Raw genomic sequence first — 72,089 nt, 5'->3', positions numbered from 1 at the left:
TTTCACAATTAAATTACAAATTCGGTAATGTTCAGAATGTAAAACATATAATACTAAGACTTTCCATAATCATTTCTAAGGACTTATCAAGAATTCGTCTTTTAACTTTTGGCAAAATCATGCCATCGAGAAGGAATCCTCGACGCTTCAATACTACAGGAACACCAACACCACCTCCACTACCACCCCCATCAATGGATAATGCTGTTTTCCAGGTTCTCGTAATAGCTGTTTTCCAGGATGCCTTAACCAACATCTACTTTTCTTGTTGGGGCTCCCCAACTCGTCGAGTTGAGTCCTTAAACCCGCATCCAAATGAATCTCTAAACGACGAGTTGGAGCTCCTCAACTCATCGAGTTCCAGCTCAAAACCCTAAAATATTGAGAAATAAATAGTACCTGGACCAAGCGTTATAAAATTTCACACTCTATCAACATCCTAAAATAGTGGAAGATGATCTTGATTTGTTTCCATCTGTGGCACGAATTCTTGATGCATTGCTTCGGAAGGTGGATCCAATTAATCCAATGCTTGTTGCTTATCTGTCAACAATCAATACTAATGAACATGTTGGGTTTTTATTACCTAAAGGAATCGAAGCTACTTCGGAATGTGGTAAATGCTCAAAGAAATACATGATGGCTGCACAACCTAAGTCAATTCCTGAGACAGTTAAGAAGGAGGTTACGAAGACTGTTCAAGATCCTATTTCAAAAACTAATAAAGGCCCTGAAAAGGAAGTGGTTCCTTCAAAAACAAGAGTTCTTAAATGAACTAAAAAGCAAGCACACATACCTCATCATTCACCAGAAAGGACCATTGTTGACGAAGTTCCTGAGAAGTCTCTCTCTTCACCAAAGGAAGATTCTGTATAAAAAATAAAGAAGATTCGCAAAACTTAGCTCAATCAAAAGGGTGTAATCATTAGAGAAATCCATGCTCCTATTTCTACTGCTACAATGAAACGGACAACACATGTTACGGTAAAGAAGATCAAGAAGAAGAAGAAGCAATTGGAAGATCCTCTGGATGAGGTTGTTCAGGAGAATGATTTTGAAGATGGCAGTGATCAATCTCCTATTCGCAATGAAGATATTGGCTTCGACATCACCTCAGAGGGACTCTCTAGTCAAGTCGATTTTTGAGGAGACTAGAAGTCTAGGTAGCTCTGTGAAAGTATCTAATGCAGACACAACCACTACTTTGGGTGATTCTTCAACTATTTCCATCCTTGAGCAGACTACAGTCATACCACCCGAAGTTTTGATGGCTGAATCCATTTCAGAGGAGGTTTGAACTTTAGGCATCCCTATGAACATATCTCATATGGAAACAAATGTCAACAAGGGTGATGGGATGTTAACTTTTGAAGCTCAAGGTAACCTTTCAATTGCAAATTCATCAGTTCCTGTTTCTCTTATTCTATCATCCACAATCAAAACAACACTCATCGACACTTGTACTTCCTTACCACCATGTCATACACCTAATCCCACTTCGTTACCTGCTTCAACTATCTCACCTACTTATAACAACATCATGAATCAACCTATTACTTCTCTTTTCTCTTCTCAATCAACCGAGGGTGAAAAGTCAGTTTCCGAAACAGATAATGATGAAGATGATTTTATGGTATCTTTTGCTGAGATACAGTTCGACCCAGAGGAGCACAAGATTCTTGATCACATGCTTATGTTAGGAAAGTGGTTCAAGATTTTAAATCATAAGCTGAATTTGTTATTACAGATTCAGGATGATACGGGTGGTCAAAACATTGTTTCTAGTATTGAGGTTGATCTGTTGCTCAAATCCCAAGAAAATAAATTGAAGAAAGCAATGGAACAAATTGAAACGAAGCATGAAGATTGTTTCAAACGTCATGTTGAGAATTTTCAATATGAGGTTAAAGAACTTCATGAAGTAGCTAAAGAATGACATATACTTTTTGTTGAAAAGGTATAGAAAGCTCAAGAATCTGTAAATCTAAAGGTGGAGTCCCTCAAGTCTGAAATGTCGAATGTAACATCCCCCTCTGGCACGTATCACAATATTGTCCGCTTTGGGCCACTCGGCACGAGGACTTCCCAGGGGGTCACCCATCCTGGTACTACTCCTGCCCGAGCACGCTTAACTGCAGAGTTCTTATGAGATCTGCTGCCCTCACGGCTTTAAAACGCGTTGTGACAAGGAAAGTATCCACACCCCTTTATAAGGAAATGTTTCGTTCTCCTTCCAAGCCGATGTGGGATCAGATCTAACCCTTGTAACGCCCGTAGATCCGGACTAGTCAATTTAGAGACGATAGGCGTCAAAAATGACTTTTTGATGGAAGATTATCTAGAAGGATTAATCTTAACCAAGTTCTAGTATATGTCACAAGGTTTCCGTGCATATAAAGAACGCCAAAATCCGAGTTATAACGAAGAAGTTATGACCCGTCGAAGTTTCGTGACAGAACTGGCACGACGCAATGCAACGTAAAAAGTGAATTTATGTTAGAGCGGTATTTAGCCGAAGCAATCTAAATGAGAATCGAAGATCTCATTGTTGGTATCGAAGCGATAAAAAGTTAGGCGAGAACGGACGTCAAACGAAGAAGTTATGAATTTTTAACGAAAGTTTCTGTCCCGGCCTATTAAAAATAAATAATAAAAATAAAAGTCAAAATTAGCCGACGGAGTCTAAACAAAAGTTGTAGATCGTAGTCTCACCTTCGCGTGGATATAAAGAACGTCGAAAACGGAGTTCATATGAAGAAGATATGAATTTCCGAAGATTATTAAATAATTTGTATTTATTTTTAATCTTTAATTCGGAAGCATTATCCGAAGGAGTCACCGGTCTGATCCGAGGTACGCCCCGCGTACTCCGAAGTGTCGACATTCGCAGCAAGTGGCTTCGGATGACGAACGCAGTGACGTTTTTCGGACCAGTACGCCCCGCGTACTGGCGTAAGCCCCGCGTACTCCGAGGCTCCAGCCTCCTATAAATAGGATGCGAGGGCAGGCGACCCAAATGCCAATTTCCTCTCTTCTCTCTCCCGTTTTGCATCGATTTGCATGCCAGAAATACCCCGAAGCCCCGGTATCATACTCGAGCCCCGAGGTGAGTCCCGAGATCCCGAAGATCCCGAGAAGTGCGGTTCCCGAGCCGAAGCTCTGCCCGCGAGGAGTTCGATTTTTGAAGATATCTTCCAGATCTGCTGAGGATTACTACTTCTGCAAGTCGTAGTGCTGTCCGATCATCTTCTGATCAAGTGAGTGTGTAGTTATTTTCTTCTAACGCATAATTATTAAGTATTTTCTATGAAATACGTGCTACGTGTATAATATGAGGTTGTTTATATGTGTGGGTGTATAGTCCCTTTCATAAACACGGGTATAATACAAGTATTGTTTGAATGTATTAAGTGTATGTTTAGGAGAGTGTATGGTTACTTTCTTCTAACACATAAATATGAAGTATTTGGTATAAAATACGTGCTATGTGTTTATATATTGTTGTTTATTTGAGATGAGTATGGAATGAATGTTTTATATAGTTTTTAAAAGAGATAAACTGTATGTGTATTCTATATCTACAAATATGTTGGGTAGAACATGGGTAGATGAGATAGTTGGTATGTGATAAAGTGATGAGGTATGAAAGATAATTAAGAATGATATTGGTAGACGCACCAATTAAAGAATGTCATAAAGCTAGCAGATGTGCTGGAGAATAATATCGGTAGATGCACCAAGTAGTGAATGTCGTAATCCTGGCAGATGCGCTTATAGGATAATGTCGGCAGATACGCCAAATAGAGATTGTCATAATAATAGCAGATGCGCTTATAGGGTAATCTTGGCAGATGCGCTTATAAGATAATGTCGGCAGATGCGCCTAAAAGAAAAGGTCATAAACTTGGCAGTCGCGCCTCATAATGTATGACGTAATCCTGGCAGAGGCGCTTAAAGGATGATGTTGGTAGATGCGCCTTATGTAGCAATAGATTTTTGTGCTAATTCCTTAGGTCAATCCTAGGAATGGATGAATGACGGGTAGTTGAATTCTTAGGGTAAAATCCTAAGAAATAAAGGAGATAATGGGGATGAGTAATTGGGTTGATTGTTTGATGGTTGAACATAATAATTATATTATTGTGGGTTGAAAACCCTATATGCTCACCAGGCTCCCAAGCCTGACCCACTCAGTTTTCTTTGCATTACAGGTAATGACACAAGAGTATAAGTTGGTGGACTTGACGAGAGGTTTTGGATTATAGATCAGTAGTTGAATAACTATTGTAAGGTCTATTTTATATTGTTTATGCTTTTGGTCTGTATCGGAACATGACATCCCGAGGTTTTATTATTTAATGGAAATACATTCTCTTTGAGAAATGTTTTGATAAATGGTTATCATATTTTATTTTGGGAACAAATTCCGCAACCGTTTTCTTTAAACGATCACTCTGATTTATAAAACAAAGCATAAGCAAATCGGTCTTTTCTGGCCGTGAAATTGGGGATGTCACATCGAAGGAGCTGATTAAGCTGTAATAGAGTTATTTATCTCTTCATACCAAACTTGATGTTGTTATTGAGGCTATCCTGAAACTTGTTGAAATTTCACTTAATTCTCGACCAAGGATTCGCAGGTGTATACAAGGATGGAAGAATTTCAAGAAAGATTAATGGAGTCGATTTCGAAGTTTGATACTTCTCCCAAATCCTCTGTTTCTCATGAGTCTTTATCATAGATGTTTTCTTCCTTAGAAACTAATCTAAAATCAGAACTTGCTCCTTTTTTAGAGCTTGTTAATTAGATCCCAACAGATGCCCCACCTGTCAAACCAATGGTGGAAGGAAGAGATAAGAGGGTTTTCTCGTCGAAGGATCATGATCAAGAAAATGTTGTAGGGAAGGTGATAAGGTGATAAGCAAATGTTGTAGGGTTTGCTGAGATATAGTTCGACCCAGAGGAGCACAACATTCTTGATCACATGCTTATGTTAGGAAAGTGGTTCAAGATTTTAAATCATAAGCTGATTTTGTTATTACAGATTCAGGCTGATACGGGTGGTCGAAACATTGTTTCTAGTATTGAGGTTGATCTGTTGCTCAAATCCCAAGAAAATAAATTGAAGCAAGCAATGGAACAAATTGAAACGAAGCATGAAGATCGTTTGAAATGTCATGTTGAGAATTTTCAATATGAAGTTAAAGAACTTCGTGAAATAGCTAAAGAATGACATATACTTTTTGTGGAAAAGGTATAGAAAGCTCCAGAATCTGTAAATCTAAAGGTAGAGTCCCTCAAGTCTGAAATGTCGAAGGAGCTGATTAAGCTGTAATAGAATTATTTGTCTCTTCATACCAAACTTGATGTTGTTACTGAGGCTATAATGAAACTTGTTGAAATTTCACTTAATTCTCAACCAAGGATTCGCAGGTGTATACAAAGATGGAAGAATTTCAAGAAAGATTAATGGAGTCGATTTCGAAGTTTGATACTTCTCCCAAATCCTCTGTTTCTCAAGAGTCTTTATCATAGATGTTTTCTTCCTTAGAAACTAATCTAAAATCAGAACTTGCTCCTTTTTTAGAGCTTGTTAATTTGATCCCAACAGATGCCCCACCTGTCAAACCAGTGGTGGAAGGAAGAGAAAAGAGGGCTTGCTCGTTGAAGGATCATGATCAAGCAAATGTTGTAGGGAAGGTGATAAGGTGATAAGCAAATGTTGTAGGGTTTACTGAGATATAGTTCGACCCAGAGGAGCACAACATTCTTGATCACATGCTTATGTTAGGAAAGTGGTTTAAGATTTTAAATCATAAGCTGATTTTGTTATTACAGATTTAGGCCGATACGAGTGGTCGAAACATTGTTTCTAGTATTGAGGTTGATCTGTTGCTCAAATCCCAAGAAAATAAATTAAAGCAAGCAATGGAACAAATTGAAACGAAGCATGAAGATCGTTTGAAACGTCATGTTGAGAATTTTCAATATGAAGTTAAAGACCTTCGTGAAATAGCTAAAGAATGACATACACTTTTTGTTGAAAAGGTATAGAAAGTACAAGAATCTGTAAATCTAAAGGTGGAGTCCCTCAAGTCTGAAATGTCGAAGGAGCTGATTAAGCTGTAACAGAGTTATTTGTCTCTTCATACCAAACTTGATGTTGTTACTGTGGCTATCCTGAAACTTGTTGAAATTTCACTTAATTCTCGACCAAGGATTCGCAGGTGTATACAAAGATGGAAGAATTACAAGAAAGATTAAATGAGTCGATTTCGAAGTTTGACACTTCTCCCAAATCCTTTGTTTCTCAAGAGTCTTTATCATATATGTTTTCTTCCTTAGAAACTAGTCTAAAATCAAAACTTTCTCCTTTTTTAGAGCTTGTTAATTTGATCCCAACAGATGCCCCACCTGTCAAACCAGTGGTGGAAGGAATAGATAAGAGGGTTTGCTCAAAGAAGGATCATGATCAAGCAAATGTTGTAGGGAAGGTGATAAGAATGCAAATTCCAACATCACTTCATACTTATGTGTAAACAACCTCAACCACAATGACGTCGAAGCCATTAACCAAAGGCATAGTCATTGGTTATACTGTTGGAGGTTCGAGTTCAAAGCCACCACCATCAATTGAAGAATTAGAAAATAAAAGGGTGTCATGGTAAATCCTTCGGAAGAAGATAAGAAGAAAGCTTTGGAGAAAGAGATATAAAAACAAGGACAGATTAACAACATCCTAAGACAAAGGCAAAGTGATCCACCATGTCTTGATAAAGGAGATCCAAACAAGCAATATTGTTATGAAAGAATTGAACATATTGTTTCTTCAGGAGAGATGTATGACTTTGAAAAGGTTTCGAAGAAGAGCGTTGAGATCGAAAATATAGATTTCAATCAGCTGGATTTTCCCATCAATCATATGATGTTTATCTAAGCTCAATATCAGTTGGAGGATATGTTTGATGACCAGGAAGAATAAAAGAAGCTAAAGTTGAGATTTCATGTAGTTATTGGAAAGAAGGAAGAGGAAGTACGATACTTAGTTAAAATCATTAATGTTTTGGGTGTATCCAAGGATAATTTTTTTGAAGGGTTGTTACAGAACTTCCGTTATCATGTGGTTCAGGTTACCAACATTGCATGTGACTTGTCAGTGGCAGATTTTCCTGTGATGAATCTCAATGATCTCGTCTATGTTGCGAAGATCTTGAGTAGTATTGATTTATCGAAACTTCAAGTGAATATCAAAGAAGATTTCGTTATAGGTTTTTCTCTTATCAAGTTGTTCATAGACAATTAATACGATTGTCTAGCTTTGATGAAAGGTCCAGTAAGTCTCAAGAATTTCAAAGATGGGGAGATATGTGTTAAACCTCTGGGAGTTGTATTTTTTGGGAAGAAAAAGAATCAAAAGATGGAAATGTTTTTTTTTCAAAGTTGAAGATGTGGGGAGGTATACAAATTCGTAGTACACGAGTCTTCTTGTTCATCTTAATAACTGCAAAAGGAATGCAGCTGGTGATCAGGCTGAGATTCGAAAGATGATCATATGGTACATGAAGATTCACAGAGTACTACATCAAGTAACTAAGATGCTAATGACATAATATTCGACACTTCTCACAAAGGGGGAAGAGTTTGAAATGTGTTGTGAGATGTCGAAGCATCTTTTGTCATGTTTACTATCGAAGTGTGTTTTCATGTATTCGTTGTATGTATTTCATAAGAACATTTTTAGAGTTCTAAGCGTATGTGTCTTAGCCCTTATGTACCTTTTGTTTACTTATATTGTTCCTATAAGTAGGGATAGATATAAGGGTTAGAGTAACTTTTGGCACTCAGTGTACTTTACTCTTTCATTCTATTGTATCAATTCATAAGTATTAATGGAGTCAAACATATTATATTTTTGTTTTGTGTTCTTGATTCAATTTGTACTCTGATTTAATTCTTACACTCTATTCATACAAACTACACCTAGACGTATGTTGTGCATCCTGGCACCAAGATGATGTATCATGCTAGAAGATGTCGCATCTTAAATAAGAGTGGCACATCACATCAAGCTTCATAAGTGGCACATCCTTATTTAAGATGGTGCATCTTGATTCCAAAGTGGCACACCTTGTCTATAGGTGGCACACTCGCTTCTGAAATGACACATCCAAGATTCTAAGTGTCACATCCTCATCATGAAGGCTGGAGCATCATTAGATGCTTAATTCACTTCTCAGATGTTGCATTGAGCTCCAAGTGCTCCATTGAATCCAAATTCTCTCTAAGAATGCTCCAAACACTCAAGTTACATTTAACAAAATTGGTAAAAATAAAGCTAAAACAAAGCAAGCATGTGCCTACCATCTATATCACTTATTAATAGATAAAGATTAAATCAAAGCCAGTTGTGATCTTCTAAAAGTCCAACAAATCCTTCCCGAAAATGGACATTCCTGTATATTCTAGTTTACTTCTTTAACTGTGCAAAATCCAGTGCCATTATGATTTTTTGAAACAATCCAAGTTTCAATAGCTTAGTAATAATATCTGCTAATTGTTGTCTTGTACCACAGAAAAATGTCATAAGTTACTTCATCCTTGTTAAGATTGCTTAAGAAGTGTTATCTCATGTTAATATGGTTGCTCCTTCTATGAAGAACATGATTCTTTGGAAGTTTGATTGTAGATGAGTTATCATAAATAATCTTGACACACTTGGTCTGAATACTTCCAACTTGTTTAAATATTTAATGCATCCAAAGATCTCGATACACATAAGAAGCACTTTGGATCCATAAACACATCATCATTGGATACCACTTGGAGGTAAAAAGCTTTGATCTTGATGATGTTTTGTTTAGATATTGATTAGCCATGGATTGTGTTCATTTTGGTCCCATAAGCTTGATCTATTTGCTATGGGTTACTCTTATTCATTGTATTTGTCGTTCCAGACAGATTGTAGTGTTTAGAGCCATAAAAATGTAAACTTGGTCATTAGTTTTCCCCCATTCATGGACTAAGATGTCTTAATGAGTTAAGAAGTTAGGGTTTTTGGTTTTGAGTAACTAATAGCCATGCAAGTCATAAAGTTGGAAACTTTATGATTAAGGATATCATTTGAGGACTAGATCTGGATTTTGGACGAAGTGGATTAAGGGATTAAGCTCTTAATCAAAGGTGAAGTTGGGTGACACGTACGTTGGGCGTACGTTGGAGTACATTGCTCAGATGTGGTCAACCTCCCAATTTTGGTCAAGCCTTGAGTACGTTGAGCATACAAACTGAGTATGCTTGGCGTACTGAGCTGAGTTAACTCGATTGACTTTTTGACTTTTAACTTTGACGAGATTTTGACCTAGGGGTATTTTGCATATTTTGAATTGTAGATGACTTTAGTCATATCTTACTGATTAGGTGACCTGTAGATCCGGTATTTGGAGCTATTATATGTTCAACTATCGTGTCTTTCTATGAGGTGAGTTTTCCTCACTATACTTATAGGTCGAATGCACCAATGTCGGCCCACTGGATTATGTATCCTGGTATATTAGATTGACGTTATGCTAAGTATTTGTTAGATTGGTAGATCTATATGATTATCTGTGTTGTTGGTTATTGAATGTTATTGTATATGTTGACATGTTGTGGTTTGTTGGGTTGATGCGGTCTTGCTTAGTGCTAAAGGCGAAGACACCCAGGGCGGTCCAGATAAACTGAAGGCTTGCGAGGCGGTCCAGTCAGGACGAAGGCCCAGAGAGCATTTCAGCTAGTCTGTACGCCCGGTACGACAGATCAGTCAGGTTGAAGGCTCATTTATGCATGTTGTTATATGTATGGTTGTGTGTGTTACTTTGGGGGAACTCACTAAGCTTTGTCTTACAGTTTCAGTTTTATGTTTCAGGTACTTTAGATGACCGTGGGAAAGTAAAGGCGTGATCGTGCACATCCTCTTGTTTTTGATGATAATGATTTGGGACACTATTATATATGATTTCTGGTTTTGAGAATAATGTTTTGTAAATGTTTACGTTTGACTTGGGTTTTTTTCTTTTTTTTTTTCTTTTTTTTTTTTCTTTTTTTTTTGAAAATAATGATTCCTCTTGATTTAAAAATGAAAAATTTTATCATGATTTTTTGGATGTTACAAGTTGGTATCAGATCCCTGGTTTGAGAGAATTAGATGAGCATTCGTGAAAATCTAGACTCGAACAAAGGATTTATAAAAGTTTTCAAAATTATTTTCAAAAATTGTTTTCAAAAGTAACCAAGGAACGACAAGATGTGTACGATCAGTCGAAGCAAGAAGTGTTCCCCAAGTTACAACGCTGTTATTTGTTTTTAATGATTATGATAGAACCGCATGCTAGTGATAGGCTAGTGATCTTCAGGGATTGAATGATAGAATTGCCTAATGTAGGATGCCAGATCGTCTGGGAGGATTTCTTCTATGTTTGTTGAAATTGACATCATTACTGTAGGTACGTAGTGTGTGTATCACAGTTGTACATAACTAAGATTATATAGTTGGATAATGTTTTATTTAGCCTTATCTCCCATTCTTCTCTGATTAAGGGCTTAGAGTAGAACCAAGCATTCAACTGTCTATAGGATCCAATGTTATGTATTATTAGCATGCACGAGTGTCTATAGTATTGGTGGAAGTTTCATAAGTGCGTATGCGGGAGTATCAGGCCAGTTGAGAAGGGAATTGCCACTATCAAGAGGGTGAGGACAGGTTTATCGATATTCTATTTATGGTTTTGTTTTTAACCAGTTTCTGATGATCCATTGATACAAATACGGGTAGGTGTGGAAGGTAGTATGAGCTCGTACTACTAAAAGCACAAGACCCGTACGTGTAGCAAGGAAGTCACAAACCCCGAGGGTTATCCTTGTCGTGATGGTTATAGCAATATTGATTATGGTCTTTCTGATGTATATCTTGGTTTATTTTTTAGTATGGCGATTACAAGTGGTTCTGGTTTGGGAGCTGGTGTCCAAGATAGTCCAAGACTGATTAATGATGACATTTGTGAGTTGATTGCTACCGAGGTAGTTGCTATTGTCTGGAGCTCTATTCCAGAGCTCTTTTGGTTTATAAAAACCACTATGATTAAGCTTTTTGATGATCGTTACGATGTACCCACTAATGTTGATGGGTTTTGGCCATAAGAACATCCTATGTGCTCATACAAACCCTAATGCTTGGATCTAGGTTTCTGTATTGTAGATGCAATTCATCCAAGACCATAAACCCTAGATCTAGAATTTGATAATCAATATTAACATAAGAATGGAGTTTTAGATCTTACCTTGATTGTTATGTAGCAATAACAATCTCAAATCCTCCTTGTAATGGCTTTAGAAAGCTTAGAGTCGCAAGTGTTACTCCTCTAGTAACATCCTGATTCCCTAGGTATATTATTTTATTTAATTATTTTGGAGTTTGTGGAGGAACTCGACGAGTTGGAGCCAAGACTCGCCGAGTAGGGTCGCGGATGTTCATCCGGGTTCACGTCCGGACTCGGCGAGTCCATTAGTGGACTCGGCAATTCGACGCTGTTTAAAGAAACCCTAATCCCTTGGGTTTGGAGACTATTTAAGGGCACTTATAGCCTCCCATTGTGGCTACCAGTCCCTTGAGAGAACCCTAAGTGAGCCAAATCGTTGTGAGGGAGAAGAAGTCACTTTTGATCCTTGTACCCTTGGTGTAGCAAGAAGGAGGTGACCAAGAGCAAAGAGGAGGTGTGATCCTAGCAGTTCCAGAGTTCAGAGACTTCATTTTGAGGTAATAGTTCGAACATTCTTCAGTTTTGGTGTTGATCATTAGAGTTAGGGTTTTCTAACCCCTTTGGAGAGTGATTATGTGGAGCAAATGGTCCCTTTTTGAGTTTGTGCCTTGGATCTGGACTCAAAGAGGTCTAGAGACCTTAACCCTTGGAACTTTATGGATCAGTTTGGGGTTATTGGACTTAGGTTGCCATTTTTGGGACTAAATCTCCTTTTAATGACTTGTTGTTGTTATACAAGCATCAAGTTTCGGACTTTACGTGACATTCATGCTTGGGGAGGCCAGATCTATGGTTTGGGGAAACAGATCTGACCTCAGGAGGTCAGTAGAGATTGTGCATGGCATGAACTCGTCGAGTTATTCTTGAGACTCGGCGAGTAGGGTTAGGGTTTCACGTAAATTGCTAAGTGAGTAGACTTGTCGAGTTGGGGGAGGTCTCAGTGAGTCAGGTGGGGGTTAGAGGACTGGAGTTTTAGGCGGTACTCGTCGAGTTGTTCTTGAGACTCGGCGAGTTGAGTCGGGGTGGCCCCGTGATTCATGCCTGGTATGACTCGTCGAGCATAGGGAGGGACTCGGCGTGCCAAGCGGGACAAAGAGTTAGAGGACATATGTGAACTCGCCGAGTCACCAGGGTGCACTTGGTGAGTAGGGTAAAAGTGTGACTGTTGACTTTTATTGACTTTTAGGGTTTGGACAACAATGGAGTACTTGTGTCAAGAGGGGGGTAAAATAGTCTTTTACCCTTCTGAGGGTGCCAATGTTAGGTTGAGTCTTGTCTCGAGGGTTATATTTGTAAGAGTATTTGTTTATGTGAATAGGCGGAGGCTAGGCAATATTTTCCACCGAGTCAGAGATTTACCGAGACGCCTGAGGTGAGTCTTCTTACTATAATTTACCTAGTGTGGTAACAGAGTTATGTGACAAGAGTACTATAGAGTTATATGCTAGTGTATTTGCATGTTATTTATGTGTTGTGATTTATTGTGATATGTGATATGCATGATTGAGAGTTACAGAGTTGGGACTTTCAGGTCCATAGAGTTAGGGCCAGAGGGCCCACAGAGTGTTGGGGCTGGAGGGCCCCACTGAGACACATTGACCAGAGGGTCGACAGAGTTACAACCTCGAGTGTCTATTATGTGTTAGAGTGGTATTTTGGGGAACTCACTAAGCTTATGCTTACAATGTTATGTGTTATGTGTTTCAGGTACCAGTGATGACCACGGGAAGGCGCCGGCTTGATTCATACACACACATGGGATTTTATGTATTTTGATCTTGGGAGATGTTTTGTGAAACAAAGACATGATACTTTGACATTTTATGAATGAATGAGTTTGTAAGAATGTGTTTGAAAATACGAAAAAAAAAATTGTTTTAATTTTACGGTGTTACAAGTTGATATCAGAGCCTTGGTGTGAGGGATTCGGGTGCACCTTCGGGCGTATTTGAACTCAAACTGAGGATTTGAGGAAATTTTGATAATAAAATAAGTTTTCAAAAGAAGAACTTACGAGACAAACAGAGCAGGAATAGTTTAGAGTGTTTAGGTAGTAGCGAGGAGGTTATGAGAGATCTGCTAGTGAGTATCATATGATTAGAGAGAGTAGAGTACTTGGGATTTGGGACTCTAGGAGGAGGACTTGGGGTGAATGCTGATGCGGTGTGGATGGTAGTATTGGGCCCGTATTACTGAAGACACCGGGTCAGTGCACAGTCCAAGTAAGAATCCTTGGAGTACCAAGGGGCAAGTAGGGTGGAGTATTCGAGTGTGAGCATATTCGAGCGAGTCCCTGATATTTATTGTTGTGTTGTATTTCAGAGAGAAGGAGATCATGGTTGGGACGCGCCACACACCAGGGACCAGCGGTACGAGTGATGAGGAGATACGAAGGATCATCCAGGAGGAGGTGGCTGCGTTCATCATGGCAAAGATACCAGAGATGTTCGGGTCTATCAAGACCATGCTGATAGAGACGGTTGATGAGAAGTACGCTGCTCTTTTTGAGGCTGCTGTTGCTGCGGCCACTGCAGCTATAGCTACGACTAGGCCGCAGGGTGGTGATGCGTTGCTGTTCCGAGAGTTCAGCAACACAAAACCAACGGAGTTTGACGGGACCCAGGATCCGATTGCGGTGATGAGGTGGATTTCAGACATAGAGGGGGGTTTCTTTATTTGCTCATCTCCAGAGCATTTGAGAGTTCGGTTCGCGCTGAACCAGCTTCGCTTGGGAGCGAAGGATTGGTGGAAGTTTGTGACGGCACACTATATGCCTGCTGAGCTTGATGCAGTGACCTGGGAGAGGTTCACTGCTATGTTCCGAGATGAGTACGTTCCCTAGGTGGAGAGGGAGCGTTTGGCCCAGGAGTTTTTGACCCTCAAGGAGGGTACTGAGTCTGTTATGGTGATTACGAGGATGTTTCATGAGCGGGCGATGTTCTGCCCTGAGCACGTGTCCTCCGAGCAGGCACGTGTGAGCCGATATCTGAGCATTTTGAGGAGGGATATACGATAGTTCGTGGCGAAATTGACGTACCGGACATTTGCCGAGCTTCAGGCAAATGCCCAGAAGAGGGAGATAGAACTGGAGACCCAGGCTAGGGAGGAGGCTGAGTCTCAAGGGAGGGACCGGCGACCGGTACAGTCTCAGCCGGTAGCCAAGCGGGCCAAGCCCGCTGATTCGAGATCAGGGAACCAGAGGGGCTGCACTTGTGGCAAGTGTGGCAAGAGCCACGATGGGGTGTGCAGAGCAGGGTGTTGCTACAAATGTGGCAAGGAAGGGCATATGGCCAAGGATTTCCCCAAGGGGTTTGTAGTATGTTTTCACTCCAACCAGACTGGACACTTGAAGGCAGAGTGTCCGCAGCTGCGAGGATCAGCACAGGGAGCCTCTCAGGGATCTGCCCCTGCTGCTATCAGAGCTACTGAGAGCCGGCCAATGAAGGCCGAGGCACCGAAGGCACGAGGGATAGCCTTTCAGTTGACCGCGGAGGAGGTCTGCGCAGCTCCCGATGTCGTGGCTGGTATGTATTCTTTCGTGTATTTATTTTGATGTTGAGATATTGTGCTTATATTATGTTATGCGTAGGTACTTTTATTGTGAGTTATGTACCTGCTTTGGTGTTATTTGACTCGAGTGCGAGTTGGTCTTTTGTGTCTTTGGCTTTTAGTCAACACATCGGTGTTAGTTGTGAGGCGTTGAGTCGTCCTCTGAGAGTTTCCATAGCTGAAGAGAGGGCAGTATATGCCATAGAGGTTATCCGAGGGTGTGTACTGGAGATTTTAAGTGTTGGGTTCCTGATTGATTTAGTTCCTATTGCGATGGGAGATGTCTGTGTCATCGTGGGCATGGACTGGTTGACCAGATTTGGAGTGGTTATCAACTGCGAGCGACAGCTGGTGACCGTACGAGACCCTAATGGGGGAGTTCTTATGGTGTACGGCGAGGGTACACGTTCTGGGTCAGCATTTTGTTCGGCCGCTAGAGCGAGACAGTGTCTACAGCAGGGCTGTAAGGGCTTTGTAGCGTATGTGATGGATACGCAGGTTGATTCAGAGAGATCGAGGTCAGTTGATGAGGTTCTGATAGTGTGTGAGTTCCTAGACGTATTTCCAGAGGAGTTGCCGGGCGTGCCTCCCGTGAGGCAAGTGGAGTTCAGTATCGATTTGGTTCCGGGGGCCGCGCCTATCGCCAAGGTGCCCTATCGCCTTGCACCTCCAGAGATGCAGGAGTTATCCTCGCAGCTTCAGGAGTTGCTGGGGAAGGGGTTTATTCGGCCGAGCAGCTCGCCGTGGGGAGCGCCTATCCTTTTTATCAAGAAAAAGGACGGTTCACACCGGATGTGCATTGATTACCGGGAGTTGAACAAGCTGACGGTCAAGAACCGCTACCCATTGCCGAGGATCGACGATTTGTTCGATCAGTTGCAGGGAGCATCTTGGTTCTCCAAGATCGATTTGAGCTCTGGGTATCATCAGGTAAGGGTGCTAGATGAGGACATCCAGAAGACAGCGTTCAGGACTCGTTATGGGCATTACGAGTTTGTGGTGATGCCTTTCGGACTCACCAATGCCCCGGCAGTGTTCATGGGTCTCATGAACAGAGTTTGCAGGCCGATGTTGGATCGCTCGGTGATCGTATTCATCGACGACATTTTGGTGTATTCGAGATCTAGAGAGCAACATGAGGAGCATTTGAGGGAGATCCTCGGAGTTTTGAGATCGGAGAGGCTTTATGCCAAATTCTCCAAGTGTGATTTTTGGTTGCGAGAGGTCCAGTTCCTAGGGCCCCTCGTTAACCAGAATGGGATATTGGTCGAACCGGCCAAAATTGAGGCAGTGATGAGTTGGGAGGTGCCGAGGTCACCCACCGAGATCAGGAGTTTCTTAGGGCTGGCAGGCTATTATCGGAGATTTATCAGGGATTTCTCCAAGATCGCCGTGCCACTCACCAGGTTGACCCAGAAGGGTGTCGCTTTTTCATGGGGCCCCGAGCAGTAGGCCTCCTTCAAGACACTTCGCCAGAGACTATGCGAAGCCTCGGTGTTAGCCCTTCCGGAGGGAATGGAGGACTTTGTGGTGTGTTGTGACGCATCGATATCGTGGTTGGGAGCGGTGCTGATGCAAAGAGGGAATGTGATAGCATACGCATCGAGGCAGCTGAAGCCTCATGAGACGAGGTATCCCACCCACGATCTAGAGTTGGGGGCAGTGGTGTTCGCCCTCAAGATCTGGCGTCACTATCTATATGGGGTTCGGTGTACTATATACACGGACCACAAGAGCTTGAAATACTTGATGGATTAGCCTAACGTGAATATGCGCCAAAGGAGATGGTTGGATGTGGTAAAGGATTACGACTGCGAGATCCTGTACCACCCGGGTAAGGCTAATGTTGTAGCCGATGCTCTGAGCCGAAGGGCGGAGAGCGCCCCGATGCGAGATGTTTGTTTGAGATTGACAGTGATGACTCTGGTGTTGGACACCATTCGTGGGGCCCAGGCTGAGGCCGTGAGATCAGAAAACCAGAAGAGAGAGCGAGTTGTCGGGTTGGTATTGGAGTTTGTTACCGATAGCTGGGGGCTTATGACATTTTAGGGTCGTATCTGGGTACCGTTTGTGGGCGGTACGCGTACCATTTTGATGGAAGAGGCTCATCGGTCGAAGTTCTCGATCCATCATGGGTCCACTAAGATGTATTTAGACCTGAAGAGGGAGTAGTGGTGGCCCTGTATGAAGAGGGATGTCGCGTCGTTTGTTGAGAGGTACTTAACCTGTCTAAGGGTTAAGACCGAGCACCAGAGACCGCATGGTAAGTTGCAGCCGTTGGAGGTTCCCGAGTGGAAGTGGGAACATATTACCATGGATTTTATCACCAAATTGCCAAGGACTGCTAGGGGAGTCAATGCAATTTGGGTGATTGTGGACAGGTTGACAAAGAGTGCCCACTTCCTTGCTATCAGTGAGAGCTCTTCTGTTGAGAAATTGGCAGAGATATACGTGAGGGAAGTGGTATCATGGCATGGAGTTCCGATCTCAATTGTCTCAGACCGAGATGTGTGTTTCATTTCCAGATTCTGGAAGAAATTTCACGAGGAATTGGGTACTAGGCTGCATTTTAGTACCGTATACCACCCCAGACTGACCGACAGAGCGAGCGGACGATTCAGACGCTCGAGGATATGCTCCGGGCATGTGTGTTGAATTTCGGCGGGAGTTTGGACACGTATCTTCCCTTGGCAGAGTTTTCCTACAACAACAACCATCATTCGAGCATTGGTATGCCACCCTTTGAGCTGTTGTATGGGAGAAGGTATCGGACCCCCATTTGTTGGGGAAAGGTCGGGCAGCGTGTTATGGGTAGTACCGAGATCGTGCTTCAGACGACTGAGCAGATACAGTAGGTCAGGCAGATGTTATTGACCGCTCAGAGTCGTCAGAAGAGTTATGCGGACAGGCGCCAGTCCGAGCTCGAGTTCTAGGTCGGCGACTTTGTACTCCTGAAGGTCTCTCCTTGGAAAGGAGTGATCCGATTCAGGGTGAGGGGCAAGTTGGGCCCTGATATATCAGTCCTTTTCGGGTGATCGCGAGGGTAGGTAGGGTATCCTACTGGTTGGAACTACCTGCAGAGCCAGGTCAGATTCATGACACTTTCCATGTGTCACAGTTGCAAAAGTGTATAGCCGATGAGTCGGCAGTAGTGCCATTAGAGGATATTCAGGTGGATGTGGGCCTGAACTACGTTGAGAGACTGGTGGCTATTCGAGATCGAAAGATTAAGGTTCTAAGGAACAAAGAGGTTCCTCTGGTGCATGTCCAGTGGCAACACTGGAAAGGGTCAGAGCTTACTTTGGAGCCGGAGCGTGAGATGCGTGAGTAGCATCCGAAGTTGTTTCCAGAGTGAGACTTCGAGGGCGAAGTCTGATTCTAGCGGGGGAGAATTGTAACATCCTGATTCAGCAGGTATATTATTTTATTTAATTATTTTGGAGTTTGTGGAGGAACTCGGCGAGTTAGAGCCAAGACTCGTCGAGTAGGGTCGTGGATGTTCATCCGGGTTCACGTCCGGACTCGGCGAGTCCATGCTGTTTAATGAAACCCTAATCCCTCGGGTTTGGAGCCTATTTAAGGGCACTTATAGCCTCCCATTGCGACTACCAGTCCCTTGAGAGAACCCTAAGTGAGCCAAATCGTTGTGAGGGAGAAGAAGTCACTTTTGATCCTTGTACCTTTGGTGTAGCAAGAAGGTGGTGACCAAGAGCAAAGAGGAGGTGTGATCCTAGCAGTTCTAGAGTTCAGAGACTTCATTTTGAGGTAATAGTTCAAACCTCCTTCAGTTTTAGTGTTGATCATTAGAGTTAGGGTTTTCTAACCCCTTTGGAGAGTGATTATGTGGAGCAAATGGTCCCTCTTCGAGTTTGTGCCTTGGATCTGGACTCAAAGAGGTCTAGAGACCTTAACCCTTGGAGCTTTATGGATCAGTTTGGGGTTATTGGACTTAGGTTGCCATTTTTGGGACTAAATCTCCTTTTGATGCCTTGTTGTTGTTATACAAGCATTAAGTTTCAGACTTTACGTGACATTCATGCTTGGGGAGGCCAGATCTATGGTTTGGGGAAACAGATCTGACCTCAGGAGGTTAGTAGAGATCGTGCATGGCATGAACTCGTCGAGTTATTCTTGATACTCGGCGAATATGGTTAGGGTTTCACGTAAATTGCTCAGTGAGTAGACTTGCCGAGTTAGGGGAGGAGTCAGTGAGTCAGGAGGGGGTTAGAGGACTGGAGTTCTAGGCGGTACTCGCCGAGTTGTTCTTGAGACTCGGCGAGTTGAGTCGGGGTGGCCCCGCGATTCATGCCCGGTATGACTCGTCGAGCATAGGGAGGGACTCGGCGTGCCAAGCGGGACAAAGAGTTAGAGGACATGTGTGAACTCGCCGAGTCACCAGGGTGCACTCGGCGAGTAGGGTCAAAGTGTGACCATTGACTTTTATTGACTTTTAGGGTTTGGTCAACAATGGAGTACTTGTGTCAAGAGGGGGGTAAAATAGTCTTTTACCCTTCTGAGGGTGCCAATGGCAGGTTGAGTCTAGTCTCAAGGGTTATATTTATAAGAGTATTTATTTATGTGAATAGGTGGAGGCTAGGAAATATTTTACACCGAGTCAGAGATTTACCGAGACGCCTGAGGTGAGTCTTCTCACAATACTTTACCTAGTGTGGTAACAAAGTTATGTGACAAGAGTACTATAGAGTTATATGCCAGTGTATTTGCATGTTATTTATGTGTTGTGATTTATTGTGATATGTGATATGCATGATTCAGAGTTACAGAGTTGGGACTTTCGGGTCCATAGAGTTAGGGCCAGAGGGCCCACAGAGAGTTGGGGCTGGAGGGCCCCACTGAGACACATTGACTAGAGGCTCGATAGAGTTACAGCCTCGAGTGGCTATGATGTGTTAGAATGGTATTTTGGGGAACTCACTAAGCTTATGCTTACAGTGTTATGTGTTATGTGTTTCAGGTACTAGTGATGACCGCGGGAAGGCGCCAGCTTGATTCGTACACACACATGGGATTTTATGTATTTTACTCTTGGGAGATGTTTTGTGAAACAAAGACATGATACTATTACATTTTATAAATGAATGAGTTTGTAAGAATGTGTTTGAAAATACGAAAAAAAATTGTTTTAATTTTTACGGTGTTACAAGTTGGTATCCAAGCCTTGGTTTGAGGGATTCGGGTGTACCTTCGGGCGTATCTGAACTCAAACTGAGGATTTGAGGAAATTTTGATAATAAAATAAGTTTTCAAAAGAAGAACTTATGAGACAAACAGAGCAGAGTCGTGTGTACGAACAACCAGCGCCCGAACGGTGATTTCCCAAAATACCATTACGATAAGTGTTATAAGATATGATGTGATATGTTATCTCATGAGCTATGCTATGCATGCTAGAGTAGACTAGGCATTCTTATCAGGACTAGAGTGGCCTGATATGTGATGCCTGAGTCTAGGAGTCTTGCTGCTAGGAATAGTTTAGAGTGTTTAGGTAGTAGCGAAGAGGTTATGAGAGATGTGCTAGTGAGTATCATATGATTAGAGAGAGTAGAGTACTTGGGATTTGGGACTCTGGGAGGAGGACTTGGGGTGAATGCTGATGCGGTGTGGACGGTAGTATTAGGCCCATACTACTAAAGACACCGGGTCAGTGCACAGTCCATGTATGAATCCTTGGAGTACCAAGGGACAAGTAAGGTGGAGTATTCGAGTGTGAGCATACTCGATCAAGTCCCTGATATTTATTCTTGTGTTGTATTTCAGAGAGAGGGAGATCACGGTTGGGACGCACCACAGACCAAGGACCAGCAGTACGAGTGATGAGGAGATCCGTAGGATCATCCAGGAGGAGGAGGCTGCGGCCATCAGGGCAGAGATACCAGAGATGTTCGGGTCTGTCAAGACCATGCTGATTGAGACATTTGATGAGAAGTATGCTGCTCTTTCTAAGGCTTCTATTGCTATAGCACTGCAACTATAGCTGCGACTAGGCCGCAGGATGGTGATGCGTTGCTGTTCCGAGAGTTCAGCAACAAAAAACCACCGGAGTTTGACGGGACCCAGGATCCGATTGCGGCGATGAGGTGGATTTCAGACATAGAGGGGTGTTTCTTTACTTGATCATCTCCAGAGCATTTGAGAGTTCGGTTCGCGCTGAACCAGCTTCGCTTGGGAGCGAAGGATTGGTGGAAGTTTGTGACGGCACACTATACGCCTGCTGAGCTTGCTGCAGTGACCTGGGAGAGGTTCACTGCTATGTGCCGAGATGAGTACATTTCATAGGTGGAGAGGGAGCGTTTGGCCCAGGAGTTTTTGACCCTCAAGAAGGGTACTGAGTCTGTTACGGTGATTACGAGGGTGTTTCATGAGCGGGCGATGTTCTGCCCAGAGCACGTGTCCTCCGAGCAGGCACGTATGATCCGATATATGAGCATTTTGAGGAGGGATATACGAGAGTTCGTGGCGAACTCGACGTACCGGACATTTGCCGAGCTTCAGGTAAATGCCCGGAAGAGGGAGATAGAACTGGAGACCCAGGCTAAGGAGGAGGCTGAGTCTCAGGGGAGGGATCGGCGACCGGTACAGTCTCAGCCGGTAGCCAAGCGGGCCAAGCTCGTTGATTCGAGATCAGGGAACCAGAGGGGCTGCACTTGTGGCAAGTGCGGCAAGACCCACGATGGGGTGTGTAGAGCAAGGTCTTGCTATAAATGTGGCAAGGAGGGGCATATGGCCAAGGATTGCCCCAAGGGGTTTGCAGTATGTTTTCACTGCAACCAGACCAGACACCGGAAGCCATAGTGTCTGCAGCTGCGAGGATCAACACAGGGAGCCTCTCAGGGATCTGCCCCTGCTGCTATCAGAGCTACTTAGAATCGGCCAGTGAAGGCCGAGGCACCGAAGGCACGAGGGAGAGCCTTTCAGTTGACCGCGGAGGAGGTCCGCATAGAGTTCAAAGACTTCATTTTGAGGTAATAGTTCGAACCTCCTTCAGTTTTCGTGTTGATCATTAGAGTTAGGGTTTTCTAACCCCTTTGGAGAGTGATTATGTGGAGCAAATGGTCCCTCTTTGAGTTTGTGCCTTTGATCTGGACTCAAAGAGGTCCAGAGACCTTAACCCTTGGAGCTTTATGGATCAGTTTGGGGGTTATTGGACTTAGGTTGCCATTTTTGGGACTAAATCTCCTTTTGATGCCTTGTTGTTGTTATACAAGCATCAAGTTTCGGACTTTACGTGACATTCATGCTTGGGGAGGCCAGATCTATGGTTTGGGGAAACAGATCTGACCTCAGGAGGTTAGTAGAGATCGTGCATGGCATGAACTCGTCGAGTTATTCTTGAGACTCGGCGAATAGGGTTAGGGTTTCACGTAAATTGCTAAGTGAGTAGACTTGCTGAGTTGGGGGAGGACTCAGTGACTCAGGAGGGGGTTAGAGGACTGGAGTTCTAGGTGGTACTCGCTGAGTTGTTCTTGAGACTCGGCGAATTGAGTCGGGGTGGCCCCGCGATTCATGCCTGGTATCACTCGTCGAGCATAGGGAGGGACTCGGCATGCCAAGCGGAACAAAGAGTTAGAGGACATGTGTGAACTCGCCGAGTCACCAGAGTGCACTCGGCGAGTAGGGTCAAAGTGTGACTGTTGACTTTTATTGACTTTTAGGGTTTGGTCAACAATGGAGTTGTAACATCGTAAATTTTCAAACAAATTTTTCATTTCAAAATAAATTATTTTCATTCAAAACAAGACATAAACATTTCAAGTGTCATGTCAAAATACAAATGATCTGAATCCCAAGATCACAAAACATCTATCAGTGTGTACAGATCACGCCGGCGCCTTCCCACGGTCCTCGGTAGTACCTAAAACACATACATAACAACTGTAAGCATAAATGCTTAGTGAGTTCCCCAAAATACAACTTACGCAGATACGCCTTTGCAGGCCCTGACCTTCCGGTCCATGTGTCTCAGGGGACTTCCGTCCCTGCTGGGTAAACCTTCCGGTCCTACCCACGCCAACCATACGGTCCACAACACAACGCCTTCCGGCCCATAACATATTCGCCTTCCGGCCCATAACATAATGCCTTCCGGCCCACATAACATACATAGCACATATAACAATTAACTATCACATATAGCACATATTTCACATATCATATCCGACCTTCCGGTCACACAGTCAAACCCTTCCGGGTACAGTATAGTGAGAAGACTCACCTCGTGAATATCGAAAGCTAGCAAATCCCGAAATCACTCGTGCTCGATCCGCCGAGCTACAATCTCCCTATAACATCATATATCTCTTATTAACACTTTTATCTTCTAAGTTTGACTATTCCTAAGAAGTCAGACATAGATCAACTCTGGTCAACGGTCAACGGTCGACGGTCAATGGTCAACTTGACCGGACTCGGCGAGTGCTAGGGCGACTCGGCGAGTCTAGACGTCCTCACCAATTCTCTAAGATTCACTTTCTACACGTCGAGTATCCCCCTTGACTCGACGAGCTCCTCCTGGAAGAATCGCGGGGCCACCCGACTCAACTCGCCGAGTCTGAAGAACAACTCGGCGAGTCCCAGTTAATCTTCAAGCTACTCGCCGAGTCCATGCCATGCAACCGCTCAAACTGCTTTCTAAGGTCAGATATGCTCCGACCATTCATAGGTCTGGCCTTCCTAGACTGATTCATCACGTAAGGTCCTCATTTCGGTGCTCATAATACACTCCATGACTCATAATTTACATTTTAACCTAATGCATAAGGATTCCAATCCAAAACCTCCATTGATTCCCGAAATGCTCAGGTATGGGACATTCTGGACTTCCAAAGGTCCCAATACAGGGTTCCAATCACTTGGGGGACTAAGGTAACACTCAATCTAGCCACAAAAAGGGTTCAAAAAAACCCTAAATCCATATACACATCAACATAGAAGAATACAACTCGAAATATTACCTGAATAACGTGCTCTCTGTGTCCCCAATCCTCAGAACGTGGCTTCTCATGTTGTTCCCTTAACCAAGCCTCATCTTCCTTGCAAAACAACACTTCCAAAATCAACAATGGTCTTCTACCTTGCTCCAGATGCTCACAATCGAATTAGGGTTTCTCTCAGAGGACTAGGGTGAACAATGATGGCCATAAGGTCCCTCATATACGTCCCAAACCTGAACGGTTAGGGTTTTCGCTAAACAGCGCAGACTCGCCGAGTCCATATCCGGACTCGTCGAGTCCAGTCGCGAACCCGCGACCAGATCCGCGATCCTACTCGGCGAGTCTAGGCTCCAACTCGCCGAGTCCCCTCTTAAAACACCCAAAATCATAAATATAACAATACCTGGAATTCCGGGCTGTTACAACTCTCCCCCACTATGACTAGACTTCGCCCTCGAAGTCTCACTGTGAAAATAGCTTCGGATGCTGCTCCCGCATCTCACGCTCTGGCTCCCAAGTCATTTCCGATCCCTTCCGGTGTTGCCACTGGACCAACACTAGAGGTACCTCCTTGTTCCTCAGAACCTTGATCTTCCGATCCCTGATGGCCACTGGTCTCTCGACATAATTCAGGCTCGCATCCACCTGAATATCCTCTAATGGAACCACTGCCGACTCATCGGCTATACACTTCCTCAATTGCGACACATGAAAAGTGTCGTGGATCTGCCCCAACTCTGCTGGCAACTCCAAACGATAGGTTACCCGGCCTATCCTTGCAATCACACGAAATGGCCCAATATACCGGGGTCCCAACTTGCCCCTCTTCCTGAATCGAATCACTCCTTTCCAAGGAGAGACCTTCAGGAGAACGAAGTCGCCGACTTGAAACTCAAGCTCGGACCGACGTCTGTCTGCATAACTCTTCTGTCGAATCTGGGCGATCAATAACCTCTGTCTAACCTACTGAATCTGCTCTGTCATCTGAAGCATGATCTCTCTACTGCCCATCACTCTCTGTCCCACCTCTCCCCAGCAAATGGGGGTCCGACACATCCTACCATACAACAGCTCAAAGGGTGGCATACCAATGCTCGAATGATGGCTGTTGTTGTAGGAAAACTCTGCCAAGGGTAAATACGCATCCCAGCTACCCCCGAAATCTAACACACACGCTCGAAGCATGTCCTCCAGCGTCTGAATCGTTCGCTCGCTCTGACCGTCTGTCTGGGGATGGTATGCGGTACTAAAATGCAATTTAGTACCTAGCTCCTCATGGAATTTCTTCCAGAATCTGGAAGTGAAGCGCACATCACGGTCTGAAACAATCGAGATCGGCACCCCATGCCGAGATACCACTTCTCTCACATATATCTCCGCCAACTTCTCCGCTGAAGAACTCTCACTGATGGCAAGGAAGTGTGCACTCTTCGTCAACCTATCTACAATCACCCAAATTGCATCGACTCCTCTGGCAGTCCTCGGCAATTTGGTGATGAAATCCATAGTGATCTGTTCCCACTTCCACTCGGGAACCTCCAATGGCTGCAACTTGCCATGCGGTCTCTGGTGCTCGGCCTTAACCCTACGGCAGGTCAAGCACCTCTCAACGAACCATGCGATGTCCCTCTTCATACAGGGCCACCAATACTCTTTCCTCAAATCCAAATACATCTTCGTAGCCCCGGGATGGATCGAGAATTTCGAGCGATGAGCCTCTTCCATCAAAGTAATACGCGTACCACCCACGAACGGTACCCAAATCCGACCCTGAAACGTCATAAGCCCTCGTCCATCCGTAACGAACTCTGAAACCAAACCAACGACCCACTCTCTCTTCTGCATATCTGGTCGCACAGCCTCGGCCTGTGCCCCACGAATAGCATCCAATACTGGAGCTATCACAGTCAATCTCAAACATACACCTCGCAGTGGAGTGCTCTCCGCCCTGCGGCTCAATGCATCGGCTACCACATTAGCCTTGCTTGGGTGGTACAGGATCTCACAATCATAATCCTTGACCACATCCAACCACCTCCTCTGACGCATATTTAGGTTGGGCTGATCCATCAAATACTTCAAGCTCTTATGGTCCGTGTATATCGTACATCGAACCCCATACAAGTAGTGACGCCAAATCTTGAGAGCGAACACTACTGCCCCCAACTCTAAATCATGCGTGGGATATCTCGCCTCATGAGGCTTCAGCTGCCTCGATGCATAAGCTATCACATGACCCCTCTACATCAACACTGCACCCAGCCCCGAAATCGATGCATCGCAATATACTACAAAATCCTCCATCCCTTCCGGGAGAGCTAATACCGGGGCTTCGCACAACCTTTGGCGAAGTGTCTCAAAGGAGGTCTGCTGCTCGGGTCCCCATGAGAATGCAACACCCTTCCGGGTTAATCTGGTGAGCGGCACTGCGATCTTGGAGAAATCCTTAATAAATCTCCGATAATACCCTGCCAACCCAAGGAAGCTCCTGATCTCAGAGGGTGACTTCGGCACCTCCCAACTCATCACCGCCTCAACCTTGGTCGGATCGACCAATATCCCTTCCTGATTAACAACATGTCCTAGGAATTGGACCTCCCGCAACCAGAAGTCACATTTGGAGAACTTTGCATAAAGCTTCTCCGATCTCAATACCTCGAGGACCTCCCTCAAATGCTCCTCATGCTGCTCTCTAGATCTCGAATACACTAGAATATCGTCGATAAATACAATCACTGACCGATCCAACATCGGCCTGCATACCCTGTTCATGAGATCCATGAACACAGCCGGGTCATTGGTGAGCCCGAAAGGCATCACCACAAACTCATAATGCCCATATCGCGTCCTAAACGCTGTCTTCTGGACGTCCTCATCCCGCACTCTCACCTGATGGTACCCTGACCTCAGATCGATCTTGGAAAACCAAGATGCTCCCTGCAACTGATCGAATAAATCATCGATCCTCAGTAACGGGTAACGGTTCTTGACCGTCAACTTGTTCAACTCCCGGTAATCAATGCACATCCGGTGTGAACCATCCTTCTTCTTGACGAACAGAATAGGCGCTCCCCACGGCGAGCTGCTCGGCCGAATGAATCCCTTCCCCAGCAACTCCTGAAGCTGTGAGGACAACTCTTGCATCTCTGGAGGTGCAAGACGATAAGGCACCTTAGCAATAGGCGCGGCCCCCGGAACCAGATCGATACCAAACTCTACTTGCCTCACAGGAGGTACTCCCGGCAGCTCCTCGGGGAAAACATCTGGAAACTCACGCACCACTGGGACCTCCTCAACTGATCTCGGTCTCTCGGAAACCTCCCGCGTATCCATCACATACGCCACAAAACCCTTACAGCCCTGCTGTAGACACTGCCTCGCCCTAGCGGCCAAACAAAAAGCTGATCCCGAACGGGTACCCTCGCCGTACACCGAAAGAACTCCCCCACTAGGGTCTCGTATAGTCACCAGCTAACGCTCACAGTCGATGACGGCGCCGAATCGGCTCAACCAGTCCATGCCCACAATGACACAGACATCACCCATCACAATAGGAATCTGGTCAATCGGAAACTCAACCCCGAAAATCTCTAACACACATCCCCGGAGAACCACCGTGGCACAAATCACTCTCTCGTCAGCTATAGAAACTCTCAGATGCTGACTCAACGACTCACGACTAACGCTGATATGCTAACTAAAAGCTAAAGATACAAAGGACCTACTCGCACCCGAGTCAAATAACACTAAAGCAGGCACAGAGTTCACAAGGAAAGTACCTACGCATATCATAACATAAGCATAACATCTCGACATCAAAATAAATACATGAAATACAGCATACCTGCCACAACATCGGGCGCAGCGCGGACCTCCTCCGCAGTCAGCTGAAAGGCTCTCCCACGAGCCCTCGGGGCCTCGGCCTTCACCGGTCGAGTCGCAGTAGCCCTGGCAGTAGGTGCAGATCCCTGAAGAAGCTGAGGGCACTCGGCCTTCCGATGGCCTGTCTGGTTGCAATGAAAGCAAACCGTAAACCCCTTGGGGAAATCCCTAGCAATGTGCCCCTCCTTGCCACACTTGTAGCAAGCACCAGATCGACATGCCCCATCATGACCCTTGCCGCACTTTTCGCAAGTGCGGCCCTTCGGACCTCCCATCCTCGAATCGGCGGACTTAGTCCGCTTGGCTGCCGGCTGAGACTGAGCCGGCCGTCGGTCCACCCGCTGAGACTCGGCCTCCTCCCTGGCCTAGGTCTCCAACTCAATCTCGCGCTTCCTGGCATTCGCCTGAAGCTCAACAAAGGTATGATAGGTGGAGTTTGACACAAACTCCCGGATATCCCTCCTCAAAACACCCAAGTACCGGCTCATCCGAGCCTGCTCTGTGGACACCAGCTCGGGGCAGAACATCGCCCTCTCATGAAACTTCCGCGTGATCACCGCAATCGAATCAGTACCCTGCTTGAGGGTCAAGAACTCCTGAACCAATCGTTCCCTCTCCACCGGGGGAACATACTCGTCTCTAAACATAGAGGTAAACCCCTCCCATGTCACTGCTGAAATCTCTGCCAAAGTGAAGTTCGCCGTCACGAACTTCCACCAATCCTTCGCTCCCAGACGGAGCTGGTTCAAAGCGAACCGTACCCTCAGATGCTCCGGACATGAACAAGTGTAGAAACACCCCTCAATATCAGCGATCCACCTCATCGTAGCAATCGGATCCTGCGTCCCATCAAACTCAGGTGGCTTCGTGTTGCTGAACTCCCAAAACAGCAACGAGTCACCCCCCTGTGGCCTGGCAGCGGCTACAACTGCGGTAGCTGCAGCGGCTGCAGCCTTAGTCAATGCGGCGTACCGCTCCTCAAAAGTCTCCATCAAGGTGGTCTTAATAGACCCAAACATCTCTGGAATCTCAGCCCGGATCGCTGCAGCCACCTCCTCATGAATCATCTGACGAATCTCCTCGTCACTCACACCGCTCGTACTCGCTCCGTGGCGTGGTCTAACCATGATGTCTCTGAAATACAACATAAAGCTATCAGAGACTCCATCGAGTATAATTGCACTCGATAACGCAACCCTACTCAGTCTCCGATATCCAGGGATTCTTACTTAGGTCTCCCACTGACCCGGTGTCTTCGGTAGTACGGGCCCAATACTACCAACCACACCACATCAGCATTCATCCTAAATCTTCCTCCCCAAACCCCGGATAGTGAGTACTCAACTTCTGATATGCACTATTTATCTGCACGCTATCAAAGCATCTCATATCGGCAAACCTCCCTAGACTAAGGCATTACAAATCAGGCCACTCTAGTCCTATCATGAATACCTAGTCTTCTATCATGCATAACAATTCATATCATATCTTATCTCTTCACATAATATTGTAAGGTATTTTGGGGATCTTTACCGTTCGGGTGCTGACTGATCGTACACACTGCTTCTTTCTTGTTTACCACAAAATCATTTACAAAATTTTATGCCTTTATTTTAAAAGTTTTCCTCAAATCCTCGGTTTGAGTTCAGTTACGCCCGAAGGTGCACCCGAATCCCTCAAACCAAGGCTCTGATACCAATTTGTAACAACGTAAATTTTCAAACAAATTTTTCATTTCAAAATAAATTATTTTCATTCCAAACAAGGCATAAACATTTCAAGTGTCATGTCAAAATACAAATGATCTGAATCCCAAGATCACAAAACATCTATCAGTGTGTACAGATCACGCCGGCGCCTTCCCACGGTCCTCGCTAGTACCTGAAACACATACATAACAACTGTAAGCATAAATGCTTAGTGAGTTCCCCAAAATACAACTTACGCACATACGCCTTTCCAGGCCCTGACCTTCCGGTCCATGTGTCTCAGGGGACTTCCGTCCCTGCTGGGTAAACCTTCCGGTCCTACCCACGCCAACCATACGGTCCACAACACAACGCCTTCCGGCCCATAACATATTCGCCTTCCGGCCCATAACATAATGCCTTCCGGCCCACATAACATACATAGCACATATAACAATTAACTATCACATATAGCACATATTTCACATATCATATCCGACCTTCCGGTCACACAGTCAAACCCTTCCGGGTACAGTATAGTGAGAAGACTCACCTCGTGAATATCGAAAGCTAGCAAATCCCGAAATCACTCGTGCTCGATCCGCCGAGCTACAATCTCCCTATAACATCATATATCTCTTATTAACACTTTTATCTTCTAAGTTTGACTATTCCTAAGAAGTCAGACATAGATCAACTCTGGTCAACGGTCAACGGTCGACGGTCAATGGTCAACTTGACCGGACTCGGCGAGTGCTAGGGCGACTCGGCGAGTCTAGACGTCCTCACCAATTCTCTAAGATTCACTTTCTACACGTCGAGTATCCCCCTTGACTCGACGAGCTCCTCCTGGAAGAATCGCGGGGCCACCCGACTCAACTCGCCGAGTCTGAAGAACAACTCGGCGAGTCCCAGTTAATCTTCAAGCTACTCGCCGAGTCTGTTCATCGGACTCGGCGAGTCCATGCCATGCAACCGCTCAAACTGCTTTCTAAGGTCAGATATGCTTCGACCATTCATAGGTCTGGCCTTCCTAGACTGATTCATCACGTAAGGTCCTTATTTCGGTGCTCATAATACACTCCATGACTCATAATTTACATTTTGACCTAAGGCATAAGGATTCCAATCCAAAACCTCCATTGATTCCCGAAATGCTCAGGTATGGGACATTCTAGACTTCCAAAGGTCCCAATACAGGGTTCCAATCGCTTGGGGGACTAAGGTAACACTCAATCTAGCCACAAAAAGGGTTCAAAAAAACCCTAAAGCCATATACACATCAACATAGAAGAATACAACTCAAAATATTACCTGAATAACGTGCTCTCTGTGTCCCCAATCCTCAGAACGTGGCTTCTCTTGTTGTTCCCTTAACCAAGCCTCCTTTTCCTTGCAAAACAACACTTCCAAAATCAACAATGGTCTTCCACCTTGCTCCAGATGCTCACAATCGAATTAGGGTTTCTCTCAGAGGACTAGGGTGAACAATGACGACCATAAGGTCCCTCATATACGTCCCAAACCTGAACGGTTAGGGATTTCGCTAAACAACGCAGACTCGCCGAGTCCATATCCGGACTCGTCGAGTCCAGTCACGAACCCGCGACCAGATCCGCGATCCTACTCGGCGAGTCTAGGCTCCAACTCGCCGAGTCCCCTCTTAAAACACCCAAAATCATAAATATAACAATACCTGGAATTCCGGGCTGTTACAGGAGTACTTGTGTCAAGATGGGGGTAAAATAGTCTTTTACCCTTCTAAGGGTGTCAATAGCAGGTTGAGTCTAGTCTCGAGGGTTATATTTGTAAGAGTATTTGTTTATGTGAATAGGCGGAGGCTAGGCAATATTTTCCACCGAGTCAGAGATTTACCGAGACGCCTGAGGTGAGTCTTCTCACTATACTTTACCTAGTGTGGTAACGGAGTTATGTGACAAGAGTACTATAGAGTTATATGCCATTGTATTTGCATGTTATTTATGTGTTGTGATTTATTGTGATATGTGATATGCATGATTCAGAGTTACAGAGTTGGGACTTTCGGGTCCATAGAGTTAGGGCCAGAGGGCCCACAGAGAGTTGGGGCTGGAGGGCCCCACTGAGACACATTGACCAGAGGGTCGACAGAGTTACAGCCTCGAGTGGCTATGATGTGTTAGAATGGTATTTTGGGGAACTCACTAAGCTTATGGTTACAGTGTTATGTGTTATGTGTCTCAGGTACTAGTGATGACCACGGGAAGGCGCCGGCTAGATTCGTACACACACATGGGATTTTATGTATTTTGATCTTGGGAGATGTTTTGTGAAACAAAGACATGATACTATGACATTTTATGAATGAATGAGTTTGTAAGAATGTGTTTGAAAATACGAAAAAAAATTGTTTTAATTTTTACGGTGTTACACCTCTATTGGCTCACAAACACCAAGAGCAAGAGGACGAAGAATGAGAAGAGAGGAGGCACCCAAAAACGTGTTGAAACCATAAGGAATCAGTTCACCACCTTTTTTGAGTCTCAAGGGTCCTTTAAATAGTGAGGCTATTAGGGTTATCTAACAAGGAAACCCTAATTTGACTGCTTAGGCCGTAAGCAGCCCATGGACTCCCTCCTTAGAGACCTTCGACGATTTCTAATGGGTTTCCCCGTAGAATTCTTCTACTCCATCCTCTATGGACTCCATTAGCCTAATATTCAACTATCACACAATTGACAGTTCCAGTCCCCTTTATTTAATTAATGTCTTTTAGCCATAAAATTAATTGTTAATTAATTATTGACTAATATTAATTAAACAATATGATTTCTCCTTTGATATATTATTCTCATAATATATTAATAAATCATAATTAATCCTCTCTCTCCATAATCCATCCTATCATGTTGCTTTGGTGAAGGCAACCCAGAAGGACCATGCACCATCAGGTCAAGTACATACCAAAATAGTTATGGACTTAGACACTAATCCAAAAAATCTCCTACTTGGATAAGTCTAATAACTATATTGCGTATGACTTTAGATCCTGATCCGCAATTGTAGCTTTCAAAAGCCGCTGTCAACTCTGATCTTATCAGAAGCGCGTCCTTTAGATAAGGGATCATATATTCCTCCATTATAGATATAATATAGACTGAGACATGGATTTAAATCATTCTCTCTATCTATGTGTTGTTTCCCGATTTCCGATTTATGACGACTGACAACAGACTACAAGTGAACACGTCAACTTAGTCTCGGCTTGGCCAAGCGCTTAGGTGTCATCACTAAATCATCTAGGGGCCCACATATATCGCTTTCATCCCACTTTAGATAGAAGGAACGAATAAACTTTGATCCAATGCTTGCTTGCACTCACTCACCGAATCACACACAACAATTTTTTTATAACACCAAGTTACTGGTGCATTTACATATTATCAATGTGTAACCGACTCGCAAGATACAACTCACACATATCGGTTTTAAGAATATAAGATGTTATCGTCTCACCAATCACTCGTGATAAAATCCATGAAGTGATCCAAGTGAGCGTGGGTTTAATTCAATGCTCAAATCATATTCATAAGAACTCATGAACGTTGCAGCAAACATTTTCTTATGTCTAATACACTTTAGACAATCCACACACCAATTCACGACGGTTTTCATTCATACCTACTTCCAACATATGAACAACTGTGGACCGTTCAAATAATTTGATTATTCTAAAATAATTTAATTATTCAGGAAGTCAAAACTTGCAAAGTGAAACACAAGAATAATACTACTCCCATATGGCCCCAAACTCTGGGTATAAATAAAACATTTTATTTAATCACCATAGTGATTACTCATTATTTGTTGTTTCGGGTAATCAACTTCTTACTTGAATTATAACAACAATTGTCCCATGCTCTTAACTTGCACACTATCTTTACCTATAGTCCTTACTTTGTGAAATAGTATAATTGAATAACATTTTCAATCACACTTATTTCACAATATCTAATCCATTAGTGTAAGAATACAAAATTCTTGCCACTACTAGAATATACTAGATTCTAACATTTTATGCAACAGTCCTTTTCGTAATATCATGGCACAAAAGTCACCAAGACTCGGCCAATGAAATTACAAAAATACTCTAATGGAGATTGTTACAAGGCAATTCCATAGTCATGAAGTCTCATATTCAAAGTGCATTCCTTTGAACATCTTTCTTGCATAAAAGTTACTAATCTAGACATTAATTCTCAATATGCAACTCCCAATATGGAAATGTTTCCATATTTTCCATATGAAAAATCATTCTAAATAGAATCTTATCTATTCATAATAATGTCAATGTGGTCCATTCATGACTATACTTTCAACTGTCCATAAGCGACCAATCCTTGGCGAACCTTAGATTGTCCTTGGCAGTTGTTTAATTATTTTAGTCAAAACCGATTCTATTTCCTTTTTCCCTCTAAATGCCCCAGACATTTGGAAAATTTTAGAACGGTCGAATACTATGGCATATGCAATCAATACTATACCCGAAGCGTATGCGATGCAATTCATAATAAAAACATGATACTTTACTAGTTTCTTACTATAATATCGTCATAATATTTCTATTTGTCGTGTTCTCAAAAATTCGAACTATGAAGAGGGATGTCGTAATCATAATCGTATATTGAGAATGAAAATAATAAATATACACTTGACTACATATGTTAACATTCCACAATCTAAGCCTTTAGATTTGAAATGAAGAATAATATTCTCTCCCTTAATTATAGCAAAACAACTTTTCAACCCTTATGACTTTGCAAAGTATAACTCTTGTTTTCTATAATTAATATTGCTAACTTGCAACCTACCATAATTATCATGTTCCCACTATCATGATGATTATTATCATATAAGCATAATACTTATGCTCCCACTAGCTTTGACATGTATTCAGAAAATAGTTGAACTTCCAGAAAACATTGCCTATTGAATTTCTGAAGTTCATATTTCTAATACCAGATGCTCTGATAAGCCTTTATCTAAGCTTCTTAAACTTATACACCTGTGCCTTAGATAGCTCATATATGTGTCTAAACAATTCAGAACTTATATCAATAAGTTCGAAATGTTAGACTAATTTCCAAATCTCACAATTTGAACTATGGAAAGGGATGCCGTAACCATAATCGAATTTGAGAATTCAATTTTCACAATTGCTATATTCTTAAAATCTCTCTTAGTGAAAGGATTTCCTCACAGTCATTTTCATGAAGGATGGAATCTTATGACACTTAGATTTTATGGTGTATGTGTTCCTATCCATGTGAATTTTCCAAAACCAAGTTCGCAACAAATTCAAACTCATATGGACTAAACTTTCTTAATCTTGATTTCTTGCCTTATGGTAACACGAGTGCCCACCATGTCTCCCAAGTAGTTTAACAACTTATCCTTACATATCAATGTACTTTCCATCGATCAAGGTGCTTTGTCTTTATGCATTCAAATGAGAACTCATAGAACTCACATACATAATTAACTCAATTGGAATGGCATAGAAACAAAATAATGTCAACACGATAGGCTACAAACCTCAATTCGTGTGCTAGTGATGATCGATAAGGTTTATTCTTGATTAGTTCTTGAAACCTTTTTCAAGATCATTAAAACTCCCACTAACCTCTTGACATACATGATTCTCTTTTCAGGAAACTTTCCTAGACAAAAGAAATATTCAAGAGTTAGTGTAGCTCTTATCAAGACAAAAAACTTCACATAATTGGTCCTAGTTGGTCTTTGTCATATCCAAGACAACACAACTTACCAATTTCGAATGTGCAAAAATAAGAAAACCTTTCCATATTCCACATTTGTTGAGTGTTATAAACCTTCTTAAGACTTGTCACTCAATTCACAATCTTGGAGTATAACTCTAAGACTTGATATTGGGACGAAGTATGATTGACTTCTTGATTTTAACCATTTCCACAATTCTCGATTCCTCTTCTTAGACATACAAATGCACTAAGACTCACTTAGAGGATCAATTGAGATATGGTTCTTAATCATTAAGACTTATCATAAAACACAATAAAAGATACTCTCCCTTCTTCTTAGAATGGAGAAACTTTTATCTTTCTGCCTTCTTGATTCTTGTTATTCGTTCTGCTATTCATTGAAACTCTTTCAATCAACTCAGAATTACACTTAATCTTATAAGTATAATCATATTTACTAAACTTTAGTAAATCATGACAAATATCTTTGTCACTCTTGTGGTGGACTTGATCAACACACAACCTAGTGTGCTCGATCTCCTAGTCGTTCACTTGACACTTTGTCAAAGAATTAGTCTAATTTCCAAAATATGGAGTCTCTCATTCATCACGCAACCAAGTTGTATGATTCCAAGTTTCTGTCTAATTGAAACTTAGGCGATGAGAAAATCTCCCTATTTGGTAAATTCTCGACATTTCCACAAATAACCTAATTAAGAATCAAATTCATCATTGCTAATAATAGAAACCTTCAAACATCAATTTCTCATACACGCCATTGCAAGGATAAATAAATAATCTAAAATCAAAATTTATTTTATTGCGGAAAAATTTGTCCTTACAATGCAATTCAATTGAAAACTATGTTAATACATATTTCTTAGCAATCTATTCTAACTCCAAGTAGTAGCTCAAGAATCTAATCTTCAAGGAATGCGATCGAAATCCATTTCTTCACGATTAGATTCAGCTCACTTCTTCCCTTAAGCTTCCTCTCTTTTCTTCGATCCTATAAAACATCAAAATGTAATCTTATCACATCATGTATTAAGAATCATATATTAGGAACTTAAAATAGTTAGTTAATGGATTTTACCTGAAGTAGAGTCATACGTCTTGACTCTCCCATCTCTTAGATCTCTCAGGTAAATAGGTCAACTTCGTCTCCAATGCCCCTTCTCTTGGCAATAAAAGCAATTGGACTCCTTTGGCACAACACATCGGACAATCATAGACTTAGTTCTTTCTGGACTTCTGATTTGCTTGACCAACTAGCACGCCAAATCATTGCTGATTCAGCAGCTATAAGCAAATAGGTGAGATTCATGAGGGTCACATCGTGATCCATCATATAGTACTCTCTAACGAACTCACTACATGATTCAGTAAGCGACTGAAGAACCCAATCAATAGCCAACTCACCTGAAATCTCAACACCCAACATCCTTATCCTATCAATGTGTGACTTCATCTCTAAGACGTGTGCACACACAAGTTTCCCATCTTCATGTTTACTTGCCAAAAGGGCTTGAGTGATCTTGAACTTTTCAAGCCTTCGTACTTGTGGGTTGGGGAGAATAATTGGAGGAGGTGGAGGTAGTGAAGCATGATCTCTTGTTCCTTGCTCATATCATGGAATATCATCTTCATGTGGAAAGCTTGTTTCACGGGACATGGGAAGACCATGATTGTCAGAACCAGACATCTACAAAACGGGAGAAAATTCAAGTTAAGTTGATTAGAATTCTTGATGTAACACTCAAATGAAACATCAAGCTAGGATCCAATATTCTAAAACCTTAAAGAAGGATGCCGTAATCTAGTTGTAGAATATTTGAAGGTAGGTAAATGACGATTTACCAATTTCCACCATAAAAAACGAAAAAGAGATTAGGTTTTAAATGAATTGAAAAACTCCTAGATCCTTTGAGATTCATTGAACTTTTCAATGGCATGTTTAAATCTCGATATGCCCCTCGATTTGTGACTGGGATGTTGAGGATCCCAAAACAGGGTGTGAATAACCATGCAAACTTACATGGTGCCCCCAATGTTACAGTCACCTATTCGATGTGCCGGTTAACCACACATGCTGCACCGACCTATGACAAACATTGAGTCACCCTTTGCTACCTTTTCTTAATACCATTTAGTGTGCCGGTTAACCACACACGCTCCATTAACATCTTTGCAAGGGTACAAAGTGTAATTTCATGGAATTGCATCAAATTCACTTTTGCCTAAAGTAACTAAGATTAGGAATGTTGTATAAAACAGTTAGTTACTTTATACTTCATTATACTTTTAATGGAAAGGATTTTCCCTATCCTACCCGTTCGGCTAACGACCCTCCACCAATCAAGGAAGCGGTGGGTGAGAGTGGACACACATTAAACGGCCATTTTATAGGTCATAACCTTATACCCCCCTTATAGACCAGCTTCGTGAATGAGGCCTACTAACGGTAAGACCAGCAGTTTAAGTTATATATACATGATATTAGACTTTTAATGTTATATAGTATCAGGTGTATTTTACACTTTTAAAATACTAGGTGGTTTAATTTAATAAATTACACTTTTAATTTGATAAAATATAAACCATATCACTATGGATTTATTAACTTTCTTTTAATTATACACTTAATTAATTTAATAAAACCATAAGGGTGTAATTTGAAATTTTTCAAAACTTAGGGTTTTAGAATTTAACATTTTAAAAAGTTAAACCTTTTAATTAAAATATAAATTCCAAAACTTGAGGGCAAGTTTTGAAACATTTCAAATCATTAGGGTTTAGAATTTAAATATTTCAAAATCAAACCTTTTAATCAAAAATTTAAATTCCAAAACTTGAGAGCAAGTTTTGAAACCTTTCAAAACTATCTAGATCAAAAAAACAAATAAGGCAATTAAACAATTAATTGGTGATTATCTAGTTTTGACCTAATCCAATTTCATTCAAGATAACTGACCAAATAATTCAAATAATTTAACATTTATCAAATAAGGTAACAATTATCTAATTAGATGACAAAAGTCTTTTATTTTGAGAAGGATAATCATAAGGAATCAATAAAAATCGTATTTTATTAATTTGAAACAATTATGGCAATTATCTTAAGCCAAAATAGGCAGAAATCCTGAAAATCCTCCTGTCTGATAGCTAAACTTGTCGAGTCCACTTTGGAACTCGTCGAGTTCATCCAACTCGTCGAGTTCAACAGGCAGAAAGCATAAAAATCGGTTTAAAGCTTGAACAAATAAACAAGGCATCAATACAATAGAAACCAATCAAGGCTCTGACACCACTGATGGGTTTTGGCCATAAGAACATCCTATGTGCTCATGAAAACCCTAATGCTTGGATCTAGGTTTCTCTATTGTACATGCAATTCATCCAAGACTTTAAACCCTAGATCTAGCATGTGATAATCAATATTAACATAAGAATGGAGCTTTAGATCTTACCTTGATTGTTATGTAGCAATAACAATCTCAAATCCTCCTTGTAATGCTTTTAGAAAGCTTAGAGTCACAAGTGTCACTCCTCTAATGGCTCACAAACACCAAGAGCAAGAGGATGAAGAATAAGAAGAGAGGAGGCACCCAAAAACATGTTGAAACCCTAAGGAATCAGTTCACCACCTTTTTTGAGTCTCAAGGGTCCTTTATATAGTGAGGCTATTAGGGTTATCTAACAAGGAAACCCCAATTTGACTGCTTAGGCCCTAAGCAGCCCATGGACTCCCTCCTTAGAGACGTTGGACGATTTCTAATGGGTTTCCCCATAGAATTCGTCTACTCCATCCTATATGGAGTCCAATAGCCTAATATTCAACTATCACACAATTGACAGTTCTGGTCCCCTTTATTTAATAAATGTCATTTAGCCAAATAATTAATTCTTAATTAATTATTGACTAATATTAATTAAACAATATGATTTTCCTTTAATATATTATTCTCATTATATATTAATAAATCATAATTAATCCTCTCTCTCCATAATTCATCCTATCAAGTTGCTTTGGTGAAGGCAACCCAAAAGGACCATAAACCATCGGGTCAAGTACATACCAAAATAGTTATGGAATTAGACACTAATCCAACAAATGTTGCTGCTTCAGCTACCGTGGCTGTTGCCGCTATGGGGATTCGAGGGGAGAGATCATTTCAATATCGGGACTTTGACAATACAAAGCCCCACAGTTTTATGGGGTTAACGACCCGATTGTGGCGATGACATGGTTGTCTGATGTGGAGATTTGTTTTTTCACTTGTTCTTGTTGGATGACCAGAAGGTTATGTGCACCCTCAACCTTCTCCGGTTAGGGGTGAAAGATTGCTGGAGATTGGTGACTGGTTCTTACACTCCTGAGTATAGGGCTGCTGGTACTTGGGAGCATTTCCTAAAGATGTTCCATTTGAGATATGTTTCGTTGGTAGATAGGGAGAGATTGGCTCAGGAGTACCTATATGTGAGATAGTTGGTTGAGACAGTGACAAAGATCACAAATATGTTTATAGAGAGGGTTTTATTCTATCCCGAGTTCGCTTCTTTAGAGTAGGCGCAGATGATGCTGTACTTGAGTATGCTCAAGACCGACATCCGACAGTTCATGTCCACCCGTTATTATGGTACCCTCATCGAGCTTCGAGATGCCACGAGGAAGCCATAGACCGAGATGGAGCTTCAGACGAGGGAGCAATGATAGGCTCTCATTCAGGTATAGCCGGCAGCGAAGCGATTCAAGTCCGGTGATTCACGTTATGGGGGATAGACATGCCGTACTTATCGCAAGTAAGCAAGGTCCATGAGGGTTTTTGTCAGTCTTCTTCTACTGGATGCCACAACTGTGGCATAGAGGGGCTCTTCACGAGGGATTATCACCAGGGGGCACCGGTCTCGAGCACCAGGATTTGTTATCACTGTGATCACGTTGGCCATGTGAAGGTCAACTATCCCTTGCTTGCTGGAACACCGGTGCAAGCTCCTGCACTGATTACTTTTAGGATCACAGATTGATGCCAAGGTAGGGCGGAGCCCCCGAGGGCTCGGGGTCGTGCTTTCTAGCTCACTATAAGGGAGGCTAGGGCTTTGTCAGACGTCATTACTAGTATATTCTCATTTACAACTTTGTCAATTATTTTATGGTATGTGTATGTTTACGATTCTGCTAGGTACCCTCTTAGTGAAATTCTTTTCTGCTCTTGTGCTTTTTGACTCGGGTGCAAGTCGATCTCTTGTATCTTAGTCTTCTAGCAGGAGTTTTGATTTGATTCTTGGAGAGTTGGAGTGTCCGTTGTGGGTTTCCATCGCCAACGAACATAAAGTTTCTGCATCGAACATTTATCGGTGTTGTATCTTGGAGATTTTTGGGGTGTCTTACCCAATTGATCCAATCCTTATTCCCGTGGGGGATGTATACATGATTGTAGAGATGGATTGGCTGAGTAGGTTTGGTGCAATGATTGACTGTGAGAGGCAGCGGGTAGTAGTTTGAACCTCAAATAGAGGAGAACTTGTTATTTGTGGAGAGGGTACCAAGATAGGATTAGCCTTTTTCTCTACTACTAGGGCTCGTCGATATTGATAGCATGGGTGTATGGGTTATCTTGTGTATATGGTTGACACTTGGGTCAGGAAAGAGGTTTTTGTTTTGGATGTTCCTATAGTTAGAGAGTTCCCTGATGTGTTTCAGGAGGAATTACCCGGAGTGCCTCCTAAGAGGCATGTGGAGTTTAGGATTGATTTGGTCCCGATGCAGCCCCGATTGCTACGGAGTCGTACCATTTGGCACCACCAAAGATGCAGGAGTTGTTCTCTCAGCTTTAGGAATTGTTGGGGAAGCAGTTTATTAGACCGAGAAGTCTGTCGTGTTGAGCACTGATCTTGTTCGTGAAGAAGAAGGATTGGTCTCAACCTATGTTTATTAATTAGCAAGAGTTAAACAACTTGTCGGTTAAGAACCATTATCCACTTCCACGGATTGATGACCTCTTCGATCAGCAACATGGTGCATCTTGGTTTTCCAAGATCGATTTGAGGTCAGGGTATCATCGATTTATGGTCATTACGAGTTTGTGGAGATGGTGTTTGGGCTCACTAATGCGCTGACAACATTCATGGATTTGATGAATAGAATGTGCGGGCTAATGATTGATCCTTCACTCATTGTTTTCATTGATGATATCCTGGTCTATTCCAAGACCAGGTAGCAACATGAGGAACACCTTTGAGATCTTCTGGGAGTTTTGAGGCGGGAACGACTATATGCCAAGTTCTCTAAGTGTGAGTTTTGGTTATGGGAAGTCTAGTTCTTGGGACACCTCATTAAATAGAACAGTTTTTTTCTCAACCCGGCCAAGAACGAGGTGGTTATCTAGTGGGAGATTCAGAAGTCTCCCATGGAGATTAGGAATTTTTTGGGATTAGCCAGGTATTATTGTAGATTTATTTAGGATATATCTAAGATTGATGTACCCTTCACTCGTTTGATGAGGAATTGTGTGGATTTTTGTTGGGGCCCTTAGCAGCAGGCTGCATTCGAGACTCTGAGGCGTAAGATATGTGAGGCCCCAATGTTGACCCTCCGTGAGGGTTTTGAGGGTTTTATGTTATTTTGTGATGCGTGCATCACCGACCTAGGGGCAGTTCTTACACAACATGGGAGGGTTGTTTCTTATTCTTCTCGGCAGATGAAGCCGCATGATGGCCAATATCAGACTCATTATTTAGAGTTGGGAGTAGTGGTGTTTTCTCTCAAGATACGACAACATTATTTTTTTGGGGTCCAATGTACTATCTACACGGATCACAATAGTTTGAGATATTTCATGGATCAGCTAAATCTAAACATGAGATTGCATAGGTGGATTGACATGGTCAAGGATTATGACTGCGAGATTCTATACCACTAAGGAAAGGAAAATGTGGTCGCTGATGCTTTGAGCAATAAGTCGGCTAGTTCCTTAGTAGGGAGTTTATGTATGATGATTTTGATTGTTTCGCCACTTCTGGATTTTATTATGGAGAAGCAGGCCGAGGGGTTCAAGAAGGAGCATTGGAAACAGGAGAGGATCAAGGCCGAGATTGACAGGTTTTCCACTGACAATAGTGGATTTTTGACTCGGTGTGGTTGGGTTTGGGTATCGGATTTTAGTGGGATTAGACAAACTGTGTTGGGGGAGGCACACAAGTCCAAATTTTCAATACACCCTAGAGCCACCAAGATGTACCAAGATTTAGGACTTAGCTACCGGTGTTCGCGTATGAAGAAGGAGATAACTTGGCATGCTGAGAGGAGCTTGACCTGTGAGATGATCAAGGCCAAGCACCAGAGGGCGCATGGCAAGCTTCAACCTTTGCAGGTTCCCATATGGAAATGGGAGCAGATCATAATGGACTTTATCACAAAGTTACCTTGAACAACTTTGGGGTTTGATGAGATTTGGGTGATAGTGGACTATCTAAACAAGAGTGCCCACGTCTTAGCTATATGTGAGAGCTCATTGAACAAGAAATTAACCGTTGTTTATGTGCACGAGATTTTCAAATTGAGATGGTGTTCCGGTTTCCATTGCATCAGATCGGGATGTTTGATTTGTTGGATTTGGTGTCTAAGCCCATAACTATAATTGGTATATACTTGAATTGATAGAAGCACAATCCTTTTGGGTTGCCTTCACTCTTGCAACTTGACAGGATGACTTTTGGAGAGAAGTTGAATTTATTATTTGGATTAATAAATTGATATACATGATTTATTAATATATTATAAGAATCATATATTAATTAGAAATCATGTTATTTAATTAATATTTAATCAGAAATTGATTTTGGGATTAATGGAATTAATTAAAAGTATAGGGGTTGTTTTGCAATTAATTGATAGTTGTGAAATAGGGATCTTGGACTCCTTAGATAGGAGTGGACGAAAATTCTAGGGAGGCCCTATAAGTTTTCGTCCAAGGCTTCTTGATGAAGATTCCATGGGATGCTTAGGTCTTAAGTAGGAAATTAGGGTTTCCACCTGCAAACCCTAGCTTTAGGACTAAGCAACTTCAAGTATAAAAGGAGCCTAGACCTTGGGATTTTTTGGCCACTTGCTTTTAACCCTAGCGTAGCTGAAACTTTGGTGTTATCTCCTCCTCTCACATCTCATCCTCTTGCAAAAATTGTTTGTAAGCCATTAGGGTGTAACATTTGAGGCACTTGCTTTTAAGAGTTCAAGATCTACAAGGATTAATTGTTATTACTACATAACAATTGAGGTATGTATCCAAACCCTATTATTAAGTTAATTTCGATTATCATAGATGCATATTAGGGTTTCTCTTTTGTATTCAAGTTTTCATGTTCAACTAGTGAAAACCTAGATCCAAAATTTATAGGGTTGCATGAACACATAACCTTTTTAGTTATGCTAAAAAAACGCATTAGTGGTATTAGAGCCTAGGATGTTTTTTCAGTTGAATATGATGCAATTGTGAATTGTTCAAAGGGAAAGGGAACATAATCGCCCATCTGTTCATAGAACTCGACGATTTCATATTGGAACTCGACGAGTTGAGATGTCAGATCCCATATTTTCGGATTTTACAAATCTTTCATCGATTGATTAGGATGATTACCTTAAATTTGTTTTAATGGTTTAAAAATGGAAAATTTAATCAGTAATCTTGTATCCTCGTCATGAATCCATGATTGGGTTAAATTTTTGATAAAGATAAAATTAATTTGAAATTTAATTATTAAAAATTTAACCTAATATTTTTGAAATTTTTTAAAAATAAACCCTTTGATTTTATAAATTAAAATTTAATTAAATAGTTTAATTTTGAAATCTTAAAATTTAGAACCCTAATATTTTAAAAGTTTAAAATACACCCTTACATATATAGTAAAATTAAAAGTTAATATATATATCTATATCTATATATATATATATATATATATATATATATATATATATATATATATATATATATATATATATATTGGGTTTTGAACATTCTAACACTGCTATGGTGTACATGAAACCCTAAATACCTTTGATCTATGTTTTCTCTATTATACATGCAAATATCAGTTTTCCAAGGTATTGTTCTAACTAGCATAATATAAAGTACATATAATATAAAAACTAGTAGAATTACATACCTCTTTGTTGGTGCTTGATTCCATGGAGCTCAAGAGCCTAGTGCCCCAAATGTGACACCTCAAATGGTTCACACAACACCATGAACATTTGGAATAACTATAAAAGAAGATATGAGTTCATAGAAATTGGCGAGGATGTTTACATCAGTCACCCAGAGGGTTTTGTGGATGCTAAATACCCAATAGAGTGTGTAAACTTGAGAAATCAATCTATGGATTGAAACAAGCTTCTTGCAGATGGAATCTTTGCTTTGATGAGAAGGTCAAAGAGTTTGGTTTCTCTAGGAGTGAAGATGAATCTTGTGTATATGTCAAAGCTAGTGGGAGTATAATCACCTTCCTGGTACTATATGTTGATGACATACTACTTATAGGAAATGGCATTCCAACTTTGCAGGAAGTTAAGTCCTAGCTTGGAAAGTGTTTCGCTATGAAGGATCTGGGATAGGCTGCCTTTATTCTGGGAATAAGGATTTTTTCGGAATAGGAGTAGAAGAATAATTGGACTTAGTCAAAACACATATTTGGATGAGGTGCTAAAGCGTTTTAGCATGGAGAACTCAAAGAAAGGAGAGTTACCTATCTACAGTAATACTTAGAGTCCGAGTACCGATGTAGAGATAGAAGAGATGTGTCGGGTTCCATATGCTTCTTCCGTTGGCTCGATCATGTATCCTATGGCATGTACTTGCCTTGACGTGGTGTTTTCTTTGAGCTTGGTTAGTCGATATCATGGAAATACGGGTAAAGCTCATTGGATAGCGGTGAAGAACATTCTTAAATATCTATGAAGGATGAAGGATTGGGTCCTTGTGCTTGGCGGTAGTGATGGCTTAAAAGTTACAGGGTATAGTGATGCAAGCTTTCAGACCGACAAAGACAACTTCCATTCTCAGTCAGGCTGGGTGTTTACCCTCAATGGAGGAGCAATAACTTGGAAAAGTTCCAAGCAAGAGACCATAGTTGATTCAACATGTGATTCAGAGTATATAGTTGCGAGCAATGAATGGACTTGGGAACCCAAGGCAGAGATGCAGGAGCATTACCCTGAGTTGTTCCAACAACGGACTTCGAGGACGAAGTTTGATTCAAGTGGGGAAGAATTACACCCCAAACCGAAACGACGGAAACGTTCAAGGGGTGAAGGACGTCATGTACAGTATCACAACAATTGTATAATAGTAATCAAAGAAGACACAACCATTACATTGATAAAGTATAATTTTTACATCTTGTTCATAACATAGTTTGTATGACATCAAAAGTGTATAACAAAAGTATAAAAGACGCGACTCTATAAAGCTCCGTCTTCTGAAAATCCTGTGCGTGTACCTGTCTACTTGTTCCCTGAGAACACTAGTGATTTTGAAAGTGTATCAACATTTATGTTGGTGAGTTCATAAGTATGTTTTTGTGATGGAAAGCTTGTTCTTGTTCTTTAAAAATGCCATATTGTACTTCCAGAAAATCCAATATCTTCGTTAGTAATGAAATGTAATCTTATGTCTTAAGACCAAAGTGTATATTTGTAAGTATACTATGAAATAGGATGTTGTAGTCTTATTAATAAAGAAAACTATATCATGAATGTTCTTGAAATTGTATGTTGTACTTGGGTACTCTGTGCTGAAATAGTAGCATATCGTAGTAGTTTTTGTATGAAAACTTTCTTATATGAGTGCCTGGAATCCCCCATGTGTGGTCTAAAATAGTGTATTGTAGTTTCATTATTTAAAATAAAACCTTTGAAATAGTGTTAATCCCGTAAACAAATGGTTTAGTTGATACTATTGTGAGTTTCATATAACCATGCTATAATGACTAGTAGCATCTACGATGTTCTTCATACGTCAGAATGTTATGACATTTGTCACCCCAGGCCTATCGGCCTAACTGTAGCTAGCAACTCAGGTGCGGGATTTTCAGTCCCATATAGATCTATACACAGATTCATGCTCTCCCTCTAGGAGATTATGGTTATAATTTATAGGACTTGAACCTGTACCCATATGGATACAATGAAGTAGTGCCTCACAATCCTATATTAACTAGTTTACGTGTAATGTTGCGATGTTTCTTGTACTTGAAATTGTATGTATTACCATGTAGTAGTGTAGTTTGTAATATAAAATAATTATACTTAAATTATTATTTTAGTAGTGTATCCTTGAATTAGTGAAATAGAGTGGTGTCCCATAAACTATACCTATTATAGTTTATATACTCTTTTCTGTATAGTGTTCTTGAGCTTGTAAAAATAGTGTAGTGGTTTTCTAACTATACCAATTATAGTTTATATGTATGTTGTTATATAATTTGTTGAACTTACCAAAATAGCATAGCGATTCACAAACTATGCCTATTATAGTTTAAACATATGCCCTGTAATGAACTGAAGCATTTGCAATTTAAAAATGTGCATAAGGTAGTAATAGAAGATTTGTATAACATACCTTTTTGCTTGGGATGTTACAAAAAGGTAAACAATTGTAAATGGTTTGAAACGGTTTGTAAATGTTAGAATATTAACACAAGACTCCTTGTGTTTTACTTGTGTTCTCCCCTAAAAACTTTGAAAATATTGAAAACATAGGGGTATGAACTCACCTCTAGTGTGTGTTCGAGTCTGGATAGTGAAACTGCAGAGATGATCCTCGAGCTAGCATACGTGAAAATAATGGTATCCTAATAATATTTAAAAACGCAATCGCATTTAAATTAGCTAAATAACTGATTAAAGTGTTAGAAAACACTTAGTTTATGTAAGGAATACTTATAAAAATTACAGAGAAATATTTGGAGTGTTGATAGGTGTTTTCAATCTAGCCTTCACCGAACTCCCTTGATTTCGGTCTTAAAACCTCAACCGAGAACCAAGTTCACAGTCCTAAAGGGTTCTCGGTCTGAGTGAGTTCTTGGTCTAAGTGGTTTTCAGTTAGCTTGAAGATTTAAAGATTGTTCTTAGTGTTCTTGGCGAAAATTATGAACATTTGAAGGATTTTGCTTGAATATTTGAAGGTCCTTGGATGATACTTGAGAGCAAAATGAGTGTGTCTGTGGCTGGAAAAGTTATCCAAGTGTGAGACCTGGTTGCTCGAGGTGCAGTTTTTTGGGGCACCTTGTCAACCAGAAGGGTATTCTGGTTGATCCGACCAAGCTAGAGGTCGTGATGCAGTGGAAAGTTTTGAGGTCTCCAACTGAGATTCAGAGTTTTCTTGGACTAGCAGGTTATTACCGGAGATTCATCCAAGATTTCTCCAAGAATGATGTTCCTTTGAACCGATTGACCAAGAATTTGGTGACATTCCGATGGGGGCCTGCGCAGCAGGCAGTTTTCGAGATTCTCAAACAGCGGTTATGCGAGGCACTGATTTTGACTTTTCCGTAGGGTGTCGATGAATTCGAGGTTTATTTTGACGCTTCGATCACAGGAATGGGTGCGATATTGATGTAGCGGGGTCACGTGATAGCTTACGCTTTGAGGGAGTTGAAGCCTCACGAGGATAACTATCTCGCGCATGATTTAGAGCTGGGGGCTATGGTTTTCGCCCTCAATATTTGGTGGAATTACCTCCATGGGGTCCGTTGTACCATTTACATGGACCACAAGAGTTTGAGGTACCTCATGGATAATCCGAATCTGAACATGAGGCAGCGTCTGTGGATAAATGTGGTGAAAGACTACGATTGTGAGATCCTTTACCACCCTGGCAAGGCCAATATGGTGGCCGATGCCCTGAGCCGCAAGGAAGTGGCGGCCCTGATTCGAGACATATGTCTGAGGATGACAATGGTTACGCCGTTGCTAGACTAGATCTGGGAGGCGTAGGTCGAGTGTATGAAGGAGGAGCGCCAAAGGTGTAAGCGGATCATAGGATAGGTGGCCTCATTTGATTATGAAAATTGTGGGTTGTTTACCTTGCATGGGAGGGTTTGGGTTCCGTACTAGGGTGGAGTATGACAGGTTCTGATGGATGAGGCCCACAAGCGAAGATGTATCAAGATCTTCTCCCTGATTACTGGTGGCCCTGCATGAAACGGGATGTGGCATGGTATGTGGAGCGGTACTTGACCTACAGGAAGGTCAAGGTCGAGCACTAGCGACCTCACGGTAAGATGCAACCGTTAGATATTCCCGTGTAGAAATCGGATGATATCACTATGGACTTCATCAATAAGCTTCCTAGGACCGCACGTGGAGTAGATTCGATATGGGTCATCGTGGATCAGTTGACCAAAAGTGCTCATTTTATCCCGATCCAATAGAGTATATCAACTAAGAAGCTGGCCGAGATCTACTGCGCGAGATAGTGGTACATCATGGAGTGCCTGACTTGGTGGTGTCATACCGAGATGTTCGTTTCATTTCTCAATTTTGGAATCAGTTTCACGATGAGATGGGTACTCGTCTCCACTTCAGCACCGCTTTCCACCCTTATATAGATGGACAAACTGAGAGGACGATACAGACTCTCGAGGACATGTTTCGTGCATGTGATTTAGATTTCAGTGGGAGTAGGGATACGTATCTACCGTTAGCGAAATTTTTGTATAACAGTTAGCAGGCCAGCATAGACCAACCTCCCTTCAAGATGCTCTACGGGAGGAAGTGTAGGACCCCAATTTATTGGGGCGAGAGACTCACGGGGAGTATTGAAGTAGTACTGAAGATTACTGAGAGGATCTAGCAGTTCCGACGCTGTCTCCAGACTGCTCAGAGTCGGCAAAAGAGTTATGCCGACAAGCGACATTCAGACTTGGAGTTTTAGGTGGGCAGCATGGTCCTCCTGAAGGTGTCACCTTGGAAAGGTGTCATCTGGTTCAATAAGTGGGCAAAGTTGGGCTCTAGATACATCAGTCTGTTCAGGGTGTTGGCTTTGGTGGGCCGGGTTACTTACCGTTTGGATCTTCCAGCAGAGCTCAGCCTGATCCACAACACTTTCCATGTTTCTCAGTTACTGTTGTATCCCTAAACCGGAACAGCGGAAACATTCAGGGGCAGAGGACGTCATGTATAGTATCACAACAATTGTATAATAGTAATCAAAGCAAAAACAACCATTGTATAGATAATATAGGGTTTACATTGTATTCATATCATAGTATATTTGATTGCAAAAGTATGCAGCAAAAACTAAGACGTGACACTACTATGCTCCGTCTTCTTGAAACCTGTGAGGGTACCTGTCCACTAATTTCCTGAGAATACAAGTGGTTTGAAAAAGTGTCAACATTTAAGTTGGTGATTTCATAAGCATTTGATATATACAATTATGTTCTTTGTTCCTTGAAAACGTAGGTGTGTTCATCCAGAAAATCCTATCTTTTATGTTGTAAATGTATCGTAGTCTTCATACCTTAAGACCAAAATGTATAAGTTTCTTATGTTTATAATATATAATTCAAAGTTCTAATTCATGTAAATGTTATGACGCATACTGTTTCCCCATCCCCACAGTGATCACTTAGAGTAAACAAGTTATATGTAATCAAGATCGAACGGACAGTCAAATGAGTGACTCTGCTCTAAATCCACAACCAAACAAGAAACATGAAATAAGGCGGAAACACGCATTCTAATGCGTAAATGATTTTAATTAGATGTAACCCTAACGTATACACTAACTCATCATAGAATAAACATTAATAGTCCTTTCTGAAATGTAAGTTGCACTGTACTAGGAAAATAGTTTATTGTAGTTGTACTAGTTTGTAATCCCTTTAAACGTATGTTTCTAGAAATGCATCCCATGTTGTACTATGAAATCGTGTAATGTAGTTTTATAATTATATAAAACTATTTGAAAGTATGTTTGCTCTGCAACCCCAATATAAAGTTAATATTCAAATGAAACTGTCTGAAAATATATTACTCTGTAATGTGTCGTTATTTTCTCCATGTGAGTTCTTATAACCATACTGTAACCTAAGATGGCCTGATCGCGACGTTCTTTAGGTGTCAGAATGTTAACGACATTTGTCACCCCAGGCCTGCCGACCTAACTGTAGCTAACCGTTTAGGTGCGGGATTGTCAGTCCCGTATAGATCTATACATAAATATCTGGCTTTCCCTACAAGAGACTCTGGTTATAAGTCAAGACATTCGCAGGAACTTAAATAAGTACTTGAAGGAGTCTCACAAATTGTTTCAATGAGTTTACGAGTAATAAAATAAATACCCATTTAGTAACTGAAATGTAATACCCTTTTTGTAAATGAAAATGTAACCTTGTATTAGATAAATTGTATGTGTGTTTCATAAACTAACCTATTATAGTTGATATGTTTGTTCTTGTATTGTTTTCTGCCTTAGTAAAATATTATGTAAGTTTACCAAACTATACCTATTATACTTTATATGTTTGTTCTGTATGTAATGAAAACCTTTGTAATATAACATTTTATATAACCAGTATTGAAATAATTTAGAAATATAGTCTTTTGCTCAACATGTTACAAAAGGGTTAAAGTTTTATTTAAATAAGTTTTATACTCATATATATATATATATATATATATATATATATATATATATATATATATATATATATATATATATAAAATTTAGATTGAAAAGGCAGTCGGACAAGTGGTTCTTCCTTAAGCCAAAAACCAAACAAGAAACAGGAGTTAAGGTGGAAACACCATTCCTAAGCTTGTTAAATCATCATCATCATCATTATTATATATATATATATATATATATATATATATATATATATATATATATATATATATATATATATATATATATATATATAGTGAAAAACAAAAGTTGAAATAATTGAAGTAGTATGAAATAGTTTAAAATAGTTTGAATCAATTGAAATAGTTTAAATGTTAACACAATATTTCTTGTGTTTTACATGTATTCCCCTAAAAACATTGAAAAATAGTGAAAACGTAGGGTCTGATCTCACCTCGAGTTTGTGCTTGTTTGGATACGAAGTGATTGAAAATGATCCTCGAGTTAGAGTACGTGAAAATAGCCGTATCCTAATAATATTTATACACGATATTGTATTTAAATTAATGAAATAATTTCAACTGTTAGACAACACTAAATTATGTAAGAAATGCTTACAAAAATAATTCTTAGAACTGTTTGGAGTGTTCTTGGTAAAAGCTTGAAGATTTGAAGGTGGTTATGAATGTTCTTGATGAAAATATGAAGATTTGAAGGAATTTGGATAAAGTCACTTTAGGATATGATGATTTCGTATGATAGTTGAGAGGACTTTGGATGAGTTTTGAGAGCAAAATGAGGGTGTATTCGGTTTGGAAAGTATGAAATGAATTGAGTTTGCGGCAAAACACTTATATATAGGAGGGGTTTTCGGCCTTAATGGGCCTTGGCATTGTGTTTTCAGTCCTACAAGGCCGAAATCTCTTTGATTTCGGTATTAAGTTATTTCCCCATGGAGATTTCTGTGATGGCTTCCATAAAGCATGAGCTTTCGGTTCTTAATCAAATGGAAAAAGTGTTTTCGGTCATGCTTTCCCAAAAGCACGTGATTTCGGTTTTGGTTAGGGATTAGATTCCCTAAACTGAAAACTCCAATGTATATAAGATATTTTAAAGTTTAGACTTTAAACTTTTGATTTATGTTGATATATACTAACCTAAATTAGCTTAGGTTCCAATGCATACTTAGTTATTAGCTTATAAACATGCCCCTAAGGCTACAGATAATACAATGCTAGAAGTTTGCAATGTGGTTTCACTTAGACCTTTCTGGTTCCAAAATTTTCCAGTTGTGACAGTTACAGAAGTGCTTAGTGGATGACTCAACGGTTATGCCCCTCAAGGATATTCAAGTTGATGATAGCCTGAATTACATCAAGAAACCGGTTGCTATTCTCGACAAGAAAATGAAGGAGCTGAGGAACAAGAGGGTTGAGCTAGTAAAGGTGCAGTGGCAGCACCGCAAGGGCTCGGAGTGGACTTCAGAGCCCGAGGAGGAAATGAGGGAGCACTACCCAAAGTTGTTTCCCGACACAGCAGACTTCAAGGACGAAGTCTAAGACAAATGGGGGAGAATTGTAACTTCTGATTGTTGGTACGCATGAAATAACAATTTACTCATTTTTATAAAGCAACTCAACGAGTTGGTAGCCCCAAACTCGTCGAGTAAAGACTAGTAGGGGAGAATTGTAACGCCTGATTCTTGGTATGCATTAAATAACAATTTACTCATTTTTACAAGTAGAGGAGAATTGTAACGCCTGATTCCTAGTACGCAATAAATAACAATTTACTCATTTTTATAAAGCAACTCGATGAGTTGGTAGCCCCAACCTTGTCGAGTAGAGACTAGTAGGGGACGTGGGTTTTAAGCAATCTACTTGACAGTTCAGAGCCTCAACTCAGTGAGTAGGTCTGCTAGAATGAAACCCTAATTTCAGTGTTTTGCACCCTATTTAAGCATCTCAATCTCCACTTGCTGGCCTCTTTTCTAGCCTCCAAGTCCTAAACCCTAATCTACGAAACCCTAGTACCTTGTATGAGCTTGTGAGTTGTTTTGAGTGAAGATTGTGTGTTTTGAAGTTTGTTGAAGAAGGAGGATCTTGGAGATTCGGAAGAAAGCTAGTAGATCCAAAAACAACATCTCATCCTCTTCATTTTCTGGTCAGCAAGTCTCAACCTTGCTTAGTAGCTTGTTATATCTCCTTCTTAACATTTTATCGGATTTTTGGTCCAAGAAGTACAATCTTTGGGACATAGACATACGAATTGGGTATACGTTCAGATCTATGACCTTCAAGGGCTCACATGGCATAAAGGTGCAAACTTTATGGCTATGGAAGCCCCATGCTAGCTATAAGTTGCCATTTTAGCCTTTTAAACTTCAAAAGACCATGCATGGGAAGAATGTTAGGAACTTTACGTGTTCATGGAGTGCTTAGAGTCTGGATCTCAATGAATAGGCCTTAGCTGGAGTATGGATGGCTTGTAACCAAGATCAAGGTCCTAAAGGGTTAGGGTTTGGGCGAAACCCATGAAGAAGGGCTATTAATGGGTAAAGTTGGAAACTTTACCCTTAAAAGGACGTTTTTAGTGTGCTTGAGGAATAAGAAGCTGAGATTTGAAAAGTAGGGGCTTAATCCTTTAAGAACTCCCAAGCCGAATTAAGAACTCTTCGAGTCCATAAAGGAACTCGACGAGTTGAGTTGTTTTGTCCCAATTCTATAACAGATAGAGCTCGACGAGTCAGGGGGATGACTCGGCGAGTTGGATCGCGATTTAGGATTTCTGAGTTATAGAACTCAGCGAGTTGAGTCAACCCAGAATGTTGACTTGACTAGAATGTTGACTTTGACCAAGGTTAATGTAGTCATTTTACCCTAAGAAAGACTTTGGATATTGATCAACTGTAATTGTGATGATGTAGCTGGGGAGTCGTGGAAGCAACCGATATAGATCCCTTATCGAGAGATTCAGCAATCAGCTTTGTGAGGGGAGTTTTCTTCCAGTAGGAATGGGTCTAAGGCACCATATGTCAGACTTAGGTCCAATGCTGGTGCTAGCCCGATGTATGTTATATGTTTATGGACTTCGGTCCGATTCCGGGGCAAACCTGAGGAGTGTTTGTATGCTTGAAGTCTTCGTGATTCTTGCATGTTTCTGGTTATATGTTCCGGGCTTCGGTCCGATGTCGGGGCAAGCTCTACGAATGTCTATATGTTTATTTTATGTGTTTAAGTTATATGCTTGTTGATATGTTATGTATATCGGGCTTCAGTCTGATGTTGGGTGGTGCCCGATGCCCGGCGAGGCCTGATGCTGGATTCGTCCGATGTCAAGCGGGGCCTGATGTAGCGGGCAAGGCCCAATGTATGTTATTATGTGATTATGTGTATGGTATGTGGTAGTTTGGGGAGTGTCACTAAGCTTCGCACTTACAGTTTTCAGTTTTGGTTTCAGGTATTTCCGCTAGTAAGGGGAAAGCTCGGGATGACTACATGACACACACCACATCTTTAGCCTGGTAGGATTCACTCTGATGTTTTGACATTTGATTTTGTTATATTGACAGATGTTATGATATTTTTGAGATACACGATTTATGAATTTTTGATACTTATGGGTTTTATTAATGAATTAAAACGAAATTTTTGGACTGTATTGTAACATCCAGATTTTTAGGGATATGATTGTTCATGTTAAACTTGAGATTGAAGGAGAGACTCGACGAGTTAAGGGTCCAACTCATCGATTTGAGTCGTGTTTCTACAGTGGTTTAAAGAGTGGACTCGACGAGTCAGGAGAGGGACTCGTCGAGTAGGTGCTGGGGAGAGAAACCGTAACTTCTGGGGTTTGGGTCCTATTTAAAGGCACTTAAGGCCTCCTATTGCGGCTACCTTTCAGAAGAGAGAACCCTAAACGAGTCTTGAGTTCTTTGGGCAAGAGAGAGAGAGGCATTTTAATCTTCTTGGTGGATGGTTTGGAAGGAAGAAGGAGGTTTCAAGCTAAAGCGGCCAGAGGAGGTTGTAGATCCGTGATTTACGACCTAGGAGCATCAGTTGGAGGTATCAATTTAGACCCCTTTTCTTCCCTAATTGAGTAGATCTTTATTTTGAGGATTAGGGCTTGTATTATCTCCTTGGTGGGGTTTTGAATGCATCAGACCCTTCTTGTGAGCTGGTAGCATAGATCTGGACCTTGTAAGGTCCAAAAAGTCAGAAAGTAGAAAGCCAATGTTGTGCAACCAGAGGGTTTTGAGGTTAGGAAGCTTTAATGGAGTCTAAATGGCATATTGAGCGAAATATGCCATGCCTGGACATCAAGATCGGACCTTTACATGACTTTTGGGTAGTAGGAGGTTAAATCTATGAGTTTGAGTTACAGATCTGACCTCAGGTGGCTGAATGAGAAATTTGTTGGAGCCAACTTGCTGAGTCCATGGGATGACTTGACGAGTCGTATCAGGTATGACCGAGTTGCCTTAACCCAGTGGTGGCTCACCGAGTTGTTAGTCAACTCGGAGAGCTGACTGAGTCCTAGGAAGAATTCAGATGATACGAGGGGACTCGACGAGTCGCAAGGGTGCACTCGACGAGTTGGGTCAAATGTGGACTGTTGACTTGAGTTTGACTTCTATTGACATTAGGGTTTTGGTTAACATAAGTAATAGAGACCTTGGAGGGGTAAAATGGTCTTTTACTGACTTTAAGAGTTAGAAAGAGAATGAATTGCCTTCGATTTTATAAGTCGTGAAAATAGTATTAATATGAGATATTCATCCTTTGTGTTAGGAGGAGGACAGTTCGAGATCCGAGCACGAGGTTATTTGCTCACCTGCTAGCCGAGGTGAGTCTTCTCACTATACATTACCTAGACTGGTATCTATGTGCAGACAGGAGGATCTTACGTGTTGTGTGCTTGATTGAGATTATGTGCTTTGTGAGTTATGTATGTTATGTGATATTAGACCAGACCAGAGAGTCCAACGACTTACGAGGCCAGAGGGTCCGCAACCAGACCAGACCGGAGGGTCCAACGAGCTATACCAGACTGGAGGGTCCAACGAGCTACGGGACTGGAGGGTCCCGCTAAGACACATTGACCAGAGGGTCTTACCGAGTTATAGCCTCAAGTGGTTTATGTTTTATATGTGGTATTTTGGGGAACTAACTAAGCTTCGTTCTTATATTGTTATGTGTTACGTGTTTCAGGTTTTCTCAGGGTCATGGGAGGGCACCGACTTGATTGTACACACATCGGAGACAGAGTTAAATTGAGAGGATCCTTGAGTTTTGAAAGATACAGTTTTGGATATGAGATGTAATGATTTGAAATTATGACATTTTAGGATTTTATAATTGTGGTAAATCCGTTTTTAAATTGAAAAAATTAGTTTGCAAATTTACGGTGTTACAAGTTGGTATTAGAGCCTTGGTTTGAGGGATTCGGTTACACCTTCGGGCATGACTCAAACTAAGGATTTGAGAAAAGTTTTCAAAAGAAACAATTTTTCCAAAGCGAGTAAAAGATTTCAAGAGAAAGCGGAAAAGAGCAGTGTGTACAATCAGCCAACGCCCAAACGGTGATTTCCTAAAATATCCTTACGTTATGTGTATGAGATATTATGCATGCTAGAGTAGGCTAGGTATTCATATTTAGGACTAGAATGGCCTGATTTGTGATGCCTTAGCCTAGGAGTTGCTGCTTTCTGTGATGCGCTTTCAAGTATGTGCTGAGTGAGAGCATCCAACAGGAATCCTTTAGAAAGGGATTTGAGTAGAGGAGTAATCTAGGAGAGATACCTAGATGAGCATTGTGGAGTCTATTGAGAGAGTAGTTAGATACCCGCGATGGGTAGAGTTGTAGAGTTCGGTGATATCTTTTGAGCATCAGTTGAGCAAGTGGACTTATCACCTAGAGTGGGTTTTACGTGTCTATTCGATGTCCGAATGCTGCTTGCTTCATGCTTTGTGGAATTCCAGATGATGGGAGTCAGCTACCAAGTGAATGTGACGACATTTAGGAGGTAGACGACTGGAATCATAAGGGGTTTCTCAGCAGCTGATGGCATAAAAGTGTGAGAACCTAGGAAGATCCTAGGACGTGGCCTTAGTCAGACGAGTATGATGACAGAGTAGGGAATTTTTGCTGGTAAGCGAGCACGCGTGTTAGGATTGGCGATTCAAAAGGTTGAGCAGCTACTTAGGGAATCTGGGATGGTCCGTGTAGAGCGTATGGGTAGATGTGGCAGGTAGTATGGGCCCGTACTACCGAAAGTCGGGGACCCATACCTTATTCAGGGAGTATTCCGGAGGATCTAAGTAGCAGATCGAGAGGTGGTGTCATGGTTCGAGTACCGTGATAAGTAGCAGATCAGGAAGTGGTGTCATGGTTCGAGTACCATGATAAGTAGCAGATCAAGAGGTGGTGTCATGGTTCAAGTATCATGATAAGTAGCGGATCGAGAGGTGGCGTCATGGTTCGAGTACCATGATTTGTAGCAGGTTGAAAGGTGATGTCACGGTTCAAGTACCATGATTTAAGGCAGATTGAGAAGAGAGAACATGGTTTGAGTACCATGAGATTAAGAGGAGATAACATGGTATGGGTACCATGATTTATAGTAGATCGAGAGGTGGCCACATGGTTTGAGTACCGTGACACATGGCGATTAGTGCTTCTAGTTTTACCGGCTATTCTATGGTGATTGTCTAAACCGAGAACAGATGTGAAAGAGTATGGGGCCAGAAGGCCATGATGAACAAGTTTATTGAAGAATCCCTTGAGAGGGAAATCGAATTAGCTCCGAGGGATTGTTGGTGAGATGCCAGTTGGAGTCGCAAGACTCAGGGATTAATAGGGATGGTGCATTATGGAAGAATACGGTCTGGGCTGTGCGACTGGCCGATAGGAGAGATGTCACATCTGTGACCTGAGTGGTGCAAGTTCCGTTTCCTGTGGGAGACGTAAGAGCTAGTGAGATTTCGGTTTCTGAGATTGGGAGTAAGCCTATGGGATTGCATTGATAGTGATCTTCAATTAGAGTATATGGCAGTAGGTCTGCCGCGAGGTAAAGAAATAGCTTGAAAAGGTCGGCAGTGGGGACTTAGATGGTCAAGGACCAGGTTGCACCCTACTTGAGTATAGTAGGTCATGTGTTAGCTACAACGTCAGTCGATCAAGAGGAGAATATCAGGACAGTGGCTCTTATTATCTTTGATGAGTATCGAGAGTGGTAATGTGGGTTCTACTCTTATCATAAGTGCCATGATGGAGCGTTGGTTGAGGAGTCGAGGATAAGAAGGATGATAGTTCTTTATTTCCAGACTAAGAGGTAGGGTTGATACTGGATAGTTGGAAGGTCCAGTGATGGAATGGTGTGAGATTCTGAATGACTAGAGGCACTCATGATCGGAAGTTATGAGGATTTCATTTGCGATTCAGGGTATTAGGAGTTACTCGATCTCGTTCGGAGAGATCATCGAGCGTTGCATAGCACCTTCCAAGAATACGTGCGATGTTACTAGTGGAAACAGTCTATGGGATAGACTGTTGGTGCGCCAATTAGTGATGGTTCAAACCCTAAGTGGGGGAGAACCGGGTATTTTGTTGAAGAGATCAGAGATTTGTTCGTGAATGGCTAAAGATCTTGACATAGAGACCTACGGTGCGGATTCATGTGTCGAGGGTTATTGGTGATCGAGGCTAGGTGCAAAGCGAGATAACGCATGTGGTATGTGTCTAATAAAGGATGAGTGAGGTTGAAGATTCATTGTGGCTTGTGCTCTCCGGGGTTAACATATGTCGAGTTCGAGTGTGATCGGGTCGTTGGATTGCGGATGCAATAGCTGAGATTTGCCAGTGAATGTGTAGATTGTAATCTATACCCCAGGGAGGGCAGCAGTTGATTCATCAACCAATCTGAGGGACTATATGAGTAGTTCCATATGAGTAGTGACCAGTAGAGGGGGAGTTTCGGGTTCTTGACAACATGCTCTGATCCATTGGCGATGCCTTGATGTTTCAAATTGGGAGATGGAATACTCGGAGGTTTCAAGTGGTGCGAGAGAAAGATCGGTTGAGAGATTCTGAAAGAGTAATGTGGTATCCAAGCATGGGGCCTCAAGTATGCGATCAGTGAATTGGGCATAACATCGGGAGATTCTGTGTTGGTGTACAAAGGAATCCGGTTATGATGTCCTTATTTCTAGATTATTTTGAATTCTGAGTTGAGAGTTGGCAAGTGGTGTAGCAAGTATTTATGGTTCCGGTGGGAGCACTTCGGATAATTAGTGATTAAACGAGATTATTTAAGAAAGAGGGTTGCAATGAGAAAAGGAGTTTGCCATGTCAGTTGTCGTCCGGAGTAGTGACGCTTACTTTTGGATGGGTATGTGAGCACCTACATATGTTGGGTCGTGGAGCATAGGTTAACAGATGCTGTGTAGCGTCAACTTGAGATTGAGATCGTGGGTGGTAAGAGAAAGTGATGCAAGGTTGCAGGGAGTTGCAGCATCCATGAGTTAGCAAAGGGTTTCGTGATACTACTCGGAGTTGTAGTATTCACCATCCAGTCATTAGGAGGTTGTGGTGATGCTGCTGGGAGCAGTAGTACTCACTAGTCAGTGACAGGTTGTTGTGATGCTGCGGGGAGCCGAAGTACTCACTAGTCAGTGAGAGGTTGTTGTGATGCTGCGAGGAGCCGTAATACGCAATAGCCAGCGAGAGGGTGTTGTGATGAGTACTCTCTGGTCAGAGTAAGACGCAGATGAGTTTTAGGCTTGGGTAGCACTAATAATTGAGTTTTTGGGGGCCTGGTGGTCGAACCAGGGGTGAGACTGGGGTCTCCATGTTTTTCGGGAATTGTTATACTTTGATTGGCGTTGTGGTTGTCGCAACCCAAGGGAATTGGAGAAGTGGTATATGTATGGGTTATGGATCATGGGTGATGAGTGGAGTGCTTCATTGGGACGAGTGGTTCCAACTATGGGTCGGACCAAACTCTCGAGGTTGAGTTTGGCTCTGGTGGTGCGTTGGGTAAGCGAGATGAGATTCTGGATTCCGAGGTGGATTCCATGATGGGGGAAATTGTTTATCATCTGATGTCTTAGACCGGTGTAGGTCAGTACTCGGGTACGGGAGGTACCGCGAGATGCATGGAACTAATAGCAGTAGACGATAGTGGTCGAGGTTGAGTTGATCTTCAGTTGGGAGTGTAGCATTCGCGTGGGGTAAGGCAAACTTCGTGACTTGTGTGTCACAATGGGCCGATGTAGTGAAAGTGAGAAGGAAACCATTGAAACGGTGGGGATAATGCAATGGATGACCTTGGAGGTCCAACTGTTGGGTCGAAGTCAGACCTGGCACTCAGTGTTAAAAAAGGGGTATGAGGAATGGAGCTGAGGCTTATGATTTTAGATGTCTGAGGACATTTCTGAGCGAGCACGATTATTCTCTTGTGTCTGAGAGCAGAGTGTTGAGAATTCATTGTTCCGATGGGTTCCGATCATAGTTTAGTGGATGAGCCCTGGTGGGACGTGAACCATCCCGTTTCTTGGGGGCGTGATTCAGATCGTTACTATGTTTGGTATGAGTGATCGGTAGCAGATTGTTGGATTATGTCTGGAGAGAATCAGAAGGGTTGGTTTTCTTCCCGGATTTGGAACCCCTGTTTGGATTCAGGTGTCCAGAGAGGGTAATAGTTGTGTGGTATGAGGTCCTATTGATGGCGCAAGATCTGTATGAAGAGGAGCGATTTCGAGGGTAAAATCTAAGTTAAGTGGGGGAGAATTGTAACATCTGGATTTTTAGGGATATGATTGTGTATTTTAAACTTGAGATTGAAGGGGATGCTCGAGGAGTTGAGGGTCCAACTCGCCGAGACGAGTCGTGTTTCTACAGCGGTTTAATGAGTGGACTCGATGAGTCAGGGGAAGGACTCGCCGAGTAGGTGCTGGGGAGAGAAACCGTAACTTCTGGGGTTTGGGACCTATTTAAAGGCACTTAAGGCCTCCTATTGTGGCTACCTTTCAGAAGAGAGAACCCTAAACGAGTCTTGAGTTCTTTGGGCAAGAGAGAGAGCCATTTTAATCTTCTTGGTGGATGGTTTGCAAGGAAGAAGGAGGTTTCAAGCTAAAGCGGCCAGAGGAGGTTGTAGATCCGCGATTTACAACCTAGGAGCATCAGTTGGAGGTATCAATTTAGACCCCTTTTCTTCCCTAATTGAGTAGATCTTTATTTTGAGGATTAGGGCTTGTATTATCTCCTTGGTGGGGTTTTGAATGCATCAAACCCTTCTTGTGAGCTGGTAGCATAGATCTGGACCTTGTAAGGTCCAGAAAGTCAGAAAGTAGAAAGCCAATGTTGTGCAACCAGGGGGTTTTGAGGTTAGGAAACTTTAATGGAGTCTAAATGGCATATTGAGCGAAATATGCCATGCCTAGACATCAAGATCGGACCTTTACATGACTTTTGGGTAGTAGGAGGTTAAATCTATGAGTTTGAGTTACAGATCTGACCTTAGGTGGCTGAATGAGAAATTTGTTGGAGCCAACTTGCCGAGTCCATGGGATGACTCGACGAGTCGTAGCGGGTTTGACCGAGTTGCCTTAACCCAGTGGTGGCTCACCGAGTTGTTAGTCAACTCGGAGAGCTGACTGAGTCCTAGGAAGAATTCAGATGATACGAGGGGACTCGGTGAGTCGCAAGGGTGCACTCGACGAGTTGGGTCAAATGTGGACTGTTGACTTGAGTTTGACTTCTGTTGACTTTGGGGATTTGGTCAACATAAGTAATATAGACCTTGGAGGGGTAAAATTGTCTTTTACCGACTTTAAGAGTTAGAAAGAGAAAGAACCGCCTTCGATTATCTGAGTGGTGAAAAGAGTATTAATAAGAGATATCTGTACTTCGTGTGAGGAGGAGGCTAGTTCAAGATCCGAGCGCGAGGTTATTTGCTCACCTGCTAGCCGAGGTGAGTGTTCTCACTATACATTACCTAGAGTGGTATCTATTACGTGTTATGTGCTTGCTTGAGGTTATGTGGTTTGTTAGTTATGTATGCTATGTGATATTAGACCAGACCAGAGGGTCCAACAACTTACGAGGCCAGAGGGTCCTCAACCAGACCGGACCGGAGGGTCTAACAAGCTAGACCGGACCAGAGGGTCCAACGAGCTACGAGACTGGAGGGTCCCGCTGAGACACATTGACCAGAGGGTCTTACCGAGTTATAGCCGCGAGTGGCTTATGTATTGTATGTGGTATTTTGGGGAACTCACTAAGCTTCGTGCTTACAATGTTATGTGTTATGTGTCTCAGGTTTTCTCAGGATCGCGGGAGGCCACTGGCTTGATTGTACACACATCGGAGATAGAGTTAAATTGAGAAGATCCTGGAGTTTTGATATATACTGTTTTGGATATGAGATGTAATGATTTGAAATTGTGACATTTTGTGATTTTATAATAGTGATAAATGCGTTTTTAAATTGAAAATTTTGGTTTGAAAATTTACGGTGTTACATGTATTTTTCGGATGTTCCATTATCTATGTGATTCTCATTGGCGGATTCTATGTCCTACCGGTTAGCGAAAGTTTTTCGGTACTACGAATTCATATCCGTCGCTTTCCCGAATCTGTTAACCAGTCCCTTATATGAAACGACTTTTTGTGCACGTAATTTGAGCATATTCGTTAAATTTACTCATATATGTAAAGGCATATTTAAATATATTTTCAATATAGTGCAATAATACATTGTTGTCCTATTACATTTATTCGTCTTTCCTAATTCCGAACGGCAGTCGGTGACGTATTTTCTTCAGTTGTCACACGTTTTATTTCTCTTTTTTCAAACTTTAATGTTGACGAGATTCTTTCAAGTGGGTCTCTAGTGAAGGATGACAAACTGTCTTCTTCACTTTTCAATAGGGTAGTGACGAATGCCATTGGTTCTGATTCAAAGAAAAGAAAGCTTCCCTAGAGTTCAATCGAAGATGTTTTTCTTGGATTATCCCCAGTGGAAGTCAAGAACAAATTGATAACTCTTATGCAACAAGTAAGGAAATTGTTAGTTACAAAAATACATATGCATTGACATTTGTTAAATAATTTATTGCTTCTTTGTCTTCATACATCTGATCTTATTATAAAGGGTATCGAGGACATCAAAAGGGAACTTGATGCTTCGACGACGCAAATGGAATAGATCCTGGATGTGAAGGGATGAGAAATAGAGAAAGAGGAACAAGATTTGTTGTTAAAGGAGAAGGAACTCACGGAGAAGGATAACGAGGTTAAGTAGTTGAGAGAGAAGAACAAGGAGCTTGAAGGGAGGATCGAAATGATCACCAGGGAGGCTAACACTTTTACCATCAAGGTGGGTTAAAAGAAAGAGTGAAGATGTATAATGATGTCAAAGAGAGAAATATAGCATCATGGGATATTGAGGCTTGGATAAAAGCTTTGAATAAGATAACGAATGATGAAGAAGACATGAGTTCAAACGTGGAGAGAATTAGTGAGAGTAAAGGGGTTGGGAGAGTTGGCGAGAGCAAAAATAATGATGAAAACAAAGAATAGATATTTTTTCGCATGAGGGGATTTATTTGTAATGGTTTTTTTAAATTTTGATTAATGGATTTTCATATTTTCTGTCTTATTTTCGTTATACCGTAAGATTTTATGTACGGGAAATAATTTTTTAGCTAAGACTAATGAATGGGTTTTCATGTTTTCATAATTGTATACGAAAATATGTTGAAGTTTACAAATGTATCTCTTACGAGTTATTCAAAAATATGAATATACAAATAACTAATATGTCAAAGATAATTTCTTGGTAAAAATAAAATAATGGATCCATATAAGTTTAATAATTGAATTTTGAACCCCAACATTGAGAAACCAGAGAAAATATTTCTTGGAGTGAAATACAAAACATTAATAATCAAGATTGGCTCTTTTTTATTAAAGATCCTAAGTTAAAAGTATGTGGTAAGAGGTTTTGTGTTTGAATACGTAGAGTAGTTTAAAATAGATTTGTTTGAGAAGATATATATTGATAAAAAATATTTCTGGTAAATAATTTTGATGCAACATGAAAAATTTGAGTGTAAGGTTAAAAATGTAGCATGATATACAAAGGAGGGTTTAGGAGTAAAATGTAATCTTAGAACTGAAGAGTGTTATGAGGATTGTGTACCTTATGTCTGATATCTTACAATGAAATCTTGGGATAATATCTTGGATAAAGAACACTTTGTTTGATATCTTGGGATGCCCCCATTGTTTTAAATCTTTGATTTATATCTTAGATATGAATGTCTCTTTCTTAGTGAACATGACCATGTTGTCACCAACTGATAACATAGAAATGCTACAACTATTGGGAGAATCTTGTCGGAGGATTGTTCCCTTGGCATTTTCCACATCCTTGGGATATTCCCTTGTCTTAAGTTTAACATGTTAATGTTAAATGTGTAGGTATAATTTCGTGACTTTATGACACACACATGTAATTCCATTTAATTTTTATTATGTTCTAGCAAATAGTTAGTAATATCAAGGTTGTTGGTTACTAAAGCATAAGTCGATCCCCTTATCCTTTGACTATCTCTAGAAATCGTGCATCCAAGCGAGGTGATTAAACCTAATCTCGTAGAATGATGTCAGTCTTTAAACCTTAGAATGTATCTTGGATACCTTGGATCTTAGGATGGGTGATCAACTCTAAAAATCTTCGTCAAGAGCTTCGGTGTATGCAAAACAAATATATTGGGTAAAGAGTGGATGTTATCTTGGCTAACACCCCTCTGATGCTTAAGTTAGTATCAAGAAAAAGAAGCTATAATTGATAATTGAAATTAGAAAGTAATACGTACGTGAATATCTTAGAGCAAAATTTTGAGTTTGGGTAAAATAGGTCTTAATATGTATAACATTGCAAGATCTTCGTAACACTTAACCATCTAGGGTAGATAACCTAAATGCACCTTTTCCAGCTTCTAAATCTATCAGGTATCGACCTTCCCATTTTGTTGCAAGTTTCCTTGCATTATGTTCAAATATATTTTTGAAACATTTCCTAAGGACAAGATCTCTTACTTGGAATCTACTGATTCTGATATTTTTTATTGTAAGATTTGGCAAGTATTTGTGGATACAGTTCTATCCAGATTTTGGCAAGATCCCTAAGCTCATCCGTTGTGTCGTGATCTTCAGCTAGGATCTTTTCATTTTTTTCTTGGTCGCGAAATCTTGTCCCAGTTGTGAGGATTATAACTTCTTGGAGAATCACAAGCTCAATTCCAAATAGCAAAGAATATGGTGTTTGTCCGATGGAATATTAGGTCATGGTCCTATTTACCCAAAGAGCTAAGGGTAATTCTTCAGCCCATCTTCCTTTTCTTTTTCGGTGAATCTTTTCTCTAGGTTATTGATTATGATCTTGTTTCTCGACTAGTCTTGACCATTTTCTTGAGGATGAGTAGGTGTAGAAGTGATCATCTTGATTCCCCAACTTATATAAAAGTTTTGTGTTCTATTATACATAAATTGAGATTCGTTATCACATAATTTCAGATGGAATTCCAAACATGGTAAAGATGTTAGACTTGATGAAGGATATCACTTCTTTTTTTCTAACATGGATATAGGCTTCAACTTCTATCCACTTGGATAAGTAATCAATCATTACCAACAAGAAAACTGTACTACCTAGTGCTATAGGAAGTCTTCCAACTATATCCATGCCCTACCTTTTGAATGGCCATGCATGGAGATATAACTAGATATAGAGCGTTAGTTGATTGGTGCATGATATTGATATGTCTTTGGCATGCGTCAATTTTTTTTATCATACTCCATCACATCTTTCTTCATTATTGACGAATAGTATCCTGTCCTCAATATCTTTGAGAATAGTGCCCTGCCCCTAGTATGTTTGTTGCATTCTCCTTCATGAATTTGTTTGAGGATGTAATGGGTTTCATTATCACTAAGACATGTAAGATAGGGACCTGTTGCAGATTTTATAAAGAAGACATTTGAAACTATATTTAACCTAGAAGCATTGATTCTGAACGTCCTTGAGCATTTCTCATTTTCAGGAATGTATCCATCTTGGAAAAACTGAAATATAGGTTGGATCTAAGATTCTTTGGGACTGAGATCCTGGGTCCAAGATCTGAGATAGGTGCCACCTCTTCTTGGATGTCTTCTATCGCCAGTGTAATGACATGAGATATAGGCATTTTGTGTCTGGATGGGTCATGAATGTTGAACCAAGATTGGCTAGTGCATCTGCTTGAGTGTTCCCTAGGTACTTGTCTGATGTCAAAATAAAGAAACTTGGATGCCAAGTTTTTTACTATCTTCAAGTATAGAGCTAATTTTTCTTTTTTCACTGCATACTTTCCATGAAATTGGTTAGTAAATAACAACGAAGCTACATTTAGCTGAAGATTTTTTATCCCAAGATCTTGAGCGCTTTATAAACCTAATATTAGTGCATCATATTCTTCCTCATTATTGGTTACATGGAAATCACAAATTTCCCTTATGGAGATTTAAGTACGACTCCAAAAACTTATCCATTACAATTAGAAGCTCCATCTGTAAAGAGAATCCATTTCTTTGCTTCCTCTAATTCTTGAAATTACTGAATTTATTTTTTCACATTAGGTTCAAGATTCGGACTTATATCAGCCACAAAGTCTGCTTACGCCTATGATTTTATCGTAGATCTTGGCTCATATAATAATTTGTATGTACTTAATTGTACATACCACTTATCCATTCACCCAAACATCTTAGGTTTTCTCATCACATTCTTGATTGGATATTTAGTTTTTACACAAATAGGGTGACTTCTGAAATAATGGGGTAGTTTACTTGAAGAACAAACAAGAAATAAGATTAGTTTTTCAAGATGTTAAAACCTAGTTTCCACATCTAAGAAACTCTTAGTTACATAATACACAGGATGTTGAGTACCATCATGCTCCTTGACCAAGACTACGTTTGTTGCATTGTTGGAAACAACTAGGTATAGGAATAAGGGTTCTCCATCTTCAGGCTTAGCCAATAAAGGAGTTAAAAATAGATATCTCTTCATCACTAAAAATTCTTTTTCATGGTCTGATATCCATTAAAAAAATTTGTTCTTCCTCAATACATCATAAAAGTATTTTATTCCTTTAGACGCCTCAACTATAAACCTTTTTAGGTTTGCAACTCTATATGTTAATCTGTGGACATGTTTCGTAAGGATGGGGATTGTAAATTCAAGATAGACTTAGTTTATTATGGGTTGGCTTCACTTCTTGTATTTTTACCATGTAGCCCAAGAATTTACTTGCTTTGACACCAAAATGGCATTTAGAAGGGTTGAGTTTCATGTTGAATTGATCCTAGATGTTGAATTCTTCTTGAAGATCTTGGAGATGATTCTCAGTTTTCTTGGATTTTACCACCATGTCATCTATATAGACTTCCATAGGTTTTCCAAATTGATGTGTGGACATCTTGTTCACTAGCCTTTGTTATGTCACACCCGAAACCAAAAGGCATCATTATGTAACAGTATATAGCTATTGGAATTATAAAGGTTGTGTCTTCTTGGTCTAAATTCTCCATTTCGATTTGTTGAAATTCGACTGAAGCATCCATGAAGGTAAGGATCTTGTGACTTGTAGTTGCATCTACCAAAGAATCTATGTGTGGGATCGGAAAATAATCTTTAAGGCATGCTTTATTAAGATCTGTAAAGTCTACACACACTCTTTATTTTCAATTCTTCTTTTCAACTACCACCATATTTTCCATTAATCTGGGGAATTTTAATTCTTTCATCATCTTTTCGTTGAGAAATATTTTCAAACTCCTCTTGGATGATCAAGTTCCTCTCAAGTGCAAACTTTCTTCTTTTTGATGAACTGGCCTAAAACTTGGATCAATGTTAAATATATGGGTTATTACAACATTAGATATACCTGCCATATTTTCATGTTTCCATGAAAAGGTTGATCTTTTAATTTTGAGGAACTTGGTAAAATCATGGTCAATATCTGTGCCCAATAGTATCTTGATGTTCGGATCCTCAAGATCTAGCAATACTTATTTTACATTGTGTTCCTTGGTTTCTAGAACATCGTGTTCCTTTTTCTTTCATTGTTATGCTTGCCTAGGAATAGTTAAGTTTTTCAATAAAGTGGTATGACAATCTTTAGCTTCTTGTTGGTTGTTATTGATTCTGACTATTTCCTATCGCATTGGCATCTTCACACATTAATGATAATTTGAAGGGACGGTTTTCATGTCATGGATCCAGGGCCTACCTAAGATAATATTATAGCAAGACAAATAATCAACAACACAAAAACAATGGATACAGTTAACTCCCTCTATGTATATTGGGAATTTAATCTTCCTAATGGTATTCTTGGTTTTGCCACTAAATCCAACTAGGAATGAGGATCTTCAGACTATCTTAGATTCTAGGATGTTCATCTTGTTGAGATTTTTCAACACTCTATTTTAACACATAAAGTGTTATGACTAGTCCATAATAGTGTAGATCAAGGAAATTATCTCTGTCATTTTCATCGAAAGAGATCTCCTTCTTGTCGTTCAATAATGCATTCTTTATAGGCCTATCTTCCTTTTCTATCTTGGAACTTCTAGCATGTCTTTTGACTGCAGAGTAAGATGTTCCACAAATGTTAGACCCACCAATGATAAAATTGATTAGCTTAATTGGCATCCGCAGGAGAAGATGATATATTTTACGGTATAATTTTAGGGTCTTGGGATTGTTGGCCAGTTTTGTCCTTTTTCCTTCCCAAGGGTTATTTAAACTGTCCCATAGTTAATAGATAGCTAATCTCTTTCTTGAGAGAAAACCGGTCTTCGTTAAGATGCCTGAAATCATCATTGTAAGAATGCAATTGGGATTTGTCTTTTCATCCTGGGGTGTTCTCACTTTTCTTGGGCCATCTTTCCTTTACCCCACGATTCTTCATTACATAGAGTAGACCTGAAACATTAATGGAAAAATAATAATCTGATATCTCAGGATAAACTTCATCTTCCTCTACAACATTGACCCTATGGTTCGCAGATCTTGAGTAAGGTTTAGATCTATAGGTTTTTTGGGAGGAAGATTCATTCTTCCTGTTAGGATGATCATAAGATGTGTTTGTCCTCTTCTGGATCTTTCTATCTTCTTCTAGCTTGATGAATCTTAAGGCTCCATTTCTGCATTCATCTAATTTCTTGCATGGGGTCATGACAAGATCCTTACGAAATAGAGAATCTTTCTTTAGTCCCATCTTGACAGCCTCCACGACAATTTATGTATCTAGGTGTGGGATAAATAGTACTTCCCTCCCAAACCTATTAACACAATTTCTCAAGGGTTCATCAATGCCTTGTGTTACTCTATAAAGATTACTTGTTAGTTTTTCAAAAGAACTACTGCAAGAAAACTAATTGTTCAATAAGTTAATAAAATGTACAAAGGAAGTAATATAATAACGGGGGACAGTTGGAACCACTTTAATCCGGATCCTGTAAGGGTTGAATCAAAAACCTTGCATAAAGAAGCTTTCTTGAGATGTTGCACAATTGGAACTATATTAATGTGTTCTCTGTATTTGGCGATATGCTCCTCAGGATTCGTGGTCCCATCATACATCTTCATGTTTAGTGCCTATAACCTCTTTCGAAATTCAATGTCGCATATAGGGGTGCAAACTGCAAATATTAAAACCCGGTGACTGATAAATGAAACTGTTGGTATTGGTTGAATGACACCTGGTACACTTGAGTTCATATCTCTGAGTTTCCTAAATTCCTTTGCCATGATTGGACTTATCCCAAAATCTTGGGTTCTATGCAGTATGTTGAATATCCCGTCAAGATATTAGGAGATAGGTCCTCCGGTACTAGGAGTTCCACCATCTGTGAAGATGGGATCCTACCTTGATATGAAGTCTCCAACTTGGAGTTCTGAAGATGCTCCGGTCTCGAAATTCAGGATACTAGGTTTTAAGATTGAAGATGGAGTTGGTGTAGTCTCCACGGGTCTTCTTAAACTCGATCTCAGTTCTTACATCCAATCGAATATCATCATGTTGGTTTCACCTTGCTCAGTGATATGCCAACCATTTCGATCAACATGAATATTATTTCGTTGTTCGAGACCATAATCGGTATTTCGTGAGTTGCTCTTTGATATGGCCTTATTTAACAATATAGTTTTGGTAATTATCTTAATGCGTTTGAGTAAAAATGATAAATTTTAAGATATATGATACTTAATATGCTTTGGAATGTTCGATTACAGTTAAAATAGGAGTTGGGGTTCAAAAGATGGAGAACAGAGCTGAAAAATACCCAAAAAGGATGTTCTTGAACAGATTGACCACTCTTCATTGTTTTGGATATATCTAATGACTCGTAACTCCGATTGAGGAGATTCATGATGTTCGATAAACTAGACTAAATTTTGGATGACTTTAGTGTTTGTAACAAATTTGGATTCCCGGTTTCCCCGCCGTGGCAAAGCCATTATTATGACGTGGTGAATAAAAAATTTGTGTACGTTATGGATTCCAGTTACCACGACGTGGCAAAGGCATTACTACATCGTGGCGATGCTAAAAACTATATATTAAGCCAAAAATTTACCCTAATGACATCTCACTATCCCATTCTGTTTCTACGAAAATAAACCCCTAAGCTTCAATTTTGAGAGTCTAGAAGGTGGCTGAAGGACTTATAAGCTGATATCGAGCATAGATTTGTAGGGTTTAAGAGCTTATTCATGACGGGAATGATTTGGTTTGCTATTTTGACCACGATTAATAATCAGATTATTCTCCTATTGTTTAACATCCTGATTTAGGGCTCTAAAACCTTTTGCTTTGCGTTTAAAGAAGATTAATCATTGAGATTATATATTAATTTGTTATTTTGATTACTTATTCTTCATTAATTTATTGTGTCAAGTTTGATTGAAGATCCATATGTGTTAAAGATAACTACTTTACTGCCTATTGCTACATTAATAAAGTTTAGATAATCAATGTGATTGTGTTAATTTGAATAATAGTTTTCCATCATCATTGGTAACTATGACTAGAGTTTGATCAAAACCTAGGGTTAGGTTAATAAAGTCATGTACTTTAATGTGTGTGTATAAATCGGATAACCATTATATGCATAATGTAATTGTGACTACTATTAGGATTAATAAAGATCAAATCTTGCTTAATACGATCTAAACAATGATTTTTCATAATATGATTTACTGAATCATTGTAACTTATAATCTGTTAAAATCAATGGATTAGTAGTTTGATCATTATGCTAGTCATATTAGGAAAACGGTAAACAATGAATAAAGAACCATTGCAATTAGTATTTAACCTTGATTTTAAGATGTAATCCAATCTAAACCAATGTATCTTATGTGATTCATTTTCAGTCAGTTTATCTAGTTAATTTAGTTGTTGATTTAATTGAGCTTTCATAATACCCCCCCCCCCCCCCTTATTGCTTTCTTTTATTAGTATAACCTATAAGCAAATATTATAATATTAATTCCATACCGTTCCACTTGAGTTCGACACTCTTGCTTAACAAAACTATATTATACTTGATCATGTTCACTACATGTAAGGTGTGGTTTATATATAATAGAGTAGAAATTATAATTAAAGAAGCAGTGCATTAAAAATATATACATCAAGTTTTTGGCGCTGTCGCTGGGGAATAATTTTCAATTAATTTAGTTTATTTGACTATTCATTTTTTTGTATTTTTAGTTTTATTTTTGACTTTTTTAGTCTACTCTTTCGTTTATTTTTCTCCTCCTTCCAAACCTACTGCACAACCCTTATTTGCATAACCCCTATTGAATCACAAGACCTCTCATCTTCCATAAAGTGAAGTCTCGAACCACTGAATTTCTCCAACTTGAATTTATGAGGCTATATCTCTTCAATAAAGAGAAAAGTGTAGCTCGAATACCACTTCTAAGGAAGAAACAAAAGTGATCTTACACACACACACAAAGACACACATAACGACACAATATTTACATGGCTCGGTCAATATTACCTATGACTAGGGGCTAGACGGAGTATTCTTATTCCCAAGTTTAACATAGTACTACAGTATATATTATGTTCTAATACAACTAAAATCCCAACTATCATTCATTATATCATTCGTCATACACATACAGAGAGACGCACACAACGACACAATATTTACATGGCTCGGTCAATATGACCTACATCTAGGGACTAGAAGGAGTATTCTTAT

The sequence above is a fragment of the Lactuca sativa genome, chromosome 4 (genome assembly GCF_002870075.4).
Source record: "Lactuca sativa cultivar Salinas chromosome 4, Lsat_Salinas_v11, whole genome shotgun sequence".
Classification (NCBI taxonomy): domain Eukaryota; kingdom Viridiplantae; phylum Streptophyta; class Magnoliopsida; order Asterales; family Asteraceae; genus Lactuca; species Lactuca sativa.
The sequence above is the reverse complement of the archived record's forward strand: the minus strand, read 5'-3'. Positions refer to the sequence as shown.